The following is a 72,089-nucleotide window of genomic DNA, read 5'->3' as shown; positions in this document are numbered from 1 at the left end:
CTTCCGGTTACTACATGTCCCAAATCAATCGAAATTTCGAGACTTGGCGGGATTTTAAAAAAAAATATCAAGGAGTGGAACTAGTCGCCAAGGTGCGGGTTTCACCCCTAACTTGACGATTTCGTATCCTAAGTGTAGTTGGTACTCGTCGGGTCAAAATTTAGTTTCGACATGTTGACAAGGGTCCACTAGAATTTGAAATTTGAGATTTACCATTAAGATGTGGATTTCACTCCTAGCTTAATGGCGATATCTCGTGTAAAAAGAAGAATAGATAGATTGAGAGTCGTTCACCAAATTGTGGGTTTCACGCCTATTTTGGTGAATTCGTCTTATTTGTATAATGCGAGTGTTTACGGATTTAGAATAGTCGAGTAAAATGCATGAGGGAAAGAGTATGTTAAAGGAATAAACAAACAAATTTAAACGCACAATGAAGCATATTAAGAATAGCACATAATGAATGGGACAATAAAACATGTATTAGAACATAATAAAGCAAATATAGCATGCCAAGTGTTAACACATAAGCGACATATATGCTTAAAAGATCAAAAGAGAATAAATAAGAACAAATAAGGTAGCATGCAAGTAGTTTCAAGTAAAACATAAGAATAAAGCTCTAAAACTATAGACTAGGCTAAAGCATTCCTACTTTCCCTAATTCCCTATAGTTATGGCTCTGATACCAATCTGTCACACCCCTACCAATGGCGGAAACATCGGGATGAGACGAAGTGTGAAGATTGCTCGAGACATCATAACGCTAATAATTGTGACAAGTATTTAAATAATCGTTTTAATTTCATTTCTAAAGAATCAAGTACAAGATTTTAAAACAAAGTACAACAACATGAATAATAAAATGATACAATACAAATACAATTCTTTCTAAGTGTGTATCTAAGCATCCTACTAGATTCCATGCATCGTCAACATCCACCTGTAACATGTTAAAATAAAGTTCAATGCAAAAACAAAGGCAAGTATACAAGTTTGATACGTACATAGCAAAAGATAAGTTTGAACAATTCCTCATAGCAAGCATGTGATTCAAGATGAACATTTAAATATGGTATGTGTCTAACATATCAAACCAAGGAAACGCAATATGCTCATGACATAACCGAAGATAAAGAGGCAGGTCGTTAATCCTATAGCGCTACATATGTCACGGTTTGGCTCGTACGAAGTTAATGATAAGTTCAACACATAAGAATCACCCAAGTTTAAAGTATCAAGCCATCACGTATACAAGCATGTTATAGGAATGTTCATGTGTTTAAGCAAAATGTTCATGTGTAAGTTTGTTGATAGATAAAACATGTTACAACCCAAAAGTGATAAAAGTAAAAGGGGAATACGAGTATACTCACATTGGTTGCGTATGAGGGTTCCTTGAAATAACGCACGAGTAAGGATGGAAAATTCCAAACGATTATCCTAAATATTTAGAATAACACTTAACGACTCGTTATTACTTATTGGTTACAATAATCCTAATATTTATAGGTTAGATAGTATCTCACGTATTTATGGTTTACAATTTTATAATTTGATTATCATACTTTATCTCCTTATAAACATTTATCATTATAGAAAGAATTTTATTTGATAATTCACTTATGCTATTAATTAATCGTTTAAATAAATAAGTTTAAATAGTTTATATATACTCTGTTCCAAAGAAAAAAAACTGAATAAAATAAATGAATAATAAATAATATAAACTCATAAGCCATCACCAAGAAACTAAAAGAAAGAAAAAAAATGGTCTTTTTCTTCCTTTACTATACTCAGACGACACTAAGCAAAACACCAAACAAACATTTCAAAATTTTGATATTTATATTTTGTTAACTAATTTATTAGGAAACACATTCATCCATATTCCATAGCTCTTTGAAGAAAAAAAAAAACCATTCTTTTGATTTGCTTGTATAGTGATCACAACAGATTCATCACTCATTATAAAAGAACAACCAACATACTGTTTGTATATGTTTCTTTTTGATTGAATGTGTCCGACAATTTCACCTAAAGAATAAAATAAGAATAGCTTGAAACTAAGAGAATAAGAGAATAGATACCCAAACGAGTCGCGTTAAACTCCGATGTGAATCCCGTGTCGAAATCTGACTGAACCGAAACTCAAGACACCACGTTGACTCGATGAAGGATGAACCGAGACCTGAACATGGACTGAACCAAGTGAATCGAAACTGATCTTGAAGTCTTGAACCGAAACACGGGTAGCCCACGACTACCTCCACTGCCGAACCCGAACTGATGTCGACCGGAACTCAAGTCAAGACCCGAACCAAGCTGAACCGAGTCACCTGAGTGAACTAATCCAAACACAATGTGAACCAGTTTTACCGGTGCGGACTAAACTGAAATAACCCGAGCCGTGAACCACAACCGCTACTACCGTCGTCCACCGTCGTAGGTCGGCCTGAAGCCGTCGTCGGTATTGCTCCACCACCATCTTCATCGCCTTCATTATTGACTTCGCGACCCTCCGTCGCCGACGTGGCTGCCAATCAGATGAGAAAAGAGGAGGAAGAGATCTTTGACTGAGGATTCATGTGTGTTGCGTGTAAACATGGAGGATGGATAGGTTTGTATAGTTGCAGAGGTGTAAGGTGGATTTGGGAGGGAAAGATTGGAGCGGCCGATCAAAATTGAAAGGAGGATTAGGGTTTGGCTAACTTTATTATAATTAGGTTTAGGAACATTAATTATAAGTTGTTAGTGGTTAAGAAAATTTTAAAAAAAAATTAATTCTCCCTTTGCAGAATTGCGATCCGAGGTTGTAACAGCCACTAACTTCTGTTCTTTGACATTTAATTGATGTGTAAAAGTAAAGTATATTATGTGCTTAAGATATTGTAAGAAGTTGGAGGTTACAACAAATAAAAAAATGCATTTAATCAATTAATTGAGTGTTAATCAAATAAAAAAAACAATTTAATCAACCTTAAAAGGCTTCTGGTCGCAAGTTTGTATCAACAGCCTTTTAACCCTTTTTTTGTTACAATCAAGTAAATACGCATATAGTCCCTCGAGTTTCAAAGTCAGAAAGATACTCAAACAGTCCTTGACTTTAATTAACTAAGTGATGTTATAAAACTTGTAAAAATAAACTAACTTTATAAATTAACTCGACTAAGTTAGTTTGTATGAACTGACTTTAAAGCTCAACGAGACTAACTCGATTAAATAAATACTTTTAAATTGCAAACTTAATTAATTTAATTAATTATACTATAGGTTAATAACCACATTTGTAACGAGTTAAATAAAGAAAAAGAATTTTTCGACGATTACCCTTTTCAAAAGGGACAGTTTCTATAAAAAGATTTTCAAGGCTTGATTCCTAAATTAGGAAAGTTATGAAAACACGGGGCGTTACAATATTGGCCTTAGTTATGGCATCAGTAAGCTTAGACACTATTTTGAGACACATAAGATTCATGTTAAAACTAATTATCCTATTAAAAACGTGCTTAGGAAACCTGAGATGTCAAGCAGGATTCCTAAGTGGTCAGTAAAATTAAGTGCCTATGATCTAATATATGAACCTAGAAATGCCATAAAGTCTCAGGCTCTAGCTGACTTTGTGGCTGATTTCAGTAGTGATATTCAAAATGAAGTAGACCTAGAAGTACAACAGCTAGGAGAAAATTTAGAATCCTGGACATTATATACTGATGGTGCATCTAATGTAAGAGGTGTAGGTTTGGGTATACTACTAAAATCGCCACAGGGGGACATATTACCCCAGGCTATTAGGTGTGAATTTCCTTCCACTAATAATGAAGCAGAATACGAAGCTTTGATTGCATGATTAGAGTTCGCCAGGAATATGAATGTTACAAGCTTACAAGTATTTGTTGACTCCTTGTTAATTACTAATCATTTTAATGGGACCTATGCAGTTGAAGGTGAGAAATTAATCGAGTATCTCGAAATTCTCTAAAAATTAGCAGGATATTTCGATGTTTTTTCGCTTAAACAGGTACCAAGAGAGGATAATGCTGAAGCAGATGCCTTGGCAAACCTAGGATCATCAGTCAGGATACCGGAGGGAACCCAAATACCAATACTACATATCCTATACCCCGCAGTGGATCTTCTCAGATCTCAGGATAAGGAAGTAGTAAGTATCCAGGATCCTGATGATGACTATCCTGAAGAGGATCCTAAGTCATGGACGGCTCCAATCATGAGATATCTCAAGGAAGGACACAACCCAAAGGATGAGAACCCCAAGGCCTTTAGAATGGAGGTATCACGATTCACTATTGTAGGATCGTTCTCGGCCCTGTTTGAGTCGTTCAGAGAAGTTCGTATCTGAATTAAGAGGCGGAAACTAATAATCTGGTGCAATTGAAGCTGTATTCACTTTAAACTTGCTGTGTTATTGATTTTGATCTCGATTACAAGATTTGAAAGCACTTTGGCAGCATACCGGAACAAACACCTTCAACTATGTGTTTCAGACTCGCTCATAAGGCCCTATTTATAGACATCCTGGTTCGCTTATACGTACATGTACATATAAGCGATCCTACATCGTGACAGAAAAGCGAACCAACATCCTATCCTAATAAGCGAACCTAAACAAGACTGACACATAAGCGAACCTAGCCTAGTGACAAATAAGCGGACCTATTACAAACTCCTATTTCTAGGTTTCCGTGCCATGTTTGATCTGTTCAACTTCAAGACTCGTTAGAAGACGTAGTCAGCAGACGTAAGTGCACCAACAGACTCCCCCTCGGATGTTGACGGAGTCTTCGTAGAGTCTTCGCACATGTCCATCTACAATCTTCATTAGTCGACAATCTGCCTCTGAAATATCTGTCGTTTCAAGAATCCTCGTTCTCTATTTTCATCATTAACAAACTCTTCTCTCTTGAATGTTGACTCGGTGTCTTCAGACTCCCCCTCTCACACAGCTGGGATCGTAGTCTGGAATTCAAACTTCATTCTATAAGATCATTAACAGGCTCCCATCAGGTTCCAGATTGATACCTGGCTCCATTCTCTCTCAGGGTCAATATCTGGCTCAAGTCCTGCATAATCTCTACCGAACCATAAGTTTCTTCAAAGATTAAAATTTTCAACAATTTAGAAACTATGTTGAACCAAAACAGTAATGATTTTGCATTCAAGAATTTATAACTGGTTAATATCAAAACAACTTTATCATCTACACACACACACTCCCCAAACCAGTTCTTCAAGTTTAGCACTTTGAATTTCAAAAATCAGCATCTCAACACCAGTTGTCGAAAATCTTTTTGATTTTTCAAAATTTATGCTAAAACACACCAAAAATCTTTTTGGATTTTCTGGAAGAAAGTAGAAAATGTAGAAATGAAATATTTACAGACAATATTTTTGTGAGTTCGTGCAAGAGGATCATATCAATTATGAAACACATCACAAGCACCGTTAAGCTTTATTACATTTTAAGATCCAAACAATTTACCTAGATTGTCAGTATGTTTGTCCACCTAAATTTTCACACAGACTTCAATTGATTCGAGATACGATATTAATGTTTTAGAGACTTAAACTTAACTGTGTATCACTCCACTTGAATATACTCCCGTATCCAGATCCCAAATATTCAGTCTTACAGGTGAGTATACCACAGATGATATCTGTAAAGGGGTAGATGCGAAACCGTGAGAGCTCAGGTCAGAACTTCCGTTCAGCAGAGAGATGACGGTTCGACTTTTGGTGGGTCCCCTTTAGAGGATCTTTTTTACAACAGCAATGACTATCAATTTTATTGTTTAATCAGATTGCTGAGGGCGAGCTTGTGTTTCAAAGCTTTTACCAGAAAGTATTATTCGGGGACTAGGTCAGTATTTCCATACAGCAGAAGTCCCGGAATAATACCCCAGATATCACTGAGCATAAAGACCTAGTATCTCAGAATACGGGACCTTTCAAACAAGATTTCGGGGGTTACCCATATATTCAAGAATAGTTACCCACGAATTAAGTAAGTTTGATTTAGGTTTATATCTCGTTTCAATTTACTAAATGTGCGAAAATCTACTGACGCATCCACAGTAAGATTGCTTATCACATTTAATCATTTCAATTCTTTAGCGTGCTGTAATAGTTCACTGATGTACTATCATTTCCTCTTTTATGCAACAAAAACTCATTTTTCAATTTTATCATGTTTTTGGCTTTTTCAAATTTCCTGATGTTTTTGGATTTTCTAAAAAATCTTACTCCCCCTAAAATTCAAATACATCTAAAGAAAATTGAAAACAAACTGTACAGAATATGACAACTGATATCGAAACACTTCAATTCTCCATCCGTTAGGCTTAAACAATCAGAACTCCCCCTCACAACAAAATTATTTTCCCATAATGATTTCAAAACACTTAAGTTTGTTTTAATCAGAATGGTTTTTCTGGAAAATAAGTTTAGTTGTTTTTACGACTTGTAAAAATTGGGGCAAAATCATCACATTGTTTACCAATCTTATGAATGATAATTAAATCAAGTTCAAATTAATGACCTTGATTTAACCATTTGTAATATTTGCAACAATCACAACCATACAACCACTTGTAGATTTAGCAATTAACCTTATCAAACCTGTTTTTCAACCAATTACCATCTTTTGGTTGAATTTTCAAAGTGCCGATTCCTACTCCTCGCTTACAAACCTGGAAGTTCCGGCAAGTCCTGCAAAAACCTCACAAACAGATTTAGAAAGATGCCGATTCATGATCCACAATACCATCTTGGGATCTCCGGCAAGTCAGGATTTTATTCTTGGAAAAATATATCCACCCAAGCCTGACCTTCCTTGGGTGTAACCTCATCGTTTTCATCATTCCTTTCAACCGAGTTGTAAACCCATCCTTTGGAAGCATAAAAATCCTTAATGCTTTGGGCCTTACCACTGACCATTTTTCCAAAGATGCGTTTTACATTTCCGTTAAAAGTTTTTTCAACATCAATTTTCTTCTTGTCAGAATAAAATTGATTTGAAATTTCAACTTTTCCGATTTTAGATTTGTAATTTTTAGCATTCAGTGGCGGAAAATTCACATCGTCCACTTTCGGAACTTTTCTTACAATCTTTTTCTCAACATGTGGCTCCTCTGATTTTATGGAATCAGAATCATTACCAGACTTTTTACCTGAACCTTTTACAACCCATTTCTGATTTGTAGCATTGTCTATTCTTTTGGAAGCACTCTTTGAACATTCTCCTTTTTCATAAGTTGAATTCTCAAAACCTGTGAACTTCCGGGTTGACAGTTCAGTTTTCTCAACAATTTTTTCTTTCATTTTTCTTGAGACTTCTTGTTTTGGTCGAAATGTCTTTGGACAATCTTTAGCAAAATGACCCACAGCTTTACACTGAAAACAAGATCTCTTTTCAACCTTCTTCGGATCTTCCTTCTTCTTCATGTCCTCTTGCTTCTTAGCAAGGAATTCTTGATTCGTCTGATTCCTGAAAGATTTTTCTTTTTCAGCTTCTGTTGTTTTTCCTGCAATAAACATTGTTTTTGGTTTATACATTTTCTCATTTTTATAGTTTTTCGGTGGAATAAAACCAAGACCTTTCTTTTTGAAATTACGATTATGGTTTGGTTTCTGTCGGAAACTATAACCACAATTGTAACCCATTTTCTTGTTGATTCTTTGTTGATCTCTTGACGTGTATTGGTTAGGTTTTCCATTAAGATTAAAATCTTTTATTTCAGAAATATTAATTTCTGTTATTTTGAAAACCTTTTGAATCATTTCAAGTCTGACACTTCTTATTGGAAAACTTTCATCTGAATATAATTTGTCAGAACCTTTCAAAGTATATGCCACTTTGAATGGTTCATCATTCAAATTAGATTTCGAAAGTAAAAATTCTTTATCATAAACCCGTTTGTCCTTTTTGACTGTTGGCTTTGACGCACTAGACCCAGACTTTGACTCGGGTTTTGACTTCGGTTTTGATTCCTCATTGTCATCTGTGTCTAACACCTGATCGACCATACTTTTTATCAACTTTGACTCATGATCAGTGTCTGATGACGTATATGTGACATCAATACTTTCTGGTAAGTTATCCGACGACCCAGACTCCCATTTCAAATTGATCGCTTTATTGACTCTTTCTGAATTTGGATTTCGAGGTGAATATCCATTTTCGACCGGGGGCGGACATCTATTGTAGGATACACTCGGTTTCTTACCAGAAGCTTTCAACTTTTCTTCAACATTTGTCACACACTTTTCTTCATCCGATGTCTGCTCTTCTTTGAACGTCTTCAGATCTTTCACCACCGGATAAATCCTGTCAACCACAAAAGTAGAACATGAGTAACTATCTAATAATTTCTTAATTTTCTCAGTTTCTATCTTTTGTGTTGCCAACTCAAGCTCGAGATCTGCACATTTCTTTATGTTAAAGTTTGCCGTATCAAGCTGTCTCAGATAAGCTATCTTCAAAGTATTCATAGCTTCAGCTTATTCACCATCAGAATCGGTATATTTGTTGATTTCTCTGTTCATAGTATCATACGATTCTTTCAACTTGTGAATATTGTGCAGTAGCTCATTGTTCTGCTTAATCAGCGAATCACAGTTCATGCACTTTTCTTGGACCATGACCGGTTCAGCATCCACTTTAACCTCAAACTCAGGAACTTCTTTCACTGTCCTGCTTGATTGTAAAAATTCAGCTCTTCTCATCTTTTCAGCTTTAGCTTCTTCCTTCAATCTCTCTTCCTCTTCTGCCTCTTCTCTGATCCTTCTTCGTTTTTCTTCAGCAGCTTCCATGACTTTTCTGCACCTTTCTGCACATTTCAAATCATAAGCATTAGCAAAGAAAGCATGAGAAGTATTTTTGGACATCTCTTTAGCCATAAGATTTTGATCTGGACAAAAATCATCCCAAGTAAAACCTTCTGCCAACTTCTCATCATCTTGTTCAGCCAAACACACTTTGCTGTCTTTTGGAAGATACTTATCCCAGGTAAAATTATCATATTTTCCCTGACTAACAACACATGCTCTTTTCGAATTATCCATCACATCTCTCCCATGAGCTGTTTGTGCCTGCTGCTGTGCTGGTGGTGTGATTTGATGATAGATGGCCTTCTTGTGATAGTCGTTGTTTCCGAAAGGATTCTGGGCTCCGGTAGCTTCACGGTTTTTGCACTCCCGCTTGAAATGCCCTTTCTCACGACAACGAAAACACGTAACTTTAGATTTATCAAAACCTAAAGCTGAAATGTTTGCATCACGAAAATCATCACGGCCGGTAATTTGTTTAAACTTTTCAGCACGTCTCATCACACTTGCCATACACCATTTTATATCCATCAATTCCATTTCCTCAGCATCAATTTGATCGTAATCCTCTTTCGTTAGCATTGGATTACCGATCTTTCCTGCAACAAAGCAACTATAAGATTCTAAAATCATCCCTAACAAAGACATTTGATTTTTAGCAATCTCTTCAGTGTAGTCTTGATCATTTTCAAGGCTTAATACAATGTTACACTGAAGTTTTCTACCATTCTTTGTTACAGAGATGTTAGGATCGAAAGATGAAAATCTTGTGCTGTTGCTTGATCCTTTAGATGCCTTCTTCTCAGGAGAATCTTTAACACTGTAAGCAGTTTCGATCTTAGGAGAAAACTTTGTTGAATCAGTAACACCATGCTTGTAGTACAAACTGATATCCTGTTCTCCATCGTAGTTCTTCATCCTAGCGATCTTTCTCTGCTCCATCTCTTGAGCTTCCAAATGCTTTATGAAGTCTCCTAGCTTCATCTTTTTATATTCTGCTTTGTTGGACTTCAGCATCATCAAAAATGTTCCCCATGTTTCATATGGAAGCGCATCTGCAAGTTTTTCAATTAACTCATCAGTATCTTTCTTAATACCTAACTTTGTCATATTTCTCACCAAGTTACAATATCTATCAATAATTTGCTTGGTGTTTTCATTTTTCAATCCCCGAAACAAATCAAATTCCTTTTTCATGAGAGATATTTTGTTCTTTAACATATCATCACTTCCGGTAAACTTTGCTTCCAGCTCTGTCCAAATAGAATACGCAGTTCCATCATGTTGAAGCAGTATCAGAATATCTTCTTTTATAGCTTGCTGAAGAAGACTCACCATCAATTTCTCATCACGATATTTGTTTTTATCTACAGTACTCATCTCTCTAAGTGTTAATGGAGTACCATTTACAACATCGTTCTTTGTGGGTTTAACATATGGTTCCTCGGTGTGTTCCCACGCATCAAGATGATAGGCTTCAACCCAATTTTCGAACCGTTCCGACCACACGTTATAATCATCAATATCCATGAGTTTAGGTGGTTTTTGAGACGTTCCGGTTACATTCTCAATCAAAGCACTCTGAGTAATCGAGGTCGGGGTAGCAAAAGCATTATAAAATTCAGTATCCATTGTTCAAATTGTTCACAAATTCACAACAATTTCCTAACTTTGACAGACTGTTCAAATAAGCGAACTGTTCCAAAAGCGAACCAATCAGTGTCTTAAAAGCGGACCAAATGAAATGTCCAATGAGCAGACCAGAAGACTTGACCAGATAAGCGGACCAACTAGACAAACCGTTCGAGCGAACCGTCAAACAAGCGGACCTGATTTTGTTGATACGAGCGGTCCTGATGAGCTGACTAATGAGCGGACCAATCTGATGTCGTTGGAGCGGACCACACTCAATGTCTGTTCGAGCGGACCAGAAGCTGTTCGTTCGAGCGGACCCACTGAAATTTTGGAGCGAACCTAACCCAAAAATGTTCCTTGGAGCGAACCAGACAGGTATTTTGGAGCGGACCTGATTGATGACGTCACTTTTTGTGCGAGTACGTAAAAGCGAACCCCCTAAAAATCAACTTTCTAGGTCGTTTTTAGTTCTGAAAACTTCAAGGGTTTGTTAATTCATGATTCCGAGTGCACTGTGTGATTTTGAGCTTGTTTTACCGTGAAAATTTTTGAAAAAGTGAAGAAAGTGTAGAAAAACAGAAGAAATGCAGCTAAAATGGCAAGAACTCCTCCTCCTGTGCTCTGATACCAATTGTAGGATCGTTCTCGGCCCTGTTTGAGTCGTTCAGAGAAGTTCGTATCCGAATTAAGAGGCGGAAACTAATAATCCGGTGCAATTGAAGCTGTATTCACTTTAAACTGGCTGTGTTATTGATTTTGATCTCGATTACAAGATTTGACAGCACTTCGGCAGCATACCGAAACAAACACCTTCAACTATGTGTTTCAGACTCGCTCATAAGGCCCTATTTATAGACATCCTGGTTCGCTTATACGTACATGTACGTATAAGCGATCCTACATCGTGACAGAAAAGCGAACCAACATCCTATCCTAATAAGAGAACCTAAACAAGACTGACACATAAGCGAACCTAGCCTAGTGACAAATAAGCGGACCTATTACAAACTCCTATTTCTAGGTTTCCGTGCCATGTTTGATCTGTTCAACTTCAAGACTCGTTGGAAGATGTAGTCAGCAGACGTAAGTGCACCAACAACTATTATAAATAATATTTTGTACAAGAAATCTCTTGCAGGACCATATCTGAGGTGCTTGGAGGATCCTGAAACTAAAGAAGTGCTTCAGGATATACACGAAGGGGATTGTGGTAACCATACTAGGGGCAGGTCATTATTCTCAAAGGTATTAAGAACAGGATACTATTGGCCGACAATGAGGAAGGATGCTGCAGAATAAGCTCGAAGATGTGATGCATGTCAAAGGCACAATAATATATTACACCAACCAGCTGAACTACTATATCCTATTGCTTCGCCTTGGCCATTCATGAAATGGGGAATGGACATAGTGGGAAAATTGCCAAAAGCTCCAGGAGGAAAAGTCTTTATGTTGGCAATGACTGATTATTTCTCTAAATGGGTTGAAGCTGAAGCATTTGTCCAAGTCAGAGACCAAGAAGTAGTATCCTTCATAAAAAGGAATATCTCGACTAGATTTGGAGTGCCAGTTGAGATAATTTGTGACAATGGTTCTCAGTTTATAAGTAAGAGGACTACCGACTTTTGCAAGAGTTGGGGAATTAAAATGATTACATCTACTCCAGTACATCCTCTAGTAAATGGACAAGCAGAATCCTCGAACAAGATAATTGTCAACAACTTGAATAAGAGATTAGGAGCTAAGAAAGGAAGATGGGCAGAAGAATTACCCATTGTTTTGTGGGCCGATAGGACAACAGTAAAAAGTGCAACTGGGCAGACTCCATTTTCCTTAGTATTTGGAGCGGAAGCAGTGATCCCGACAGAAATGGTGATACCTACAGCAAGATCCAGTCTCAAGGATCCTGAGAAAAATCCTGAAGCCCTATGTCAGGAATTGGACATTGTGGATGAAATAAGAGATGCGGCAAAGCTAAGGATGGCAGCATATCAACAGAGGATATCCCGAGCATATAACAAGAATATAAGGACTAGAAGGTTCCAAGTTGGAGATTGGGTGTTAAGAAAAGCTTTTCAGAATACTACTAATCCTGCAAATGGAAAGTTAGCTCCAAAGTGGGAGGGACCATATGAGGTTGAATCGGAATCTGGGAAAGGAGCATACCGACTCAGAAATATGGAAGGGGATATGCTACCAAGATCCTGGAATGCTATACACCTAAAGCTCTATTTCAAGTGAGTTTTGAATTTAATTTCTAACTCAGGATGGTATGAATTCTATCTCTTTTAATATATTTGATATTATTTATTCTTTCGAACCCAATACTGACTTAAGCATAGGAGGGGTGTTAGCCAGGCTAACACCCACCTTAGTTTACAGTTGTTTTGCAGTATATGCTTCGGGATATAGCTCCAGGATATACCCTCAGGATAATTCGAAAGATTAGAGGATTGGCCCCCCTCTCTCATGTTTAAGGGATCCTGATCCCTTCACAGGTTTAAAGGTATTCACCTTTCTCTCGAATTGGGTTTAAACACCCCGCCTGGAGGGCAAGCTATCTGGGAATAGTTCAAGATAGCGGGACCAGTCCATGTAAAAGTGGCTGACAATTTCGTTATTATTGGCTAGATCCTAGATCCTAAAGGTATATGAGGATTGATCACCCTCTCTCGCGAAAGGGTATTTTCATACTCTCTAAGGTTTAAAGGTTTTCACCTTTCTAAGTCTTGGAGTTTATACACTCCCGCCTGTAGCGCATGAAAATTTGGGATTTTCCCCAGCATACCTATGGGTTTATCTCAGAACACTAAGGATTTATCTCTAGGATATTTTAGGGTTTATCCCCTGTAATACAAAAATTATACAAACGGTTGTAATTGATGTCCAGAAAATTTCTAAGTGTTTGTTTTGGTCAAAAATCACACAAAGGATAATGCAACCAAACTCTATGTAAACGGGGTATGATGCTTGGTTTGTTGAAAAAGTAAAGGATCACTTTCACTATGAAATATGCAAAGACACAATGATTTATACGAGGAAAAAGCCCTTGATCAATGTATGATCTCCGGCATAAAAAACCTCGGGTGATGGCAACTACCGATCACCAAACTTTAATATAAGAAAAATAGTTACAACTTCGGATGATAATGAGCTGGGTACAAGGATCACTATAGTTTCGAGTGTCTAAGCGTGTGAGAATTGTGTTGTGTGTCCTTCCGAATGGGGAAGAGTGTTATATATACAAGTATAGGTGACCTATTTTAGGTAAAAAGACTAATAATCAGCTCATTACCCCTTTAGAACTAAAAGTAAATCTAGCCTAAATTATCGCCCTTAAATCATGCCAAGTTTCCATATCCTTCACAACGTCTATCTCCGATTAAGCACATGCTATAGTTGTAAAGACGCGTCCTTTGATTGTGATGCTTAAGAGCGGATCCTGCTAGATGTCCTGCAAAACAACATTTAATTCAACGAAAGCAACTGTTAGCATAAGGATCCTATGATGGTCCGTGATCCTGATCCTGGAACTCCGCTGAGGATCACTATCTGCCAAAGAAACAAGGATCACTGGTTAGGATCACACGTGAGGATCATGTATTGTAAAAATCCAGCCCTAACAATTGCCCCCAAAATATAAGGAGTTTATTGTAAATTAATGAGTTATATTTTGTTCTGATCTTATCTTCAACGGACAACTCGGATAACTAGCCGTTATAACCGGACTAGCCGTTGCGATCATTACGTCACTGAAGTGACATCCCTGCAAATCATGATTATAAATAGGAGATAGGGTAAGGATCGATTTGTTATTTAAATTCAGCATATACTCCCTTTATAATCTCCACCGAAGATTGATCAGGTATTCTCTTCCTTTCTTTCTTCCTTTTCCTGCTTTGTTTTTTTTTTTTTTTTTTGCTCTTGCTCTGTTTTTGTTCTGCCACGAGTATGTTGCTCCGAAATTCTCCCCATAAGGATCACAAGAAGAGCAGTCCCCTGAGAAGCCAAGGGATCATTAAGGACTCTCCTACGGAGAGATGCTGCTTTACCGATGCTCATGTAGATAGGATTCGTCATTGTTTTCCGGCGGATGCTGTTTTCAAGTCGTTCACATCCACTGCTTTGAGTGACTCTGTTTCTGACGCCTGGGTGGCCTTTCCTGCAACTCCGTTTACCATAGGATATTCGTATCCTTTTCCGGCCTTCACCCAATCTTTCTTTTCTTTGACCGGCATATCTTATATCCAAGCTATGCCAATGATCTGGAGGGTCTTGTATACCTTCGAGAGGATCATCGAGCAGGAGGGGATTGATTTAGGGATGGCAGAGCTGGCCGAGCTTTATGATCTTACCACGTTTGGTTCCTATCGATACTTGCTGAAACGGAAGGCCGGGGAGGATCACCCTGTTTTAAAGGTTACCAAAAATGATACAAACTGGAAGCGTCGTTTCTTCTTTGTAAGGAGGGATACCATCCCTAATGGGAAGGATCTGCCCAAGGAGTGGGCCACCCATGGTAGGATAGAGGATCCTGGAAGGATCACCATCAGACTTGTCTCTTATGATGAGGATCACTAATGTCTGTTTTGTCCTTTGTGCAGCTATCTCCATTGCTCATCTCAAGTTAACCCCTGCTGCAAGAGAGAGAGTTTTAGCTTTCAAAAAGCTTGATCCCGAGACCAGAAGTTTTCAAGTCACCATCCAAGATTCACAAGAAGTATCCTCCGCATCTGCCACAATGTCAAGTAAGTATCCTTACCAAAAAGTAAGTTCTATGCAAAAATGTTAAATTAGTTAGGAGACTTATCTTGTTTTGATTGTGTAGGCGCTGGGAAGTCTACTAAGTCTGCCTCTAAGTTCGGGATTGATGAACTTGCCACTGTCAAGTCTTCAAGAAAGAAGACTTCTGTTGCCAGTCCCTCTGCTTCGGCTCCTAAAGCACCTGTTAGGGGCAAGGGGAAGAAGAGAAAGACTTCTGAGGATCTCCAAGGATTTCCTCTGATCCGCCAACAGTTTCTCGACTATGTCAATGAGGTAAGGATCATTGCCCCTGTTGGTTATCCTTCTCGAATATCCTGCTTGTGTATTCTGCCTGTATATCCTGCTTCTTTGAGGATCACCTGATCCTGAACTTACCTTTTTTCTCTTTTGCAGAAACTTGCTGAGATTGAGACCTACCTTGGCCATGTCGAGGATCAGGAAAGCCAAATCGCCGACCTCCAACAAATGGGCGTATTGAAGGATCTCAAGATAGCCGATCTTGAGAAGGAACTCCGGGCTACAAAGGATGAGGCTGCTCAAAGGCTGATTGACATGGATGGCGAGAAGTAGGAGATCACCCAGGATGCCAAGGTCTCTGCCGCAATTGCCATGTACAAGATACAACTACAGATGGCTGCGGAGGCTCAGGATCCTGCCTTTGACAAAAGCTCATGGGACGTGGAGGGTTGGAAGGCAAGATTGGCAGAGCTGGAGGATGAGGACGAAGCTGAGGAGATCCCAATGCTGGAGGGCGGTGATGCTGACAAGGATCAGGGTGGAGAAGCTGGTGGTGATGGAGCAGCAAAGGTGTGAGCTGCTGGATTGGGCGATGATGGATATTTCGAGACTAGGCCGGAGCCCAATTTTTTAAGTTTTGGTAGTGGTTTGTTTGTGGTTGTTGATGTTTGAAACAATTATGGTTTGTAACTTGAACAATAGTTTTTAGGGTTAAGGATCATGGATCCTTTGGACAATAGGTAGGATTACAAAAGGTGGAGGGATCCTCTGTTTGGGGGATGAAGCCTTTGTGATCCTGCCGCCTTTAATTTCCTGCACCTGCTAAGACCGCATAGACAATGGACACCCTTTGCCAACCCATGTGGACGGGCCACGTTTTGCTGGTAGAAACGTGGGTTGGCAATTTTGACAACTTTTTGAAAGGGTTTAAGATCCTTTTGTTAATAAAATAACTTTAATCTTTCTGGCTTATCTCGTGTTGTTATCCTTTATTTATCCTCTTTATTTTCCAGTTTGTTTTAGAAACATACTTGTTAGAGTAACAAGAGTTGAGCAAACCATGTTTAATAAATTTAGGATATGATCCTAGATCAAATATCCTGACACTGAAAATTTCTGAAGCAATCAATTTCAAGGATCATAGGTTTAGTTGTCAAAGTGTAAGGGTTGTTTAGCATAACCAAAATAGTCAAGGATCATACCTGAGGATCCAAGTTAGGATCCTAACCTTTAATCAAGATAACCGTAGATGAGATTTTAATGGATAATAAGGATTAAGGATCCTTATGTGTTTAACTTTAAAAACCTGAAAAATGAAACATAACTTGGGACTAAGCCAATGTAAAAGATAAGTTAGTAGCTGGGGACATGCCCAAAGGATAACTGGGGATGATCCCAAAGGATCACTGGGGACAAGCCCAAAGGATGACTGGGGACAAGCCCAAAGGATCGTATGTAAACTGGAGTATGGCCCTTACTGGCGACTATCCAAACTTAGTGACATGAAAATGTCAAAACCTTAGCTAACGTGAAAACGTTAGAAACCTTAGGAACGGATGTATGGTACGTCTACCATTATACGTAGGATCCTGGGTATAGCCAGTACGATGAGGTTGTCAGCCCCGGAAGTGGGTACTGGTCCCAAAGACGTGAACTATATCAGGATCATCGTGCGCTGCTGGCGGAAACTGGGGATAATCCCAAGGATAACTGGGGTTGAACCCAAGGATCTGTGGTGCTTTCGAAGAGCTTTAACGATATGCTGAAGATACCTGAACTATCATAACTCAAATGGTTCGTGAGAAGAGGATGAAGGATACATGATCCTTATCCTTAGGTAAAAACTAAGGAAATGTAATAGTTTTAAGATAAGGACATTACCAGAGTAAGGATCACTGACATCACCGGGATCCTTCGAGGATACTTCCGTGTAAGGATCACATGCTTGAAGGATCATGTTCACATAAAGTATCTCTTTAAGTGAACAGCATTCCAGGCTCGTGGTAACAAGTTTCCTTCCATAGTTAGCAATCTGTATGCCCCCTTTCCTGCTTCAGCTTCAATCAAGTAAGGGCCTTCCCATTTTGGTGCTAACTTCCCATCAGCAGGATTGATAGTGTTTTGGAATGCTTTTCTCAACACCATATCTCCGACTTGGAACTTCCTTATCCTAACATTTTTGTTGTAAGCACCAGCCATTCTTTGTTGGTAGCTTGCCATTCTTATCCTAGCCAGATCCCTGATTTCCTCAATAGTATCCAAATCCTGAGCCAGGATTGTAGCATTCTCTTCAGGATCACGAGCACTTGTTCTAGCAGTTGGGATCACCATCTCTGTTGGGATCACTGCTTCTGCCCCAAATACTAAAGAGAAAGGTGTTTGACCAGTGGCATTCTTGGGAGTTGTCCTATCAGCCCATAGCACATAAGGTAACTCCTCTGCCCATTTTCCCTTCTTGGATCCTAGCTTCTTCTTCAGATTGTTGATGATGATCTTGTTGGATGATTCTGCTTGGCCATTGGCTTGTGGATGAACTGGTGTTGATGTTATCATCTTAATTCCCCAACTGTCACAAAAGTTAGTGGTTCTGCTTCCAATGAATTGGGAACCATTATCACATACAATTTCAGAGGGAATGCCAAATCTAGTTATAATGTTTCTTTTGATAAAGGATATAACTTCTTTTTCTCTGACTTGAGCAAAGGCTTCAGCTTCTATCCACTTAGAGAAGTAGTCAGTCATGGCAAGCATAAATACTTTTCCACCAGGTGCTTTAGGGAGCTTGCCAACTATATCCATCCCCCATCTCATGAATGGCCAAGAGGATGGTATAGGGTGTAGCAGTTCAGCTGGTTGATGAAGGATATTGCTGTGTCTTTGACAAGGATCACATTTTTTAGCATATTCTACAGCATCCCTTTTCATAGTTGGCCAGTAGTATCCTGTTCTAAGGATCCTTGAGAATAATGCTCTGCCCCCAGTGTGGTTTCCACAATCTCCTTCATGGAAGTCTCTCAACACTTCTTCAATTTCAGGATCCTCGATACATCTCAAATATGGTCCTGCAAGAGATCGCTTATATAATACATTTTTCAAAATTGTGAATTGAGATACCTTAATCCTGAAAGCTCTAGGATTTTCTCCCATCGGGATCTCCCCGTGTTGCAAGTATCTCATGATTGGTGAGATCCATGATCCTGAATAAGATTGAGCTTCTTCACTAGGGATCATTGCAGTATCCTCTTCTATTTCCATGGCCACCTGATTTTCAATAGTAGGAGCCAGGATATGGATGATAGGGATACTCATATCTTCTGGAATCTTTAAGGATGATCCTAGGTTGGCCAATGCATCAGCTTCCGTGTTATCCTCCCTTGGTACCTGTGTTAAGCTGAAAGAGACAAAAGAGAGTGCCAATTCCTTGACTATCTCTAAATATTTGGTTAGTTTTTCGCCTTTAACAGCATAGGATCCATTAAAGTGATTGGTGATCAATAATGAGTCTATATATACTTTAAGATATTTCACACCTATATCCTTAGCAATTTGCAAGCCAGCAATTAAGGCTTCATATTCAGCCTCATTATTAGTTGCTTGGAACTCACAGGCTATGGAGTGGGGTATTATGTCCCCCTGTGGCGATTTTAGTAGTATCCCGAGCCCCGTGCCCTTGACATTTGAGGATCCATCAGTGTGTAGTATCCAAGGATCCTTGGTCTCATCCAGCTGTTGGACCTCCAATTCTGCTTCTTTTTGTAGATCACTACTGAAATCAGCCACAAAGTCAGCTAGTGCTTGGGATTTAATGGCTGTTCTTGGCTCATATCTTATATCATGGGCACTAAGCTTTACTGCCCACTTAGCCATTCTTCCTGACATCTCTGGTTTCAGCGGTTGAGGATACCGCCAAATATAAGGATAACACATCTCCTTTTTCGGGCTTTGATAATGCTGGTGCTGAGGACATATATTCTTTAAGGGCTTGTAAAGCATTCTCATGTTTCTCAGTCCATTCAAACTTCTTGTTCTTCCTTAGGATATCGTAAAATTCTTTACATTTTTCTGAGGATTTTGATATGAACCTGTTCAGAGCTGCTATCCTGCCTGTTAGCCTTTGCACATCCTTAGCATTGGCAGGGGACTTGATGTTCACTAGTGCTTTAATTTGCTCCGGACTTGCCTCAATGCCCCTCTGAGTTACCATATATCCTAGGAATTTACCTGCCTTAACACCAAAGTGGCATTTTGAAGGATTAAGCTTCATGTTATAATTATCAAGGATATCAAATGCTTCTTCCAAATCCCTTAGGCGATCCTCAGCTTTCTTTGATTTGACTACCATATCATCTATGTATACTTCCATAGTTTGTCCAATTTGATCTTTGAACATCATATTCACCAGCCTTTGATATGTTGCACCTGCATTTCTTAATCCAAAAGGCATGGCAATATAGCAATACAAACCTGTTGGGGTCATAAAGGCTGTATCCTCTTGGTCAGATGGTTCCATCTGAATTTGTTGGAATCCAGATGATGCATCCATAAAGGTCAACAGTTCATGTCCCGCCGTTGCATCCACCATGGAGTCAATGTGGGGTAATGGGAAAGGATCCTTGGGACATGCCTTATTCAGATCGGTGAAATCGACACATACCCTCCACTTTCCATTTTTCTTTTGGACAACGACCACATTGGCTAACCATTTTGGATATTTTACCTCTCTGATCATACCTGCTCGAAGTAGTCTCTCTACTTCTTCTTGGATAATGGCATTCCTTTCTGGTGCAAACTTCCTCCTTTTTTGATGGATTGGTTTGATAGACCTGTCAATGCCAAGTTTGTGAGTTATGATATCCTTAGATATACCTGTCATATCTTCGTGCTTCCATGCAAAGGTAGACTTTCTTCTTTTGAGGAAGGATATCATGTCTTCTTTCATCTTGCCAAGGATCCCTGATCCGATATAGATTTTTGATTCAGGATCACTAGGATCCAAGAGGATTTCGTCCACATCTTGTTCCCTTGCCTCCAAGACATTCCTCGGAGGATACTGTAATTGCTATTGCTCCCTTGGCTTCGAGGTTGGCTTCATGGACGAGGTATAACAATCCTTAGCCTCTTGCTGATCACTGTCGATCTTGATTATCCCCCATGGGCTAGGGAGTTTCACACATTGATGGTATGTGGATGGGACTGCTTTCATATCATGTATCCAAGGCCTGCCAAGGATAACATTGCAACAAGATAAACAGTCAATAACACAAAATTTTTGATAATTGTGTAATCCTTCCACGTAGATTGGGAGTTTGATGTCCCCCAAAGTTTTCTTCGTTTCTCCACTGAATCCTACAAGCACGGAGGATCTTGGTGTGATGTCTGATTCTGGGATACCCATTTTCTTTAGAACATCAAGCTGGATAATGTTCACTGAGCTTCCTCCGTCGATAAGGATCCTGCGGACAAAATGGTTAGAGATAAAGAGAGTAATAACTAAACTATCATGATGAGGATCCTGGATGTTAATGCGATCATCCTCATCAAACGTTATCGTCTTTCCTTCCGAGACACTTGATGTTCGAATAGGTCTCTCTCCATTATCCATTTTTGCTTCCTTTGCATGCCTTTTGGCCGCCGAGAAGGATGTGCCACAGATGTCTGATCCTCCGGAAATAAAGTTGATCACTTGTGCATTCGCCGGAGGGGCTGGAGCCTTTTCAGGGATCCTTTCAGGATCCTGAGTCCTTTGCTTTTTTCTTCCCAACAATTCTTTTAGATGCCCCTTGCTTAACAGATATCCAATTTCTTTTCTTAAAGCTATGCATTCTTCAGTTAGATGCCCGAAATCCTCATGGTAGGCACACCATTTTGACTTGTCTTTAGTCCCGGATGGTTTATCATTCTTCCTGGGCCACCTAGCTTTTTCTCCTAGATTCTGCATTGCAAGGATTAGTTCATGATTATCAACGGAAAAACAATATTCTGAGATTGGAGGATAATCTTCATCATCCTCTTCTTGGTCAACAGCATGCACATTCTGGTTGTCATTTCTATGGTAGGACTTGAACTTATTGCTCTTGAAGGAGGATCCTTGCTTCTCCTGTTTTGAGGATCCTACTTGTCTCTCCTGGATCCTCTTGTCATCCTCTAGCCGGATGAACCTGAGTGCCCGAGTTCTTACTTCATCTAGGTTCCTGCAAGGTGTCATAACAAGATCATCATAGAACAATGAATCCTTAAGCAGTCCCATTTTGAAGGCTTCAACAGTCATAGCCATATCCAAGTTGGGAATGTCCAAGGATTCTTTACTGAATTTAGTTATATAATCCCTTAATGATTCATTATGACTTTGAGTTACCCTATATAAATCACTAGTTAATCTTTCAAATTTTCTACTACAAGAGAATTGGTTATTGAATAAATTAACTAAATTAGCAAATGAAGTAATAGAGTAAGGGGGAAGACTTAGCAGCCATTTAAGAGCTGATCCAGTAAGAGTGGATCCAAATCCTTTACATAGGCATGCTTCCTTCAACTTTTCTGGGATAGGATTGATCTCCATCCTCTCCCTGTATTGTGCTACGTGTTCCTCTGGAACCGTTGTACCATCATACAGCTTCATAGTAGGGATATGGAACCTTTTGGGTACCTCTGCATCACAAATTGGTGGTGCAAAGCGAGATACCTTATGGCTTCCATCTGCAATCTCTGGGATAGGTTTGACTACCCCTGGAACACTTGAGATCATATCTTTTAGCTTCTGCAACTCCCTGGCCATAGCATGATTGATACCTGTATCCTGCATGAATCCATGGTTAGTGGTAAGATAATTATTTAGAGTGTTACCTCCCATTGAGTTCAAGTTCGTGAATCCATATTGCTGGGATTCTGGGATAACAGAGGGACCAGTGGAAGCAATGGTCTGCATTGGAATGAAGTCCCCTTGATGGACATCTAGACTTCCTGTTTGCAAACTTTTTAGGGATCCTGGCATCTGGAAGGATCCTGGTATCTGGGATGATCCTGGGACGAAGGAGGATCCTTGAACTTGGGACGATCCTGGAACAAGGAAGGATCCTTGAACCTGGGATGATCCTGGAACAAAGTAGGATCCTTGAAACTGCTGTGCTCCCGGATAGGCTCCTGAATTCATGAAGGATCCCATATGCTGGGGATAGGATCCTGCCGGCTGAAAGTGTGAGCCTGATGCCTGAGTCATTGCTGTCGATCCGAGGTGCAATCCTCTTGATTCTCCCATAATTTGCACGTCTGGAATTCCCGATGGCTGAGAAGTGATCATTGGAGTATCAAAGCTCAAGGATTTGGGCATTAGTGGGGAATGATCCTCTGCCGTTTTCTTTTGTCTTTTGAGATCTCCAATTTCCCTGAGGATCCTGTCATTAGTTTCATCCTGCCGCTGTATGCGATCCTTCATCTGCAAAATCAAAGTAAATACGTCACTAGTACTGGGAGTATAAGAATTCATAGCAGAGGAAGATGGAGGTTTAGAGTTAGTAGGAGTTGGTCTCTTCTCAGCATTCTTCTGGGATCCTGCCGGTGGAGGAGGCAGAGTGTTCTGAGACGAGGTGACTGCAGACATCGCCGTGGACATGTTCTTCAATGATGAAGCCATGTAATTCTTTGAAATGATCTCGAACAAAAGGTTTTCTTATGAATGAAGCACCAATTGCCCCACGGTGGGCGCCAAACTGTTTTGGTCAAAAATCACACAAAGGATAATGCAACCAAACTCTATGTAAACGGGGTATGATGCTTGGTTTGTTGAAAAAGTAAAGGATCACTTTCACTATGAAATATGCAAAGACACAATGATTTATACGAGGAAAAAGCCCTTGATCAATGTATGATCTCCGGCATAAAAAACCTCGGGTGATGGCAACTACCGATCACCAAACTTTAATATAAGAAAAATAGTTACAACTTCGGATGATAATGAGCTGGGTACAAGGATCACTATAGTTTCGAGTGTCTAAGCGTGTGAGAATTGTGTTGTGCGTCCTTCCGAATGGGGAAGAGTGTTATATATACAAGTGTAGGTGACCTATTTTAGGTAAAAAGACTAATAATCAGCTCATTACCCCTTTAGAACTAAAAGTAAATCTAGCCTAAATTATCGCCCTTAAATCATGCCAAGTTTCCATATCCTTCACAACGTCTATCTCCGATTAAGCACATGCTATAGTTGTAAAGACGCGTCCTTTGATTGTGATGCTTAAGAGCGGATCCTGCTAGATGTCCTGCAAAACAACATTTAATTCAACGAAAGCAACTGTTAGCATAAGGATCCTATGATGGTCCGTGATCCTGATCCTGGAACTCCGCTGAGGATCACTATCTGCCAAAGAAACAAGGATCACTGGTTAGGATCACACGTGAGGATCATGTATTGTAAAAATCTAGCCCTAACAGTGTTCAAAGGCATAATGCACAGGGGACATTCCTACTGAGGCAATGGTGCAAAGTTCAAAGGATCAAGCTTGGACCCGGTACACTAAGTGTCCCAGACTAGGGACATCTTCGTTGGAAAGATTGCAAAAGGATTGAAGTTTGAGAATAGGGTTGCACACTACCTCTGGTATGATCTTTCCTTTAAAAACCTTATCTAAATCGTTTAAATTTTTGAAACTATGTTTGACAAAAGCTTGATTATAACATGTATGAGTATCCTGATTAGGATATGCTTTCAGGATATATTCTCAAAATATATTTTTAGAGTATAATTCTGGATATTTGGTTGGAATGTTTGGGACATGATACTTGGGTTAAAAATTAAAACCGTATTTGTGTCAAACAACTGTTATCAAAACAAGCTTTGTAAAAATAAAAATTGAACAACAATAAATAAGGCCAAAAGAAATTTATATTATTAACATATCAAAAGTTTGTGCTTTTGGCTTCATCTCAAACTGAGACCCATCCACCAAAAGCACAATTAGTTTCTAACCATATTCACTTAACAGTTGAAGGCTTCGTCTTGGAACCCAAGATACCTCCACCTCCAACTGTTATATTGTTCAAAATAAAACCATACTAACTGATGACCAAGGGCTTCGTCCTGAAACTCAGGATCCCTCCACCTTTGGCCATCATATTGTTTTAGTGCAGGAAAAGTAAATTGTTTAAATGACAGGAAACGAAATTGTTCAAACAAGTACAACCATCAAATTTAAAAAATGGGCTCCGGCCTCGGCATCAACATCCATCATCGCCCATTTTGTTGCTTTCAAGGGGCAGCACCCTCTTCCACCATGGCTTCATCAGCATCATCCTTTCCAGCATCCTTCCCGGCATCCTTTCCAGCATCCATCCCAGCATCACCACCAGCATCCTTTGAAGCATCAGTATCATCCACCTTCTCGGCCACCTTAGCAGGCTCCTCCGCAACAGACTTCACAAGAGGCTCCACAGGGTTACCACCAAGATCTTTCAACTTCACCTCCCAAGCCTTAATGTTCCATGAAGGGCATTCGAAGCCCAGGGCCTTAGCCTCGTAGGCCATTTTCAATCTATCCTGGAGGAGGGAGATGACAACAGAGTTCTTGAGGCTTTCCTGAAATGAGGCCATATCCTACTCGTGTTGAACCTGGGCAGCATCGGACTTGGCTTGGGCCTCGTGGGTGATCTTCTTGATGGCAGACTGGTGCTCTTGGGTCATTGCCTTGTACTTGGCTTCGTAGTGCTCTGATTTGGCGGTGGCAATCGCTGCTTGGTCCGCAATGGTGGCTTCAGCCTTTTTCAGCTTGCTCTCTAGAATCGTGTTTAGACCACATGCGTCTTCATAGAGGAACACTAGACGTTCCAGACCCTGCGATTAAATGGACATGTATCAATATATAGATATGTATATTGAATATGTGTGTGAAAGATATAGGATAAGAATACTAACCTGATTAAGGAAGCCGGTCATGAATTTGCTGGACTTGGTGAACCCGTGATTCTCAAAGGGGAACACGTCGGATGAGGCTGGAGAATCTGCTTCCTTCCTCTTACGAGAACTGGATGCTCGAGTCTTAGATGTTGGAGGAGCTTTGGGTACAGTAGCGGTTTTCGAACCGGTAGGCTTTGACGTGACTGCTGGCTTAGGGTTGGTTTCTTGCTTAACAGGCATAAGGCTAGAGTAACTGTCCAACTCATCAAGCTGGAAGCCTTCAAGATGGATAACCGACACTATAAAGAAGGGAGAAATACTTAATTCTTAATACTCATATTCTGTAATTGGTCTAATAATATACTTACCAGACATTTCTGAACTTGATTTTTGGCTTGAACTTTTGAAAGACAGGGAGAAAGTTCTTTCACTATCAGGAAGTCGGTAGATGTTTTTGATCCTGAGTTCCGATTCTGCACTTGAAGGGGCTAGATCTCTGAAATTTGCTGCACAAGAAATGAAGATGTCAGTTAGGGATATAGTTTTAAGATATATTTGGGGATATTCCTAAAACCCTAAATCCTACCCGAAGTCAACCATTCGACTAGCACGTCAAAACCCTTAACAATAGAATCCCTTTTTACGAAAAAGAACTTTCGTTGCCACTGATCTTCGTTCTTAGTAGCCTTGAGGATTAGGGGCTTCTTAATAGTGGAGAATAGAAGAAAACGGCTATTACCATGGGACCTCAGTCGATACGCTATGGGGAGATCTTCGACACAAAGATCAGGGACATGGCGAGATTTAATTTGGTCTAACACCATCAAAACTCTCCAAACCATTGGCATGGTCTAAGCATAACTAAGGCCGGTGAGTTCGAAAAAGCGGGAAATGAAGCCTGGAAAAGGATACCGGAGTCCCAAGGAGAAGGGATAGGCCAAAAAACACACCCACTCGTTTGATACCGTGTCTGATTGGACCTCCCGGTCGAAGGGACGAATGATCACCCCGGCAGGAAAGGCACCAGAATCTTTTAAGGCGGCAATGTCGGCGTTATTAAAAGAGCAAATCTCCTTTTCGGGTTCTCGAAGAAGGTTTTGACTTTCAAGGGTTGGGGCTGACTCGTTTGAGCGTGATCTTGTTCGTGAGGCCATGGAAGATTTCAACTAGGAAACGAGAGATTTAAACAGAGAAAAACAGAGAGAAGAAAGAAGGAGAATACCTAAAGAATTGCTTGAAGAAGTGATGATCATAATGCAGAATAGTCCGGCTAATTATAGGCTGGATATAAGGGGTGTTGAGTAAATACCGCATGGGGAGTTGTAGCGTGTCACTTCAACCGGCGTTTCAACTTAATAACCTCGATTCACGAGATAAGCTTTAAAATATATCCGTTGGAATTGGTACATCAACAGATATATTTCGGGGACAATTGTTATGGGTGGTTTTCTGCTCATGTATCCTGAATAATATTCTGACTGTGTTTCTTTTGTTTATGATCAGGATATTGGTAACATCCTGATATAGTATCCTGGTAGTGGCTAATTAATCCACGTGCAGGTTAATGGTGCAAGTCTATAACGTTCAAGTGGACTTTGTCTCTCAAAGGCTCGGGCAAATCTGTTGGAATATGAACGTTGAAGCCGGAAGACGTGGACTACAACGTTCACAAAGGGAATATTCGTTATATCATGGATTTATAGGCTAGTTAGTTAGTTTTATTTTACTATAAATAGGATTGATCGGATCAGATAAGGACACAACAATCTCTCGAACTCTCTTTCTCTCTAGCTGCAAACACTCACAACACACTTACACTTGTATTCAAATCGCATTGTAACACTTAGTTGATCCGCATCATATCCTACACTGTATCCTGATATTTGAAGTAATAAGAAGAATAAGGCAGCTGCGATTGTCAGCTCCCGAGGTTTTGTGCCGGCGATCTAGATTGATCAAGGGCTTTCCTCGTACATCCCGTGTCACTCTTTACCTTTTTGCTCATTGTTTGATTGTAGGTACAACTCGATATCCTGAGCCGTATCCTGAAAACTGTTTTTACAAACAACTAAATTAGCATATTTTCGATACACATTTTTAGCACACTACCTCACTTGACTAATTTGATCACTAAATTGCTTCGGTAATTTTTGACCAAAACAGTACAAATACGCTTCTGCACACGGGGCCGTGCCCAGCGAACACGGGGCCGTGTGGAGCCTAATGCAGACAATTGCAATAAATGAAGGAAGAGAAAGGAGACGGCCACGGGGGCGTGTCCAGCGGACACGAGGCCATGGTCGGGCTTCTGTTCAGGCTATAAATAGGGGTGCTTGGCTCACTTCAAAGGCATCCCTTGGCAAAACACCTATCTCCGACTTTGCCACCACTCCACCACCACTACAACACCCACATCCACCACCACCACCACCACCATCATCCATCATCCACCTTAGATTGTGTATAGTAGTCTCGGTATCCAAGATTGATAGTAAGAGTTCTTATCAATCAAAGGCCATGTTTGGCTAAGTCTCTTACATCACTTGGTGAAGACAAGCATTTAATGTATTACTTTTGATTTTTAATCTTTTCGCACTTTTTATTTGATTTTGTATTAATGACTTTAATAACTAGTTTCTTATGTTGAAGGTGAAACTTCTTTATCATTTGTCCGTGGTGTCTTGGTATTACTTTACTGTCTATACAAAGTAAAAGATTTTCACCATTCATATCTCTACGGTCTATATAGAGATATGTTGGCTACCTGGTCGGGGGTTAAGGGAATGGTTTAGTAAGGTTCTTGCCTTGTTCAGTGTATAGATCCTGCAAGGACCTGGGTTAAGCTTACTAGGACCTCCTTCAATACTCACTGGTATTGGATGGCGGGGGTGCGAATGGCTTGATCCCCTCATATGTAAACTACTATTAATAAAATCGGCTACTTGGGATTGTATCCCTGCTGACTCAAACCACTTATCCGAGGGTAACGCCACCTTCAAAAGAGGGGCCTACCACTTTACGCATTAATAACTTAATTAATTATCTTCCAATATTCCAACCCTTTGAGATTGTATCCTTGCTGACTCAAACCACTAGGTTGAGGGTAACGTCACCTTCAAAAGAGGGGCCTACTAGTATAACTAAGATAATCTCTTATATAGTGCAAAGGTGCGGAAATCATCAAAGGATACATTAAAGGCGAGTCGGATCCAAGTGATTCATCTTGTCTATCTGTTTTTTTTTAGCATTTTTAGTTTTCATGTTTAAAAATCTTTTCTCAAAAAATTTAGTTTGATTAGACGTTGAGGATAAACCGGTACTAAAAGCTCTTGTGTACTTGGACGACCTCGGTATCTTACCAACGCCATACTACGCTCACGATGGCTGCACTTGCCCATGTGTGTGTTTAGTGTTAGTAGAATATCGTGTTTTATAAATTTAAAACTTGACTAATGTGTAAAATGGGCTTAAAATATTGATAAAAACATATCGCACTCAACACGCATCAAGTTTTGGGCGCCGTTGCCGGGGACACAAAGATTTTAAGAAAGTTAGGAATCAACGACCTTATCCTTTTTCTTATTTTTCTGTTTTTTTTAGGATTTTTGTAGATTTTTCAGCTTCTGCATACTTCAGCACGGGGCCGTGCCTGGTCAGACACGGGTCGTGCCCAACATCCTTACTGGCAGTTTTTGTTTTCTGAGTTACAGAAGGGTGACCACGTGGCCGTGGTGGTGCAGCATGGGGCCGTGTTAAACCCTCCAGTAACTGGGATCCAGAAAACAATCATTGTAACCATGACCACGGGCTGTGGTCAGCGACCACGGGGCTATGGTGAAACTTCTGACCAACAATCTTTTTTGTTTTTATCGCAGGACTTGGGACCCAGGCGCAACACGTGAACTTCCTACGCAGTGCATGAGCTCCAGTTCCAATAAAGACATAAAAGAACCTCTAGACGAACACGAACTCTTTCTAAGAAAAAGACTTAAAGCTAAAATCCAAGAGAAAGTTTCGGGGGACCCACTTCCAATGGCGGATCAGAGTACCCTAATGGATTACCTACGACCCACGGTAGGTAATCTCGGCGCCGCTATCAATGCACCGAATGTCGATGCCAACAACTTCGAGCTTCAGCCGCATTTGATACAAATGCTCCAAAATTCCGCAACTTTCGATGGGCTTGCGGACGAAGATCCCCATTTACATATTACCAACTTTTTGGAAATATGTGATACTTTTCGGATAAACGGAGCATCAAACGACGCCATCCGTCTCCGAATGTTCCCGTTTTCACTAAAAGACCGAGCTAAGGCTTGGCTTAACACCCTCCCAAGTGGTTCGGTAAACACTTGGGATGAACTAGCCTAAAAGTTTCTATATAAGTATTTCCAACCTTCTAAAACGGCTAAATTAATGACTGAAATTAATACATACTCACAAGAGGACGGGGAATCCTTATATGAAACTTGGGAAAGATTCAAGGAGCTATTAAGAAAAAACCCTCATCATGGTCTTGCAGTATGGCACTAAGTATCCACTTTCTATAGTAGGTTGTTGCCACACACAAGACAAACGCTCGACTCTAGCTCCGGGGGACTTCTAGGTAATCGTCGCCCAAATGAAATTTATGATCAAATTGAGGAAATTGCTCAAAACAATTTTCAATGGCACACTCCCCGAGGCACAAAATCTATTGCCCCGGGCGCCCATAAGGTAGACGAAAACACTTTTTTACAAGCCCAAATCAAGGCCCTCTCTTCGAAAATCAAAAAAGTTAGAAATGGCAAAAACGGCCTCGGCTATGGCTTGCGAAGGGTGTGGTGGGCCACATGAAAATTGGAGTTGTATGAAAGAAATGGATAATCAAACGGAAATGGTAAACTACACTGATAATCGACCTAGGCTGCCGGGTCCCCCAACGGGTACCTACAACCAAGGATGGCGTAACCACCCTAACCTTGGTTGGAGAGAACCCGACAATGGTAGTAGTCAACAAAACCAAAACCAACGAACAAACTTTCAACAACCAAGAAATGAGTCACAAAATTTCTCTCAACAACAACAAGGGGGACGAGAGAGGCTAGAAGATACTATCATACGCCTCATCTCCGACACCGAAAAGAAAGACTCGGATCGATTCCAACAAATGGAATCGAGCTTTAGAAATCAACAAGCTAGTATTCAAAACATTGAAAAACAACTAAATCAACTAGCCCAAAATTTCTCCGAGAGACCACAAGGCGCGATACCCAGCAATACCGAGACCAACCCAAAGGCACAAGTACATCTCATAACATTGAGAAACCGTACCATAGGTCCCGAGGAGGCTCCGCTGCCTCCATTCAATAAAAGTACACCCATTCAAACCACGACCTCACCAACACTCCAAAAAGAAACAACTCCTCCGACAAATCATGAACCTACCAAGAAACCCTCGGTGCCCTACCCCGGTTGGTTACTTCGCCAAAAGACCGATGAGTAATTCACAAAATTCGTAAACTTACTAAAACAATTGCACATCAATCTTCCATTTGTGGAAGTCCTCACTAAAATGCCTAAATATTCAAAATTTATGAGAGACTTCCTCACTCACAAAAGGAAAATCAAAACATTTCAATTAGTTAATTTAAGTGAAGAATGCTCCGCCGTGCTACTTGTTAGGGATAGAATTTTACAGCTTATGGATCGTGGATCCTCAAGTGTAGCTTGGATCACGGATCCTCAGTTCAGTTTGAATTAAGGATCCTCAGGAGATGCTGCAAGGATAAGGATCCAGGATCCTCATTGTTATCCTAAAATAACAATTGTTTCCATCATGTTTTAACTTATTTTGCAGGTGTATTCGAATGAGACTTGGTCCAACCGAGATTATAGGGGAATATGCTTGGTACTTCTGCACGTGCATGACCTCCATGACCGTTGTGATGATCGTGGGGAAGCTAGCATCATTTTCGGATAGTTAGTTAGTCTAGATAGTTTCTAATTTTAAAGGGGATACAAGCTTGATTTATTATTATGAGCAACACACAAACACTACACTCAAACTCTCTCGGCAACTTATTGGCGATTACACACATTTGCACACTAGCAATCTTTGTACCAAGCTTGATATCATCCCAAGTTGTACACTTTGTTTGTTTAATCTAGTTGGTGATCGGTAGTTTCCATCACCCGAGGTTTTTTATGCCGGAGATCATTCATTGATCAAGGGTTTTTTCCTCGTATAAATCCTTGTGTTCATCATTCATTTCATTCATTTGTTGTTTATACACTTATACAATTAACCAAGCATCTAACCTCACAAAAATCAGATTTGGTTACATTATCCTTGTGTGATTTTTGACCAAAGCAGTTTGGCGCCCACTGTGGGGCAATCGGTGCTTCATTCTTAAAAAAATTTGTTCATTTCATTCATTTCTGTTCATTAGCTTCAACCACATGGCTTCTCATGCGAAGAACATTTCAAGCTCCATGTCGGTGATCACTTCTTCACAGGGCATTCCACCTTTGCCTCCTGTCCCTTCTGGATCCCATAAGAATGCTGAGAATGCTGCGAAGAAGACAACCCCCGTTTTCTCAAAATCAACCACTGCTGTTATTTCTTGTTCTACTAACAACGATCTTTATTCTTTGATTTTGCAGATGAAGGATTACATGCAGCAGCAGGACAAAACTAATGACAGGATCCTTCGAGAAATTGATGAAATCAAGAAATTGAAGAGATCAATGGAGGATCACTCTCCATTGGTGCCTAGATCATTAAATTTTGATACTCCGGCTGCAACCGTCCAGCATTCCACAGCATCAGGTGTCCAGAACCATGGAGGATCATCGAGTATGCAACTCCCTTGCCATAGCTTGGTTGATCCCTGGTTCCTACACAAAACCATGGTTAGTATTATAAGATGTATTGAAGGTGTTACCTCTTGACTGATTCGAGGCTGGGATCCCAGATGTGAATCCAAACTAGCGTGATTTCGGTATAATCGTGGGACCAGATGAAGCAATAGTCTGCATGGGAATGAAGTCTCCCACATGAATCTCTGAACTTATGGGTTGTTGGCTCCCTAAGGATCCTTGATCCTGGAAGATATTGGATCTAGTATACATCGGAGCTGAAGGTCTTGAAGGATATCCTATGGATCCCTGAACCTGCGATGAGGATCCTTGAACCTGTGATGAGGATCCTGGATGTTGAGGGTAGGATCCTTGAACTGAAAGCGTCCCCATGTATCCTCCCGAACTAGAGAAGGATCCTTGATGCTGAAAGGAGGATCCTTGAGGCTGAATAGAGGATCCTGAAGGCTGGAAGTAGGATCCTTGAGCCTGGTCATTGTCGATGATCCATAGTACATACTTGATGATCCTCCCTGGTATTGGACACCTGATGCCATAGAATGCTGAACAGTTGTTGCTGGAGTAGTGAAATCCAATGATCTGGGCACTAATGGAGAGTGATCCTCTGCTGATTTCTTCCATTTCTTGATTTCATCAATCTCAGGAAGGACCCTTCCATTAGTTTCATCCTGCTACTGCATGTAATTCTTCATATGCAAAATCAAAGAATAAAGATCATTGTTAGTAGGAGCAGAAGAAACAGCAGTAGTTGCTTTTGTGAAAACCGGGGTTGTCTTCTTCGCATCATTCTCGGCATTCTTCTGGGATCCAGAAGAAACATGAGGCAATGGTGGAATGCCCTGTGATGAGGTGATCGATGACATGGAGCTCCAAGTGTTTTTCCCTTGAGAAGCGATGTGGTTGAAGGTAATGAACAGAAATGAACGAAATAAACAGAATTTTCAAGAATGAAGCACCGATTGCCCCACGGTGGACACCAAACTGTCTTGGTAAAAAATCACACAAGGATAATGTAACCAAATCTGATTTTTGTAAGGTTAGATGCTTGGTTAAATGAACAGAAGTATGAACAATGATTTAATGAAACTGATGATGAACACAAGGATTTATACAAGGAAAAAGCCCTTGATCAATGCATGATCTCCGGCATAAAAAACCTCGGATAGTGAAAACTATCACTATCAACTATATTGAACAATAAAGGTTACAACTTTGGATGATAACAAGCTTGATACAATGATTTCTATAGTGTTTGTATGTGTAATCGCCGATGAGTTTCTCTGAGTTCGAATGTGTGAAAGTGTGTAACTATCTTGCTACTCATAGCTTATTATCCCATTCAAAAATAGAAAAATAACTAACTAACTAACTATCCGAATTATGTGCTAGTCACCCACGATCACCATAACAGTCATGTTCTCCATGCACGTGCCATAATAAAGAGCATATTCTCCTGGAATCTCGGTTGGAATAAGTCTCCTTCGAAATGCACCTGGAAAACAAGCTAAAGGATGATGGAAACAATTGTTAGTTTAGAATATCAAAGAGGATCCTGGATCCTTAGCCTTCCTGCACCATCTCCTGAGGATCCTCGATCCAGACTGAACTGAGGATCCGTGATCCAGGCTACACTGAGGATCCGTGATCCATATCCAATAAAACTAAGAACGTATTTTTCCACAAATAAAATTCACCTAACCAGCCCCTAATTCCAACTATGCCTTACTCCTCGTCATTGTTTCTACACATTTAGACCTGATTATATAACCGAAATTCACATATGTAGCCGGAAGTAGTTTGTGGCTTACCTTATATGTAGAGTTGGCCTGGAGAGTTGCCGATTCACTTGAAAAACTCTCGTACAGACTTTAGTCTGCTCACCGGATCTTCAACTGATTCTCCTTACAAGACTCATTTTGAACCGATATAACAAAGAATGAAACATGCAAATTGTTTTGGTCAAAAATCAAGCCAAGACAATGTAACCAAACTTTCTGTAGTGAGGTATGATGCTTGAATTGATGAACAACAATAAGGATCACTCAGAAATGAAATGAATAAGTGACACAAAGATTTATACGAGGAAAAAGCCCATGATCAATGAATGATCTCCGGCATAAAAAACCTCGGGTGATGGAAACTACCGATCACCAACTCAAATTAAACAATGAATGTATTACAACTTTGGATGATAGCGAGCTAAGTACAAGGATCACTATATTGTATTGTGCAAAAATGTGTGTAATCGCCAAGTGAATTGCAGAGAGCTGGTGAGAGCAGTTGCACGAGTGTGTGTGTAGCCAAAAATAGCCAAGTGTTTTCTAATTAGCTCGCTACCCCTTTTAAAAATGGAAAATATCTATACTAATTAACATTCCGCAAATGGTGCAAGTCCTCCACGACTCCATAACGTCCACTTTCAGCTAAGCACGTGTGGAATAAACATGGAATATGCCCCAGGAATGTCGCCAAGACCAAGTCCAAGTTGGTACTCCTGCACAAAAATACCATATTCAAAGTAGACAATCGTTAGTATAAGGATCCTTAGGATGATCCATGATCCTGATCCTGAAGCACTTCTGAGGATCACTAACAGAAACAGAAGTGAGGATCACCAAACCCAACAGTAATTAAGGATCACAGGTCATTGAGTAATCCTCCCCTAACAATTGCCCCCAAAATATAAGGAGTAATCATGTAAATAAACGAGTTGTATTTTGTTCTTATCCGCAACAAGCTAACGGATAACTAGCCGTTGAAGACGGACTAGCCGTTACAAACCTGATGTCACTGAAGTGACTATCCTGCAAATCATCATTATAAATAGGAGTTAGAGATAGGGATCAATTTGCATTTAAATCCAAGAGAAACTCCCTTTAAATTCATATCCGAATATCAATCAGGTACTTCTCTTCCTCTTCTTCCTTTACGTTTTCTTTCTCTGCTCCTTCTTTCTTCACCTTCCTCGTAATCAAGATGATGTTAAGATCCTCTCCTGCTAAGGATCATAAGAAGGACAATCCTCTCAAGAGCCAGGGGATCATCAAAGATCTGGTGAATGAAAGATGCTGCTTCACTGATCCACAAATAGACAGAATCCGGCATTGCTTTCCGGCGAACACCTATTTCAAACTGTTTGATCCCACCATCCTGAGTGATTACATTTTTGAAACTTGGGTAGCTTTCCCGGTCACTCCTTTCTCAATAGGATACTCGTATCCTTTCCCTGAATTCACCCAGTCTTTCTTCTCCCTTACCGGCATCTCCTATATTCAAGCTATGCCAATGATCTGGAGGGTCTTATATACCCTTGAAAGGATCATTGAGGAAGAAGGGATTGATTTAGGAATGTCGGAATTGGCAGAGATGTATGACCTCACGACATTTGGATCCCACCGATATCTGTTCAAGCGAAAACCCGGTGAAGGACATCCCATTTTTAAAGCCACAAAGAATGATACAAACTGGAAACGGCGATTCTTCTTTGTCAGGAGGGATTCTATCCCAGATGGAAAGGATCTGCCAAGGAAGTGGACTACCCATGGTAGGATAGAGGATCCTGAGAAGGATCACCAGATAATCTTGTTGTTGTATAAGGATCACTAACACCCTTTTGTTTCTGTTGTACAGCTGTCTCTGTTTCACACCTTATACCATCACCTACCACCGAGGAAAGGCTTGCTGCTTTCAGAAGACTTGATCCTGCAACAAGATCATTCAAAACAAACACCCAGGACTCACAAGAAGTATCCTCAGGTTCTGTCACTATGTCAAGTAAGTATCCTGTTTTTTGTATAGTTAAGGATTTAAGTAAATAGTTAAATAGAAATAGGATAAGGATACTTATCTGTTTCGAATGTGCAGGTGCTGGTAAATCCTCAAAGTCTGCTTCCAAGTTCAGTGTGACTGATCTTGACAACGTCAGATCCTCAAAGAAGAAGTCCGCTTCTAGCCCCTCCGTCGTAATCACCAAGGCTACCACTTCAAAGGGAAGGGGTGGCAAGAAAAGAAAGAGCTCTGAAGCTGACAACCTTCAAGGCTTACCCCTGATCCGCCATCAATTCCTCGAGTACTTTAACAATGTAAGGATCACTGACTTAGTTTAGTTATCCTATCCACTTGAGGATCACCTGACTCTAATCTTTGCATTGTCTTCTTTGTAGAAATTTGCTGAGATTGAAGACTATGTGGGGAATGTTGAAGAGCTGGACAAGAAGTATGCAGACCTCCAGCAAGTTGTGACGCTCAAGGATCTCAAAATTGTTGACCTCCAAAAAGACCTCCAAAATGCCAAAACTGAGACGGCCAAGGTTCAGATTAATGCTGATTATGAGAAGCACGAGATCACCCAGGATGCTAAAGTCTCCGCTGCCATTGCTATGTATAAGACCAAGATACAGATGGCTCAAGAAGCTCAGGATCCTGCCTTTGATAGGAGCAGCTGGGACATGGAGGGCTGGAAGGCTAGGCTGGCTGAGTTGGAGGATGATGAAGATGAGGCTGACGAGGTTCTGGCAATCGAAGCTGGTAGCAGTAGCAAGGATCAGGCGAAGGATACCGGAGCTGGAGGGGATGATGAGGCAGCGAAGGTGTAGGCTGCATGAATGGGCGATGAAGGACACTTCTAGACATAGCCGGAGCCTATTTTTTTTAAATTTGGTAGTAGTTTTTTGGTTGTGATGTTTTAAACAATGATGGTCTGTACTCTGAACAATAGTTTTAGGTTTAAGGATCAAGGATCCTTTGGACAATAGGTAGGATTACAAATGGTGGAGGGATCCTCTGTTTGGGGGATGAAGCCATTGTGATCCTGCCGACTTTTATTTCCTGCACTTGCTATAACCGCATGAACAACAGACACCCTTTGCCAACCCATGTGGACGGGCCACGTTTTGCTGGTAGAAACGTGGGTTGGCAATTTTGACAACCTCAAAAGGGTTAAATATTTTGTTAATAAATAAAACTTTAACTTTTGACTTATCCTGTGATGTTATCCTTGTTTACATTTTATTTTCCAACTGTTGTAATGTTCATTTTGTTCAAACTTATCAAGCTTGAAAAAAATTTAAAAAATATATCCCCAAAAAGTTTAGGATATGATCAAGGATCACATATCCCATAATCGATAAGTTCTGAAAAGTAATTTAGTTTAAGAATCATAAGTTCAGTTGTCAAAGGATAAGGGTTATTCAAATAAATAATGAATAAAATCAAAATAGTTAAGGATCATACCTGAGAATCCAAGTTAGGATCCTATCCTTCAACATTTATAATCAGGATAACCCAAAATACAAACCTTAAGAGAAGGTAAGGATCAAGGATCCTTGAACGTTTGGCTTCAAAAACCTGAAATAGGATACAACTTGGGACTAAGCCAATATAAGATAAAAGTTAGCAACTAGGGACAAGCCCAAAGATAACTGGGTACAAGCCCAAGGATAACTGAGGAGAAGCCCAAGGATAACTGGGGACAAGCCCAAGGATCGTATGTAAACTGGAGTATGGCCCTCACTGGCGACTATCCAAACTTAGTGACATGAAAATGTCAAAACCTTAGCTAACGTGAAAACGTTAGAAACCTTAGGAACGGATGTATGGTACGTCTACCATTATACGTAGGATCCTAGGTATAGCCAGTACAATGGAATTGTCAGCCCCTAAAGCGAGTACTGGTCCCATTGCCATGAACTATACCAGGATCATCGTGCGCTACTGGCGAAACTGGGGTCAAGCCCAAATAACTGGGGTCAAGCCCAAATAATTGGTTGCTTATGTGGATAACCAACCCTTTGCTAAGGATACATGAACCTTCAAAACTCAGAATCAAGTGAAAGGTGGATAAAGGATGCAGGATCCCTATCCTTATATGAGAAAATAAAAGAATGAAATAGTTTGAGATTAGAATGTTACCAAAATAAGGATCATCTATGCTCTGAGGATCCTTCAAGGATACTTATCATGTGAGGATCACGGATCCTTGTCACATGAAGTACTTCTTCAAATGGACAGCATTCCAGGCTCTAGGTAGAAAATCACCTTCCATTGTTAGCAATAGATATGCCCCCTTTCCTGCCTCAGCTTCAATCAAGTAAGGGCCTTCCCACTTTGGAGCCAACTTCCCATCAGCAGGATTGGTGGTATTCTGAAATGCTTTCCTTAGTACCATATCACCAACTTGAAACTTCCTGATCCTGACATTTTTGTTGTAGGCTCCAGCCATCCTTTGCTGATAACTGGCCATCCTTATCCTTGCTAAATCCCTGATTTCTTCTATAATATCCAGGTCTTGAACCAAGTTCTCATCATTTTCTTCAGGATCACGAATACTTGTTCTTGCAGTTGGAACCACCATTGCTATAGGGATCACTGATTCTGCCCCAAATACCAAAGAAAATGGAGTTTGGCCTGTAGCATTCTTAGGAGTTGTCCTATCAGCCCATAATACATAAGGTAGTTCTTCTGCCCATTTTCCTTTCTTGGATCCAAGTTTCTTTTTCAAGTTTTTGATGATGATCTTGTTGGATGATTCTGCCTGACCATTAGCTTGTGGGTGGACTGGTGTTGATGTTATCATCTTAATCCCCCAGCTGTCACAAAAGTTAGCAGTTCTATTCCTAATAAATTGGGATCCATTATCACAGATAATCTCAGAAGGGATACCGAATCTAGTAATAATATTTCTTTTAATGAAGGATATAACTTCCTTTTCTCTGACTTGAGCAAAGGCTTCGGCTTCTATCCACTTGGAGAAGTAATCAGTCATAGCAAGCATGAACACTTTTCCACCAGGTGCCTTAGGAAGCTTACCAACTATATCCATACCCCATCTCATAAATAGCCAAGAGGAGGATATAGGATGCAAGAATTCAGCCGGTTGATGAAGGATATTGTTGTGTCTCTGACAAGGATCACATTTCTTAGCATAGTCCACAACGTCTTTCTTCATAGTTGGCCAATAGTATCCTGTCCTCAGGATCCTTGAGAATAATGCCCTGCCCCCAGTGTGATTTCCACAATCTCCTTCGTGGAAGTCTTTTAGAACTTCTTGGATTTCAGGATCCTCAATGCATCTTAAGTATGGTCCTGCAAGAGATCGTTTATACAACATATTATTTAATATTGTGAATTGGGATACCTTAATTTTGAAAGCCCTAGGGTTTTCTCCTGTAGGAATCTCTCCATGTTGTATGTATCTCATGATTGGGAGAATCCATGATCCTGAATGAGATTGAGTATCATCACTAGGGATGATTGCAGAATCCTCTCCTATCTCCATAGCCACATGATCCTCGATGGCAGTGGTTAGGATATGGATAATGGGGATACTTATATCCTCTGGGATCTTCAAAGATGATCCTAGATTAGCCAATGCATCAGCTTCTGTATTTTCCTCCCTTGGTACCTGTGTCAAACTAAAGGAAACAAAAGAGAGTGCCAATTCTTTGACTATCTCCAAATATTTGGTTAGCTTTTCACCTTTAACAGCATAGGATCCATTAAAGTGATTAGTGATTAATAATGAATCTACGTGTACCTCAAGATACCTGATCCTCATATGCTTAGCAATTTGCAAACCAGCTATCAAGGCTTCATATTCAGCCTCATTGTTAGTAGTTTGGAACTCACAAGCTATAGAGTGGGGTATTATGTCCCCCTGTGGAGATTTTAGTAGTATTCCAAGCCCTGTTCCTTTGACATTAGAGGATCCATCTGTATAGAGGATCCATCTGTATAGAGTATCCAATGATCCTTAGTCTCCTCTAGTTGTTGGACTTCTAATTCGGCTTCCTTTTGCAAATCACTACTGAAATCTGCCACAAAGTCAGCTAAAGCTTGGGATTTAATGGCTGTCCTAGGCTCATATCTTATATCATAAGCACTAAGCTTCACTGCCCACTTAGCCATCCTTCCTGACATTTCAGGTTTCCTGAGAACGTTCTTAATTAGAAATTAGTTTTAACAATAATGGCATGAGTTTCAAAATAATGTCTCAATTTAGTAGATGCCATGATTAAAGCAAGTATAAGTTTTTCTAAGTGTGAATACCTGGATTCAGCATCAAGTAAACTCTTACTTACATAATAGACAGGATGTTGTGTACCTTGGTGATCCTTGACAAGGACCGCACTTACTGCTTTTGAGGATACCGCTAGATATAAGGATAACACATCTCCTTTTTCTGGTTTCATCAAGGCAGGAGCCGAGGACAGGTAATCCTTAAGAGCTTTGAGGGCATTTTCATGCTTCTCAGTCCAATCAAACTTTTTGTTCTTCCTCAAGATATCATAGATCTCTTTACATTTCTCTGAGGATTTGGATATGAATCTGTTTAAAGCTGCAATCCTGCCTGTTAGCCTCTGAACATCCTTAGCGTTGGCAGGGGATTTGATGTTTATTATAGCTTTGATTTGCTCTGGACTGGCTTCAATGCCCCTCTTTGTCACCATATACCCTAAGAATTTACCTGCTTTAACATCAAAGTGACACTTTGAAGGATTAAGTTTCATATTATATTTGTCAAGGATATTGAATGCTTCCTCCAAGTCTCTCAGGTGATCCTCAGCCTTTTTGGATTTCACCACCATGTCGTCTATATAAACTTCCATAGTGTGTCCAATCTGATCCTTGAACATCATATTCACTAGCCTTTGATAAGTTGCACCTGCATTTCTTAGTCCAAACAGCATAGCAATATAACAGCATACACCAGTTGGAGTCATAAAGGCTGTATCCTCTTGATCAGATGGTTCCATCTGAATTTGCTGAAATCCAGATGAAGCATCCATAAAAGTTAATAGTTCATGACCTGCGGTTGCATCCACCATGGAGTCAATGTGGGGTAATGAGAAAGGATCCTTGGGACATGCCTTATTTAAATCAGTGAAATCGACACATACCCTCCACTTTCCGTTTTTCTTTTGAACAACAACCACATTGGCCAACCATCTTGGATACTTGACCTCTCTAATCATACCTGCTCGGAGTAATTTTTCTACATCTTCCTGGATAATGGCATTTCTTTCTTGTGCAAACTTTCTCCTCTTTTGATGGATTGGTTTGAACGACCTGTCAATGCCAAGTTTGTGAGTTATTATATCTTTAGATATACCTGTCATGTCTTCGTGTTTCCATGCAAAGGTAGTTTTCCTCCTTTTAAGGAAGGATATCAGGCCTTCTTTCATTTCGCCAAGGATCCCTGATCCTGTGTAGATTTTAGACTCAGGATCATGAGGATCCATAAGGATTTCTACTATATCCTGCTCTCTTGCCTCCAAGACATCTCTCGGAGGTTGCTTTGATTGCTATTGCTCCCTTGACTTTGAGGTTGGTTTCATTGATGAGGTGTAGCAGTTCTTAGCCTCCTGTTGATCACTATCAATTTTCACTATTCCCCATGGGCTAGGAAGCTTCACAAATTGATGATAAGTGGATGGGACTGCCTTCATGTCGTGTATCCAAGGCCTGCCAAGGATAACATTACAACAAGATAAACAATCAATAACATAAAATTTTGGTAAGTATGTAACCCTTCAACGTAGATTGGGAGTTTGATGTCCCCCAGAGTATTCTTAGTCTCGCCACTGAATCCCACGAGCACAGAGGATCTTGGTATGATATCGGATTCAGGAATATTCATATTTTTAAGAACATCAAGCTGGATGATATTCACAGAGCTTCCTCCTTCTATAAGGATCCTGCGAACAAAATGGTTAGAAATAAAAAGAGTAATAACCAAACCATCGTGATGAGGATCCTGAATGTCAACACGATCGTCCTAATCAAAAGTAATGATTTTTCCTTTGGTGACACTGGACGTTTGAATGGGTCTATCTCCATTATCCATCTTGGTTTCCTTTGCATGTCTTATAGCTGTAGAAAAGGATGTTCCACAAATGTCTGATCCTCCAGATATGAAGTTTATAACTTGTGCATCTGCTGGAGGGGCTGGAGCTTTCTCTGGGATCCTTTCAGGATCCTGAGTTCTTGACTTCTTTCTCCCCAATAATTCTTTCAAGTGTCCCTTGCTCAACAAGTATCCAATTTCTTTTCTCAATGCGATACACTCTTCTGTGAGGTGACCAAAATCTTCGTGGTATGCACACCATTTTGATTTATCTTTAGTTGCAACTGGTTTGTCATTTTTTTCTCGGTCACCTGGCTTTATCACCTAGATTCTGCATCGCAAGGATTAGTTCGTTGTTATCAACAGAAAAACAGTATTCAGAAATTGGAGGATAATCCTCATCATCCTCTTCCTGTTCTACAGCATGCACATTCTGGTTATCAGACTTGTTATAGGATCTGAACTTGTTGTTCTTGAATGAGGATCCTTGCTTCTCTTGCTTTGAGGATCCTGCTAACCTCTCCTGGATCCTCTTGTCATCCTCTAGCCGAATGAACCTAAGTGCCCGGGTCCTTACCTCATCTAGGTTCCTTCAAGGTGTCATAACAAGATCATCATAGAATAATGAATCCCTAAGCAATGCCATTTTAAAGGCTTCAACAGCCGTTGCTATATCTAGGTTAGGGATATCTAAGGATTCTTTACTAAACTTAGTGATATAATCTCTTAATGATTCATTATGACCTTGGGTTATCCTATATAAATCACTAGTTAAACGCTCAAATTTTCTACTACAAGAAAACTAATTATTAAACAGGTTAACTAGATTAGCAAACGAGGTAATAGAGTAAGGGGGAAGACTTAGCAGCCATTTAAGAGCCGATCCAGTAAGGGTGGATCCAAATCCCTTGCACAGACATGCTTCCTTTAACCTTTCTGGGATGGGGTTGATCTCCATCCTCTCCATGTATTGTGCTATATGTTCTTCAGGATCCGTTGAGCCATCATATAACTTCATGGTTGGCACGTGGAACCTCTTGGGTATCTCAGCATCACAGATGGGTGGTGCAAAACGAGATATCTTATGGCTCCCATCTGCAATCTCCGGGATAGGCTTGACCACTCCTAGAACACTTGATATCATATCCTTCAACTTTTGCAATTCTCTAGCCATAGCATGATTGATACCTGTATCCTGCATAAGGCCATGGTTAGTGGTATAAGAATTATTGAAAGTGTTACCTCCCATTGGGTTCAAATTAGGAACACCGGATGTGAATCCATATTGTTGAGACTCGGAAATAATTGAAGGACCAGCTGAAGCAATGGTCTGCATTGGAATGAAATCTCCCTGATGGATATCTGAATTCCCTGGTTGCAAACTTCTTAAGGATCCCGGAATCTGGAAGGATCCATGAAACTGAGAGGATCCTTGAACATGAGAGGATCCTTGGACCTTAGAGGATCCTTGAAGCTGAGAGGATCCTTGAACCTGAGAGGATCCTTGAACATGAGAGGATCCATAGACTTGAGAGGATCCTTGAACCTGCGAGGATCCTTGAACCTGCGAGGATCCTTGAACCTGTGAGGATCCATAGACTTGAGAGGCTCCTTGAACCTGCGAGGATCCTTGAACCTGCGAGGATCCTTGAAACGGCCAGAACCCTTGTATCTGCTGCGCTCCCAAGTATCCTCCTGAGCTAGCGAAGGATCCTATATGTTGAGGGAGGGATCCTGCTGGTTGGAAGTATGATCCCGATGCCTGAGTCATTGCTGATGATCCGTAGTGCACTCCTTTTGGTCCTCCCACGTATTGAACGTCTGGAACTACTGAAGGCTGAGAAGTCATAACCGGAGTATCGAAATTCAAAGATCCGGGCATCACATGGGGAATGATCCTCTGCCGATCTCTTCTGTTTCTTGATATCTCCAATTTCTCTAAGAATCCTTTCATTGGTCTTATCCTGCTGCTGTATATGCTCCTTCATCTGCAAAATTAAAGTAAACAAGTCACTAGTAGTAGGAGTATAAGAAGCAGAAGAAGTTGGAGGTTTTGAGAAAATGGGAGTTGGTTTCTTCTCGGCATTTTTCTGAGATCCAGAAGGTGGTGGAGGCAAAGGTGGAATGCCCTGAGATGAATTGACTGCAGACATCGCACTGGAAGTGTTCTTTGATGATGAAGCCATCTGCTTGGATGCAATGAACCAAAATGATCACAAAGAGAAGAATTTCTTAGGAATGAAGCACCAATTGCCCCACGGTGGGCGCCAAACTGTTTTGGTCAAAAATCAAGCCAAGACAATGTAACCAAACTTTCTGTAGTGAGGTATGATGCTTGAATTGATGAACAACAATAAGGATCACTCAGAAATGAAATGAATAAGTGACACAAAGATTTATACGAGGAAAAAGCCCTTGATCAATGAATGATCTCCGGCATAAAAAACCTCGGGTGATGGAAACTACCGATCACCAACTCAAATTAAACAATGAATGTATTACAACTTTGGATGATAGCGAGCTAAGTACAAGGATCACTATAGTGTATTGTGCAAAAATGTGTGTAATCGCCAAGTGAATTGCAGAGAGCTGGTGAGAGCAGTTGCACGAGTGTGTGTGTAGCCAAAAATAGCCAAGTGTTTTCTAATTAGCTCGCTACCCCTTTTAAAAATGGAAAATATCTACACTAACTAACATTCCGCAAATGGTGCAAGTCCTCCACGACTCCATAACGTCCACTTTCAGCTAAGCACGTGTGGAATAAACATGGAATATGCCCCAGGAATGTCGCCAAGACCAAGTCCAAGTTGGTACTCCTGCACAACAATACCATATTCAAAGTAGACAATCGTTAGTATAAGGATCCTTAGGATGATCCATGATCCTGATCCTGAAGCACTTCTGAGGATCACTAACAGAAACAGAAGTGAGGATCACCAAACCCAACAGTAATTAAGGATCACAAGTCATTGAGAAATCCTCCCCTAACACAAATGGGTTCGGATCTTACCAGAATCTGGTCTGATTTTGTTGGAATGCTAACCGTCGTCAAGGCCATTGTCCACACAACCTCTCTCTCTCTCTCTCTTAAACGCTCAGCCATTGTTCCGTCGGTTTGGGTCGTTGACACGTCGGAATCAGGTGGAGCCGCCAACGGTGGCGGTGGGCAGCTACCACTCCATCACGATTCTCTCTCCCATACTCTCTTTCTATCTCTAGACATCTACATATCTCTTCCTCTCTTACCCCTCTCTAGGGTTATTATCTAAGCGTAAAATGAAGGGCAGATGGATGGTTTGGGATTTTATGTGGGGGTGTGTAAATGGTTTTGTGAAAACCATCGGCCAAGAAGATGAAGCACCTTCTAAAAAAAGGGAAGTGAAAAAGAGGGCTCGAACCGGCGCCTTTCTTATTAAAAGAAGTATACCAACCACTTTACCAAATGCCCAAAGATATGAAATTATGAAATAAAACATGTATATATACAATAACAATATTGAGTAGTTACTATTCATTCATTTTTAATTTTAATATATGTATAATATAATATAATTATGGATGTTCGGTTTCATGATGTTGATGTGTGGATTAATAATTGCCCTGATGAATGCACACTAAAGTCAAACCACATGTTGTAAAGTTGATATAAATGATTCATTGTTTTCCTTTGTTTGTTTTTTTTTTTTTTTGAAGCTAACTTTTATTCACAGCAAAACACCCTGCAAAAACCAACAGCAGCAACCACACCTCAAAAGAGGACAAACCACAATTACAAACCCATTATGTACAGAGAAGAATTACACCCTTCAGCCCAACTAAGAGCTCCGAATTTACCCTTATGTATAGCCCAAAGATACCCCAACGATTTAATAGAACCCATAATCTCTCCAGCATCGCATCTTCTATTACCAAACACTTTATCATTTCTCGCTCGCCAAATGCACCAACACGCCACCATAATACGGCCATGAACTAACTTTTTCTTCTTCTTATCTATACTAGAAACCATGTAATGTTCTAGCAAATCTTAAAAGCTGAAAGCAAAGAAAAACTGTATACCATACCACCTCCAGCAGGGTGGGATGGTGGTGGTGGTGGTGGAAGGTGGAGGTGGTAAAGATTGGAGAAGATGATGAGGGTGGGGTGGGTGGTGGCTCCCACATCATTTTTAAGTATTATTTATATTTCTTTTAAATTGTTATTTATTAATTTAACAAGTAAGGGTATTTAGGTCATTTCACATCCACTTAACACCAAAAACTAACTGATGTTAGGCTTAGGGACTATCCGGGAACGAAAATTGAAAAATTGGGGACTATAGCTGTAATTTTAGAAAGTTGGGGACTAAAGGTGAAAAAAGACCAAACCACAGGGACTATCCGGGCATTTAACTCTTTTAATTCAGTATGTTGTTTCCTTAATAACTTGTGTTCGTTGACTATCTTTACGCAGTTGTAGTTGATTTTTTTTTCTCAACATTACGTTGTAAATTTTGTTAAAAACGGAGTTGTATTCTATATAGAGTAATATATTCGGTATCGTAAGTTATAGCGAGTGTCGGAACGGCTGAACCAATTACTATCGAACAACATCGATACCATATCGTTATTATCAGAACCGATACCTTCATTCGTTTTTATGATCGATGTCCTTTTGAGCATATCTCGACGCAACGCACAGACGAATTCCACTAGCATGTACAAAAATAAAAAATTATTTTTTGTGGGCGAGTATAGACGTTTCTTTTATCCCCAAATATGAATAGAAGTAGATGAACTGAATTAGTTCTAATTCATTTCTAACCAAGAACAATGATTCTACAAATCTTTATATCATTTTAAATACAAAGAACATGTTTACATAATAATTATTTGCATCATTCTTTGCCCCACGAATATACGATTTTTGTTTCCTTTGAATGTGTTTTCTTTCGGTAGATAACATTTACAATCATATTCTTGTTTTCTTATTTTAAAACGATATTTGTAGGTCCAATTATCATACATCTTTTTTATTTAGGTCACACCAACTTTATTTAGTCCATTTTGAATGTATGTGAATATAAATTCGGGTTTAAGAAAAGATGGATGACGCGGTCAACAAGAAACACTCTTTGGGTTAGATTTGGTCAAGCATAGAGTGTGAAAACATCAAAATGCCATGAAACAACAATATAATACAAAGGAAAAAGTTAATCTATTAAGCCACAACAACATGATGACATGAAGCCAATTGGAGACAAGATAACACAACAAGAAGGTAACTACTCAAATGTGGAAAACTTGTTCAAACCTTAGGCTTATAGTCAATATATGATTCCTTCCAACGTCATTGACACATCGACTTGACCCGACAAATTGATAGGAAAATTGTGCGATGTCTTTAGACAAAATGGTACTAATACATGTTTAGGGACGAATGGTATCTTACTAATTTTTTATTTTAAACCTTGCCAAGTACTCTGGATGGTCTCTTAACATATTCAACATTTTAAGAACGCTTGTTGAGAAGTATTCATGTTTACTTATAAAATATGGATACATGTGAAAATGGTACGACAAAATGTCACTTCTCACAACTAGAAAACAAGGAAAACTTGTTCAAACCTTATCATCCAAGCATATTCAACATGATCCCCGTCTATGTCATTGACTTGACCAGATAAATCCATAAAAATACCGTGTGATCATAATCTGATTTTTATTTTCAAATACGTGCATAGGGATATATGGACTCATTCTAGATTATTTTGTTGAGACATGCCAAGCTCTTTAGGATGATCATATAATATTACTTGAAAGTTTATCGGCAAATTATTCACTCTCATGTGAACATGGTGTAACAATATAACTTCTCATATCTTGAAACCAATAGGGAAAGTTGTTCAACTTATCATTCAAACATTTTCAATATGGCTTCCTTATGAATAGATGTCGTGTGACGCCTTCATAATATTCCATACATATATACATGCATAGGGATGTACCGAGTCTACTAATTATTTTGTCAAGCCTTGCCAAGTATTTTGAGATGATCATGTGATCTATTTTATGTTTTAAGAAAGTTTCATGGAAAATTATTCATGGGCTTATATGTGCAAGATGTGCCGGTTGGTTTATCTAAACATATTTAGGTTGAAATGAGTCAACTTTTAAGTACTTTTATCAAAATGGGTAGAGTCTAGTAGGATTTACAACAAACGTCTTGTCTCTAAAATATGTACAAATAGTAACACTATTACAACAATACTATAATCTAAATTAGTAAATAGAATGAGTTGGAAGGATTGGACCAGTTTTTTTTATATATTTTTCAAATTTAACCCTATTAATTTTTGTAATATTTACGATACCTTCTGGTTCTTTCGTCCGGTCCGACCAGTCGGACCATTGAACCGGTAAGAAGACCGGTTTGACATCCGGTCCCGTTCTGAAACATTGCTTAGAAGACTATGAAATCGTCCTATTTAAAAACAAAACCACCAAAATTACTTCATGTAATAACAGGCGTGAGTGTGATAACAGCCATGAGTCTGATAAAGTCTGAAGTTATTCATTCATTCAAACTTTTGATCGGTCTATTTTTTTTTTTTTTCTAAAGGTTTATTAATAAAAAAGAGCTTTTATTCCCACCGTTCAAAATAATAAAAAATATTCATTTATTTTATTCGTTTATTTAGTTAAGGAGTTTTTTTTTTCACTAATGAGGTGGTGGTGGAGTGGTAAGGGACAGTCTTGGTGTTCTAACTTCTAAGGGACCCAAGTTCGATTTCTACCCACCCCATATTTTCTGCGGCACCTAAGTTTTACCTCACCGCACTGTCGTGCCTTCGGGCGAGTGTTCACGGGCTTCGGCCCTAGGTGAGGGTTTTCTCTGGTTCGGAGGCGAGTGTATCCCAATGTGGTGAGTTTCGCTAGTAGCCCATTTGAAGGATTCTTTGGCCGTTAAAAAAAAGAGTTTTTCCAAAATCTTGTTATTCAAAGAACCCATTTACACGAGCTCACTGCATTATACGAATAAATACATAAGACTTGCAGATTATAATATTATATGCATTCTTATTGATTATATTGCAATTCTTTATATGTGGTGTCAATCTGCTAGTGTTAAAGATTCATATCATCTGCTTTCGTAGAAATGGGTCATCGGCTGATATATTGAATAATGCACACCAATGCGCACTTTATAAAAGTTGCAATTTGTGGTGATTTCTTCATTGTTTTCAACTGAAACGAATGAACAAGTTGCTGCCGGCGATAAAATAGTGAAGGGGTTGATTACTGCAGTGGCTAGTTTTGGGACCGGCGTATTATTGGCTGCCTGCAGTGTTCTTTGTTACCGACATTTGTTAGATGGTGAAAGTTGCTAGAATTTTCCCGCGTTGACAGTATTTTAGCAGGGGAGTTTAGCGTACACTTCCGTTTTCATGATTGTTAGAAAGATGAATGTATTGGTGTAAACGAGCCAAGCCGAGCCTCAGATTGCCTAAGCTCAAGCTCGGCTTGTGTAATTTGTAGAGCTCGAGCCCAACTCGTTTCTAGCTCTATTTCTAATCCTCGAGCTCGGCTTGTTAGTAAATTTTTCAAGCTCGATCTAACATCGTTTATTATTTATTAATTTATCTGCGCAAATTTTACTTATTTGTATTATTTAATTATTTTGTCATAATTTTAAGTATAATAATAATAATAATAATAATAATAATAATAATAATAATAATAATAATAATAATAATAATAATAATAATAATAATAATAATAATAATAATAATAATAATAATAAGTATCATTTAGGTAAATATATATGAGATAAAAACTACATAAATAATAGGCTCGTTTAGGCTATCGAGCCTATTCGAGCTCACATATTAAACGGACTTATTTCTAGGCTCAAGCTCGTTAAATCCCGGCTCGATTCGAGCTTTTAGTGAGCCGATCTCAAGTAGCTCATAGGTGGCTTGGCTCGTTTACACCCCTAGATGAATGGTGCCACATTGCTACTCATGTATCTCATAACTGAACACTGCTAATAATTGCATTTTTCACTAAATATCCATTAGCTTCAGAAATATGCTTGTTGTAGCCTGTTAAACTATAATTTCCAGAGACTGCTTCATATGTTCCAGATTGCTTCACAGATTATATGGCAAATTAAACAATTATATGTAGCGGTAAGCACCTGAGTCCCTCTAGTGGAGGTTTCAAGTTCGAATCGAGCTTCCATTTAAGGCTTAAACCCCCTTGGAGGTAGTTAGATATTAAGCAATGCAAATAACTTAGTGGAATACCCAATGGGCCTAAGGTTTTGTTAGCTCTAGGTTTTCTATCCTATTTATAGCCATTTATATTTCTTTTGTTAATGTATCAAGTAGAAATCCTTTTCATCTCTGATTACAATGTGCACTTGCCCAACACAAACTCTGTTTTACCTTATTCCACTGGTTAGCTTAGCATGGTATTGGTGACGTCCCGTGAGTTTACTAGTAACGGGGTCTCACGGTCGACAAAAAAAATCTTGGAGATGCATTCGTTCTAATTTCCAACATGTCATGCTTAAATCGATTGTGCGAAGTTTAGTAGAGGTGGCATTCAATTCTCGACGCTTTTACTTATGAATGGATTGAGTATGACTATGTTTTTATCTCTAACAGGTCAAACGGGTAAAATAAAAAAAAAAAAAAAAAAATCCTACAAGGCAACACTTACAAATGGGTCAAACGGATTAAAAGTCTCCCAAAGTTTATTTTTGATGCATAAAACCTCCGGGATCACTTTGCAAAACATAAGATTATTATTGAAACAAGATAATTTTTGTAATCGTATTTGACACACTAATTCTTCATGAGAAACTTTAAATTTTGGACAAAGGTGTTTCGGGTCAACCCAATGGCTCGGCCCCAACCAAGATTTACCCTTTTGACACATAAGGACGTAACCCAACTCATCTATTTTGCCACCTTTAGTATTAGTTATATATTCCGGCTTAACGTTCTTTAGTTTTATATGTCTTTGGGTCCCTAAATCTTCAACACCTTCTAAGGGATAATAAAACCTTCTGCAAATTAGGATTCATGAAAGATGAATATATCATATCACTTCTTTATGCTGCAATTATTCTCATCAATGACTGCACATTTAAGCAGCTGAGAATAATCCCAAAATAACTTTCCAAATATTTATCAACATATGTAGCAAATCTGTGTCACAAAAATATTTTAATGATGCTGTTTAAGAATCAGAGAGATTATGCTTTTTAGGCAATATTAGAACTAATAATCTAATCTAACATAGTGGGACCCCCCAATGTTTCGGTTAGAAGTGAAAAAGTTGCATATTTCACAATAGTTTTGAATCATTGTGAACCACTGCCATTGCTTATGAAAAATCCCTCAAATTATGCATTTCATGATAACATATTTAGTGCTTTTTCGCAATTTATTAAATCCAAGGATATTGTTTCTTCATTTCTTGTTTTTTTTTTATTTCAAAAGCTTGTTTCTGCTAGATATAATTAGATTCCTGGTAGAATCAATATAAAATATCGGCTGCCCTTTGATCAACCGACAAGATATTCGGGTTGTGAAAGTCTGGATTCTGAAGGAGAGACAATTTCCCATGAGTACGACGGTTCTTTATTTTCTAAATGCATATGATATTTTGAGATATGAAGAAGCATGTAATGATGGTTATATATTTCCTCTGCGTCGAATGGAGTTTCGTTTCAAAGATATTGCTGCCACTCCGAAGGGTTGTGAAGGGGTATGGTCCCAAAAAGTCGCGCGGAACCATACTCCTTATTCCAGAAAACTTATTAACAGTATCCACGCGCGATTTACACGCGTTGTAGTTTGTCCCGCGCAAGGCAAGGCTCACAAGAGGCCCAGATATCAGCACTTAGCGTAAAACAATGGAACAAATGAGCATGCTAACCCCGCGTGGGTTAGTTTGTTGTCCAACAAGAGCCACTCAGTAGGGAAGCGCACGGCTATCTACAGTGGTACATAAGGTACAAGTGGCAGTAAAAGGAGCCAATGAGCGTCTAGCAGGCTCTGGTCAATCGTGCCCCACGATCGCCTGACGAGAAGTACACAAGGACGCCTACGTGGCACCAATCAGAGAACGGAGACAACTGTCCCACGATCTCCACTTGTCTGCTGATGACAGAAGGACAACAAGGCCGACAACAATGACACGTGGCTCCAATCAAGGTGCGCCAGCACCGACGAGCGTCTAGAAGCCACTAAGCGGTCAACGCCAGTGAGACAAAGAGCATATCCGTTTTGTTGTCCGCTTCTGGCCCAAGGCCCATCAGCCCATAACCCCTTACACCTCTCCGGCTATAAATAGAGACCTCATCCCACAGGTTAAACACTCTATTCCCTCGGCTCTCACTCTTTACACTTAATTACTCTAAAAACAGTCGCTTATCCTCACGCCGGAGCCTGGTTAAGAGGGAAACCCCCACATTCCCCTCTTAACGAGTAACGGTGTTCTGTTTTGCAGGATTAATCACCAAGTCGGAGCTCAAATATCTTTAAGAAGATTAACCATTATGAAAGGAACATAAACCAATCTAATTGACTCCTTAATTAGATCAATGTTTCTTCATTGGCGCCCACCGATTTTTTCTATAACCACCCTCATCTTCTTTTATTTGAGCCTTTGACACCTCTTTCTTCCTTCGACTATGACTGGTCAAGGAATCATCCCAGATTTCGGTTTCGGAACCAACTCTAACACGGCGTTGGGCGAAGGAATCCAAAACTTCCAAGCCCAACAAATCGAAGAAATCGGCGAAGTTGAAATCAACAATACTGGGGGTCCGCGCGGGAGCTTCACCCGCATCACCCAAGTGGTCACCCCAGGGAACGGAGAAGGACCTTCGAACACAGCGCCACCTCAAAATGTATCTGCATTACTTGGCTTACCAGAAGGCGAAACCCCAGCCTCGTGGTATGCCAAGAACATCGCCACTATCAATGCAGCATACCAATCGCTCATCGCGCAGCAAGCAGTTTTGACGGCAGAACCGTCCTTGGTCACCCCTCAGAGTCAGGGGGTGCGCCAAATGCCCCCACCAGCCAATATACAAGGCAGAATCAACAGGCCTCCCCCTACAAGACGTTTAAGCGTACAAGACACGCGCGATACAAGAGGGGAAACGGATAGTTACTACGACTATCCGTCGAACCTTCAACGAGGCCCTGTTCACAGCCGGCTCACGCCGCGCAACATGAACAACGAATGGGAAGAAACGGACCCATATGATCCCACATGGGAAGGTGACGAAGAATCGTCAGTCTTTAATCGTTTACCAAAAAAACATGAGTACTACAAGCCAAGACAACACATTGGCTACACAGAAGAAGCTGAAAGAGATTTCCGCCTGGCATACAGACCAGCGGAAGCTGCGGAACACTCTAAGTTTATCCCGAAAATTGCACTCGCGCCGCTTTCACGAGAGAAGCTACCCCCAACTGTTGGGAAATTCAATGGGTTGACTGACCCAGACGATCACGTCAGAACATTCACGAGTGTGGGCTGCATGGGAGGGTGGAACATGCCCATGTGGTGCCACCTGTTCATTCAAACTCTTACCGGAGCGGCTCGCGCCTGGTTTGACAGCCTTCCGCCTGGGAAGATTAAATCATGGACAGATTTCAAGACGCAGTTCTTAAGCTACTTTAGCCAACAACGTCGCTACCAACGTGACACAGCCGAAGTAGAAGATATTTGGCGAAGAGATGGTGAAGGTCTGGAGGACTTCATCACGCGTTTTAACAAAGAGTGTCTGGAAATAGGCGGCGTCAGTGAGCAACTCATGCGCTGTCACTTCAAAAAGGCTATACGTTGCGATAGTCTCATTAGAACCATCACAGGCAAAGATGGAATGCCAAAGGAGTGGGATAAACTAATGGAAGCCGCAAAAATCGTCGCGCAAACTGAGGAGTCCCTTGCTGGTGGAAAGGGCTACTACCCAGAAGATCGATTCTCAAGAGGAAGTACGCGCGATGACAACAACAAGCGTAACAAATATAAGAGTCATGACTGGAAGTCTGAGAGACCAAGAGGCCGTGACGACAGGCCGCGCTACAGAGAAGATGCGCGAGAAACGATTGACCGAATCGGTTACAAGAAGGCGGTCAGAGACGACAATCGTGACAAACACTGGACTCCGCTCACAAAAACTCCAAAGGAGGTATTGATGACGGAGAATGTCGATTTCAAGGCGCCCAGACCAATGACAAACAAGAAAGGGCAAGACCCCAACTTGTACTGCGATTTTCACAAAGATTCAGGGCACCTGACCGACGACTGTTATAGCTTGCGCCAAGAAATCGAGAGAGCGCTCAAAAGCGGTAAGCTAAGCCATTTAGTGAAGAATGTACGCAAGGAAACCCGTCAACTCCAGCGCCACGATGAAGGGAACCACAAAAAGGTCCGACGACTAGAAACTCACATGGTCAACGGACCCAGGTATAGCGCGAAAGAGAAAGGCAAACGCCCTTATGAACCTTCTTGGCAAGAGCAGCAAGTTATATTTCCGGTAGTGCGCGGCGGACCTCGCGCCACACGTCCCGTGGTCATTACCGGCATAATCGGGCATTATGAAACTGACTACATATTCATAGACCCGGGAAGTACTGCCGACATCATTTACGAACAGTGTTTCAATCAGTTGGATGAAGAGGATAAAGCGCGACTCGAACCTGTCGATTATCCTTTGTCTGGATTTTGCAACGAGATGGTTTTTCCTCTCGGACAGATCAGTTTCCCCGTCACGCTCTCTGACGGGAAACACTCAAGAACAACAAATGTGAACTTCATGGTAATGCCAGTGAAATCGAGGCATGATGTGCTTATTGGTAGGGAAACACAAGGCGAGCTAAACATGGTGACTTCAACGCCTCATTCTGCGATAGGTTTCCCAACCAAGACAGGAGTAGCAATCATATATGCCAAGAAAGAAGTAATGTCAACTGAAGAGCTGCGCCCAACAAAGGCGGCAAAGGTCTCCACGACCGAGCCAGAGAAATGGGTTTTAAACCGAAAATACCCTGAGCAGACTGTGACAATTGGCCACGCCATTTCGTCAGACATCAGAACACGTCTAAAGCAACTGCTGTTTCGAAACATGGATATATTTGCCTGGACACCGGCAGACATGACCGGTGTCCCGCGCAACATCACCGAGCATTGCTTAAACACGTACCCATCTGTCGAGCCAAAGGTCCAAAGAAGGCGCAGCCTAGGAGCAGACAAGACAAAAGCAATGAACGAGCAGGTATGTGAGCTGCTTAAAGCCGGGATCTTGCGAGAGGTAAGATATCAGAGTTGGGTGGCGAACCCCGTGATGGTCGAAAAATCAAACGGCGGATGGCGCATGTGCGTAGACTACACTGATCTCAACAAGGCGTGCCCAAAGGATTGCTATTCCTTGCCTGAGATCGATAAAAAAATAGATTCTCTCGCGCCATACCGATGGAAGTGCTTTTTGGATTGCTACAAAGGATACCATCAAGTGCAGATGAAGCTAGAAGATGAAGACAAGACAGCGTTCAGAACAGATCTTGGAATCTTCTGCTACACAAAGATGCCTTTTGGCCTGAAGAATGCAGGCGCGACATATCAACGCTTGATGGACAAGACCTTTGCAGGTGACATCGGAAAGCATATTGAGGTTTATATCGATGATCTAGTGGTTAAAAGTCCTGAGGAGGACCAAATGTTGAAAGACATCGAGAAAACGTTCAACTCATTGCGCAGCGTAAATATGAAGCTAAATCCAGCCAAGTGTTCCTTTGGCATGGAAGAAGGGAAGTTTCTAGGCTTCATTGTCACAAACGGCGGTTTCAAGGTGAATCCAGAGAAAGTACAAGCTATTGAGCGAATGCCCTCACCGCGAAACATCAAAGAGATGCAACGACTGGCCGGCCGACTGGCCGCGCTTAATCGTTTTCTCTCCAATCAAGCCGCAAAATCGTATCCCTTCATCAGCACATTGCGCAACTGCGTAAAGAAGCAAGAGTTCAAGTGGACACCGGAGGCAGAAACAGCTTTTCAACAAATGAAAGCATGTCTGATTGAACTGCCCACCCTAACGGCGCCATTTGAAAAAGAGCCCCTTGTGCTGTACTTGTCCTCCTCGGATAAGGCAGTAGGGTCAGTATTGTTGGTAGACAGGAACGGAGTGCAAACCCCGATCTATTACGTCAGCAGGGTACTCACAGACCCAGAAACAAGATATTCCACAATGGAAAAGCTGGTTCTTGCGCTACTACACGCCTCTCGAAGGCTGCGCCGATACTTCACAGGGCATGTGATAACTGTGTTGACAAACTTCCACATTGGCACTATACTACAGAAGCCTGAGACATCAGGAAGGTTGGCTAAGTGGGCCATCGAACTGGGAGGCCATAACATCTTGTATAGGCCACGCCCAGCCATCAAGGGTCAGGTCTTAGCCGACTTCATCACAGAAGTGCCGGCTGATAAAATCAAGGAATGCGAGATGATAGAGACTCCCAAGGAAAATACAACAGAGGAGACTTGGATGCTTTACACCGACGGGCCATCAAATGATGATGGCGCGGGAGCAGGTTTACGCCTAGTGAGCCCAGAAAAGCACGAGTTTACTTACGCCATTAAGCTAGACTTCAAAAACACCAACAATGAAGCTGAGTACGAAGCTTTCCTGGCAGGCTTACGCCTCGCCATCAAGATGGGAGCAAAAAACTTGCGCGCACATGTTGACTCACTCCTGATAGCCAGTCAAGTAAATGGCATATACGAAGCGAAGGGAGAAGTCATGGCTCTATATCTGGAACAAGCGAAAGAATTGCTCCAACAATTCGAAACTCACAAGGTTATACATATCAATCGCTCGGAAAACAAGCCTGCCGATGCCTTGAGCAAGCTTGCCTCGACTTCCTTTCAACATCTCGCCAAGGATGTAAGGATAGAGGTACTCAAGAATCCATCGGTATTACTGCGACAAGTCAACGTGATCGAAACAGGGCAACCATCGTGGATGACCCCAATCATCCAATACTTGCAAGAAGGGGTGCCCCCTGAAAACAAAGCGGAAGCAAGGAAGATCCAAAACAAAGCCCTACAATACGAAATGAACGGCGGTATTTTGTACCGAAAATCCTTCCTAGGGCCACTGCTATGCTGTGTGGACCCTCAGGATGCGAATTACCTGATAAGGGAGATCCACGAGGGGATCTGCGGCATTCACTCCGGACCACGGATGGTCGTCGCGAAGATCATGAGCGCCGGTTACTACTGGCCTGGTATGCATGTCGACGCAATGAAGGAGATCCGCAAATGTGACTCTTGCCAGAGGCATTCTCCAAAAACACTGCGCCCTAAAAATGATCTTATCCCTGTATCCACCGCATGGCCCTTTCAGCAATGGGGAATTGACATGGTGGGACCCTTCCCAGATGCTCCCGGCGCCGTAAAGTTTATCATAGTGGCTGTCGACTACTTCACCAAGTGGGTAGAGGCCAAAGCCCTTGCATCCACCACAGCTATGATTGTGCGCAAGTTCATCTGGGAGCACATCATATGCAGATTTGGCCTTCCGCTCAAGATCGTAACTGACAACGGCACCAACTTCGCATCAGACGATCTCAAGAAGTGGATGAAGGAAATGAACATTGAACACACTTTCACATCCGTTGTGCACCCCCAAGGCAACGGACAAGTAGAAAGCGTGAACAAATGCATCGTCGAGGGAATAAAGGCCAGATTGGGAACAAGGCGACGAGGATGGGTTGATGAGCTCCCAAGCATTTTATGGGCTCACCGAACCATGCCAAAGACGAGTACCGGCGAAACCCCCTTTAGCTTGGTATATGGCTCAGAGGCGGTTATCCCGGCGGAGATCGGCCTACCCTCACCACGTATGACAGCGGTCAACTCAGTTGACAATGAAGCAGAAAGGCGCCTGGACTTGGACCTGTTAGAAGAAAGGCGCGAACTCGCGCGAATCAAAGAGGCCAAGTACAAAACCCAGCTGGAAAGGTACTACAACACAAAGGTCCGCATTTGTACCTTCATCCCAGGGGAATACGTCTTTCGCGACAATGAAGCGTCAAATGCGGAACGTCCAGGGAAGTTGGCACCTAAATGGGAAGGCCCATATCTGATACATGAGGTCTTGGGCAAAGGGGCCTACAAGTTACGCACCCTAGATGGCCACATCTTACCAAGGACATGGAATGCGCAGCAACTGCGCAAATGTTATATGTAATCTATTCCGGCCTTGCGCCCCATTTTAATTCCCTACGTCGGCTATAAGCCACTAGCAATTATGTACGAAGGCCTGCGCGCCCACTTTTGACTTAATAAACGCATACGACATGTTTTTCTATTACATTTTTTCGTTACAAATGCATGCTAAACTTCTGATTAGCGCGAAAACACTCCAGCATCTCAGAGTTTGTTCAAATCGCCTCCAAGGTCCTCCGCAAACAAAGCGCGAGACCGGGCGGTAACCTTTATATAAAGGACACTTCCATTTATTCGAGCTAATTTAACCCAAGTTTTATAGCAATGCAATAATTGCAACGGAAAAAACGAAAATCTTTCATATCATTTAAAACTTGCGCAACAGCGCAGCATTGTACATTCAACTACCAAAAGAAAATTACAAGGGGCATAAAAGCCTATCAACAGCCTACCCTATTCAATATGACGGTCACCATCATCATCGCCATCATCATCGCCGTCATCATCGCCATCATCATCATTGCCATCACCATCGCCATCGCCACCATCATCACCAGCTGGCTCTTCATCGGATAACTCGACAGTAACTGGTGGATCGAGGACCGCTTTAAGGCGCTGGCACCAGTCGTCTTTCTTCAAGGATTCCACAACCAGATCCATGATAGGCAAGGAAAGGTTGTCATACGAGTTTTCAGCTTGTGCAAGCGTAGCATCAGCACGATCAGTCACCGAGCAATGGCTTACATCAAATTCTTGCCCTAGTATCTGCTCAACGTGACTGGCACATTCTAAGTAACCACCTCGGTGACCCACCGCACGCGCCGCATCCGTAAGACCAGCAACGGCGCGATCTAGCTCACCAGCATTCAAGATGGAGTTGGCAACCTTCAACAAAAGAAAAGCGTTAAAGATAACCCTTAACAAGATAGAAGCATAAAAAGTACTCACCAGCACTACTCCACGAGTGCGCATCCATTCAGCTTCTGAGACAAGCGTATCGACGATGCCTTGAGCCTCGGAGTAGTTGGTTTGGGCTACATTCAGCGCAGCAGTGCTAACAGCACGCGCCTCATCAGCTGTAGCAGCCTTAACCCTCTCAGCTTCCAGGTCGATCTCCAACGACTCGCATCTGTCAATTTGCTCGTTTAAGCGACGTTTGAGCTCCGCAATCTCAGCGTCCTTGGCGTGGAGATCTCTGTCCTTGCTGGACAGCTGTAGTTTGACCTCAGACAATTCAACCTGAAGGCCGACAAAACAACTTAGGCCGATTTGTTAACAACACAGCAAGAATAAAGGAAAACAAATAAACTAACCTCCACCTGCTGTTTGGCAGCCTTCTCTCCCTGCGCCTCCTCTACCTTCGAGGTCAAGTCCGCAACTTTAGCCTCAAGATCAACTATCTTCTGTCGAGCCGCATAGGCACGCTCGTTGTCTTGGGCACAAATACGTTTAAACTCGGCCTTCTCTTTGGCCAGTTGCTCTTCAACATTATGAAGTTTCTTTTGCAGGCCCTCGCGGCCCCATGCTTCGGCCTTCTTATCAGCTTCAAATTTGGCTCTCTCCTCACCAAGAGCAGCCTTGGACTTTTCAAACTCAGCAATACGTTTTAACGAGCGCTCACGATAAGCCTCCCAGTCGGCGCGCTCTCTAACCATCGTTCGCCATTCACGGACTATCTGGTGGTTGGCAGCACGAGCGTTGGCCTCTCCAAGTATAAAGGTGCGATATAACATTTCATGGGGTTTCGCCCTTTGCCGGTTAACTTCTGCAGGGGTAAACGAATTCAAGAACCACTCGCGGCAAGGGGCAAATTCATGAAATGTATCTTTCTGCTTTAAGCTCCAAAGGGCTTGGTGAGGAGCATCGCCGCGTTCTTCTTCATTATAAGTTTTATAATAGATATCGCCGACGGTATCCTTCGCCCCGATCACGTTCGGGTTAAAACCCCCTGCACCACCAGAGCTCGCGCTGCTTGAAGCATGTCGACCCGCACCCTTAGAAGTAATGACAGGAGCGGAGTGGGTAGGGTTTGTAACCTCAGGCCCTTGAACATTAACAGGCTGCTCCATAGCCTTCTTTTTTTCTAACTCCTCCAGGGCCCTCTTCTTCGCCGCTTCGGCCACCCTCTCCTCCTCCGCCTTCCTTTTCCTCTCCTCCTCTTTCTTTTTCTCCTCCTCCTCCTTCCTCTTCCTCTCTTCTTCATCCTTCCTCTTCTTCTCGGCAACCCTCTTCTTCTCTTCCTCTCTCTTCCGACCCTCCTCCACCTTTCGCTGCGCCTCAGCAGCCTTCGCGGCATCCTGAGCAGCAGTGTCAGTGGACTTGATGGTAATCTTGGGCCTCTTCGCCGCAGCCTCACTGAACGTGACACCCTTCTTAGGGGTCTTCTTCTTGATTTCTGAAAAAATAAAGCAAGCGCATTTAAGCAAAGAGAAAAATATTAAGAAGAGAAGCGAAGAACATACCAGGAGAAAATTTGTATAACGAGCGCAGCTTGCTCGTTTTCCCAACCGCGGGAATCACAACAGATGTAGGGGCGGAAGCCACACCAGTCGTGGCTTCGCTCCTACCCCTCTTCCGCCCAATAAGCTGGGCACCAGCATCTTCTTCTTCAGCTTCGTCATCTTCAGGAAAAGATGGAGTTGCGCCAGCTTCAGGGTTACGAGAACCCGCGCTCCCAGAGCTTTTCGACCCACCAGCACCAGTTTTTCCCTTAGCTACACGTGACAAGCCTTCAAATGAGTCACTGATGATCACATAATCATCTAAGTCACGTTGACGAAGGCGAAGAGTACCTTTGACAGCAGCAGTTGTCGCGCGACTAGGGCCAGTGCCCTTGCTGGTCACTTCAGGCTCCACCTTCTTCTTCTTCTTCACAGGTTTCTTTTTCTTCTCCTCAGGGTCAATCCCCAGGTCGCGCAACACACCTGTAAAGATTTTAGACCAGGAACTTAGCTCACCGCTGGAAGAACCTACTGACTCCTCGCTGGAAAGATAGAGAGTCTCTTTCCCAGCGAAAGTCACAGAGCGCAAAGGACGAGGTTTAGGGTATTGCGCACCTTCAGTAGTGGTTGGCAGCAAAGCAAAGGCATCAGCAGCTGGGAACATGAAGTTGCCTCTAATCTGGTCATACCAGCTTTCCTCATCATCGCGCAACGGGCGAACGCCCATAGAGCCACCAAATGTCGAGAAGGCAGCTTGATAGAGTTGCGCTTCTACACATGGAAGTAAGTAAGTAACAATTAAAGCAAACTTACTTGGAAAAAGTACAAAGAAATAACTAACCTTGATCGCTAAGCTTCAACACCAGAACCTCCCTGCTGCTAGGTGACCACTGGTCACTCATCTTCGCTGCGACCAAAACGTTTTCCCCAAATACCCGATTCGGGGTTGGGGTTAGCTGCTGGTACCACAGGGCGTTTTTGGGAATCGGTAGGTCTTCCTTCGGTATTGCCTCGGTCCAGTCCCTAAAGGGCATAGCAATCGGCAAAACCTCCTCCCGGATAAAGAAGAACTTAGGTTTCCAGTCGTGGAAACTCTTCGGTGGGTTTAACAAGATCTTCTTAGCCGCACCACGGCTCGCAAAGGAGAAGAAGCCCATCGTCCTTTGCAACTGATAAAAGGCCCGGAATTTATCCACCGACGGCTCAATGCCATGAGAATGGCACAAAAACTCGAAGTGTCGAATCCTAACCATCCCCGGTGGGCTCATCTGCGATAGATGGAAGTTGTAGTGATGAAGGATATTGCCCAGGAAGTTGGTCGCCGGCAGCCGGAAATTGCCCTGAAGAAAGAAGTCTTCATATAAAGTAATATATCCGGGTGGTGCATCAGCCGCGGTTTGGCCCTGAGCCGGATACCGGGCATCCCACTCCGACGGGAATCGAAAGCTTCGAACAATTTGCTCAAAAAGCCCTAGATCCCATCTGAGGACAGGAACTGGTCCTTCCTCAGTAACAGCAGCTTCTTGGTGTTCTTCGCTCATATCTGAAAATTCTGGAAACAATTTTGAAGATTTGAAGAAATCTTGAAGATATGAAGAACAGGTTTGAAGATTCAAAGAGAAGTTGAGAAGAAAATAGAGAAGAAACGAAAAGAAGTGTAGAGTCTCTCACCTCTCTTCGGATATATATACCCATCGCATTTAATGCGATGGGTAACCGTGCCGCGTTCGCCGCTAGGCTAACCAACGAGGGGCTGCCACGTCAAGCGGGAAACCAGGGGTGACGGTTACCAAGCGCGCGTGGGCCTCACTCTCCTGACACGAAGTGCAACTGCCGCAGACGGCATGATGACACCCGTGCCAGAGGTCAACTCAAACGTCGCACTCAACGACTTATCCCACCAACTTGTCAGAAGTTCAAATTTCGAAGTTTCCCGCCATAAAAACTACAAGTAACTTCATGCAAAAGTTACATGAGTTGCGCAAGCTACATGTCACCTCCAATAAACCCGCGCGCCTGATCAGACAAACGGCAAACCCTAAAGACCTGCATTGGTACTTGCGCAATTGAAAACAACATTTTCCACATGCGCCACACCAATCAGGATCAAAAGAACATTTCCCCTATTACACTTATTTCTCCTAATTTTATTAAGTCCAGAGCTCCAACCACTTTGCGTTGCGCATGGTGCAGCACTGGACTGGGGGGACTTGAAGGGGTATGGTCCCAAAAAGTCGCGCGGAACCATACTCCTTATTCCAGAAAACTTATTAACAGTATCCACGCGCGATTTACACGCGTTGTAGTTTGTCCCGCGCGAGGCAAGGCTCACAAGAGGCCCAGATATCAGCACTTAGCGTAAAACAATGGAACAAATGAGCATGCTAACCCCGCGTGGGTTAGTTTGTTGTCCAACAAGAGCCACTCAGTAGGGAAGCGCACGGCTATCTACAGTGGTACATAAGGTACAAGTGGCAGTAAAAGGAGCCAATGAGCGTCTAGCAGGCTCTGGTCAATCGTGCGCCACGATCGCCTGACGAGAAGTACACAAGGACGCCTACGTGGCACCAATCAGAGAACGGAGACAACTGTCCCACGATCTCCACTTGTCTGCTGATGACAGAAGGACAACAAGGCCGACAACAATGACACGTGGCTCCAATCAAGGTGCGCCAGCACCGACGAGCGTCTAGAAGCCACTAAGCGGTCGACGCCAGTGAGACAAAGAGCATATCCGTTTTGTTGTCCGCTTCTGGCCCAAGGCCCATCAGCCCATAACCCCTTACACCTCTCCGGCTATAAATAGAGACCTCATCCCACAGGTTAAACACTCTATTCCCTCGGCTCTCACTCTTTACACTTAATTACTCAAAAAACAGTCGCTTATCCTCACGCCGGAGCCTGGTTAAGAGGGAAACCCCCACATTCCCCTCTTAACGAGTAACGGTGTTCTGTTTTGCAGGATTGATCACCAAGTCGGAGCTCAAATATCTTTAAGAAGATTAACCATTATGAAAGGAACATAAACCAATCTAATTGACTCCTTAATTAGATCACTGTTTCTTCAGGTTGACTTTTATATTTGGTCAACAATCAACAGGGGTTAATATGTACTAAGCACCACCATTACCAAATTCACAGGGTATAACTTTTCATTGTGAGATTGAGCCTCCATTTTAGTAAGTACTTGTTTTTTTTTCCTTAAAACAGTCAAAACTTGATTAAACTGAAAAGGATACATATAGATAGGAGGATCCTATTCCTATGAATTGGAAGTACATCCAAGGGCGGATCTTAGTGGACTAGTGGCAGGGCCACGGCCCTGGCAAGTTTTTCGGCCGTAGTGCTAATTTTCCGCATTTCGATTGAAATTTTGTATATATACTATGTTCGGCCCTGGAAAGTTTTTCGGCCGTAGTGCTAATTTTAGTGCCCGTGTCTTTCGGCCCTGCAGGTTCAACGGGCAAGATCCGCCACTGAGTACATCAACAGACTCCTTATAAACTAATACTCTTAACTGCTTACTTTTACTAAGCGTAAATCCATAAATATGGACTAAAAATTAAATTTATGAAAACTTAGAATGTTATAGTATTTAAAGGATTTGGGCATGCAGGACAAACACCTTACTTATGTATCAGAGCTATGTTTCTTCATCTTTTTATATTGCTACTATTGTATTATATTATTAGTGTTAGTGTTTATTAGTGTGACTACTGTGTGAGCCTACGATACGACCCACCTTAGGATTCTAGGGTTCGCTTATGCTTATCGAATGAATGAATCAATCAACTCTCACCATCTTACAGCTACAACATGTCACCCTATAAATAAGTTACTTATGTTCAATGATGCTCAAAGAGAACATTTGTGTCCCATCTGGCATAGGTTCTTACTTCTTAATGGCTTGTAAGAACAGTAAAAAAACCATTGTTAGTAGTAAGCAACAAATATGGAAAGTTAACCTTCAAGGGGGTGGTGGCGTAATGCGGTGGTAAGCGCTTGAGTCCAGGCGGACCCAAGAATTATTTTCTGGGTGTGCGAATAAGGGATTCAACCAATTTTTCAAGAGTGCGATCGGGATTTTTACCAATAATGGTAAGCGCTTGAATCCAGACGGACCCAAGAATTATTTTTTGGGTGTGCGAATAAGGGATTCAACCAATTTTTCAAGAGTGCGATCGGGATTTTTACCAATAATGGTAAGCGCTTGAATCCAGGCGGACCCAAGAATTATTTTCTGGGTGTACGTATAAGGGATTCAATCAATTTTTCAAGGGGTGCGATCGAGATTTTTACCAATAAAATACACACAAAAAACAATTGGGGGGGGGGGGGGGTTGCCCGCCCAGCCAAGCCACCACTTGGGTACGCCACTACTTAAGTCCCTCTAACAGAGGTCTCAGGTTCGAATCCAACTTCCTCTAGTTTTCTGCCTTTAACCCCTTGAAGGCCACTTTGTCTAGCTCAAACTACATTTTACCTGATCTCATTAGTTAGCAAGGTATTGTTGGGATCCTGTAAGCTTTTGAGTAACGGATTCTCATGATTACAAAAGAAAACAAACAAGAAAAGTAAACATAAAACAAAAATAGTATCAAATTTTCACTTCCTTCAAACATTAAGGGGCTATTTGCCAAATTCTGAATGATTAAGTACTGGAACCAGTAAGAGGTCTGAACCATTAAGTGCTGAACCAGTAAGAGGTCTGAACCATTAAGAGAATAAGAGCTAATATAATGTTTAACCATTTCAGAGGCAAATGTCTGACCAATTCAGATTAGAGTTCTTAACCATTCAGACTCAGTAAAATGTTTAACCATTCAGAGGCAAATGTCTGAACCATTCAAACATCTGATCACGAAACAAACAGTCTGAACCATTAAGTGTTGAATCAGTAAGAGGTCTGAACCATTAAGAGCCTCATTAAGAGGTAAACAAACAGCCCCTAAGACTTTTTAAAAGTAGGTTAATTTCCTCTTTAAGTTTTAAACATTCTCACCCGCAACATGTTTGGGAAATTATAGATATAAATTATAATTACACTTTATGTCATTCGTTGAATGATTTTATTTTCCTTTATATGATTGACTGATAGATAGCTCATGAAGAAGAAATTTCAATAAAAAGATTATGTCAAGTAGGTACCAGACAGAAAAGGAACGATAAAAACGACATTAAGTGCTTAACTTTTTATACATATTGCTTTTCCTCTTGGATTCAGAATGCATGTTCAAAATGGCAGTTAGTTATCTTGATCATGTTAAATGATTTTTGGTCATATGTTTCAAGTATCTATTTTTTAGTATTGTAGCATGTATATCCACTTGTTTTATATGGTCAAATGGGCATCTTGAAAACAAACATGAGAATTGTCCCACCTTAAATAATGTTCGAGTGTTTACTTGTCTGTAGTTGGCAAATAATTTGTTATGATTGACGGGTGTTTTCGTCGATTCTTGCATCATATCTCTATTTTTTTTAAATTTGTTATGGGAATATGCAATTATTTAGGTAGTTTCTACTGTAATCTTATAAACAGCGGCTCGGAATTAGGGGTGTTTAAACTTTAAACTGTTAAACCACCAGACTGATGCCGATTGGCTCGTTTGGCCGGTTTGAGATAAATGTGGTTCGGTTTGTTGTTCATTTTTGGAATATCCATTTATATCTGTTGTATATTCATTAACCATCTTTATCATTTTCAATAAGTTTTAATACAAACTAAAGATATAAATGAAAATAAGTTAATAAATTCGTTCAAACAACCAACCCACTTGGTCCTGCCGACCCTTCCAACGTATTTGTCGTTTTCTGAAACTGTAGCTAGTAACTTGCCCAATTTCCTGTCGAACCAGACCATTAACACCCCTAGTAGGACTATAGGGGGCTTTATGAATATCAAATCGAATGCATATACACTATAATGGATTATATTTTGATGCCATATCCACTTCTGTTTGTTGTAATTTTATGTAAATTTTTAGTTTTTTTATTTGGTATATGATAGAATATTCATTAGTTTTTTGAATAATGGACTTAAAAACAAATAAACCTAGAGATGCATGTGGACTGGTCAATATTTGTCACAATAATCCACAGTATGAACATGTGATGTGGACCAATCACACCCATCTAACTCATCTTTGGAAATGACACCTCACATGCACTAATCTTTCCTACACTCAAGCTTCTATAGTTGTTAATAAGAATATTGGGTATGGGGAGGATAGTCTCTTTGGAGGCTATCCGTCACATGGGCGTTACGTCATCACGGGAGGAGGAGCATTCTCTTGGGGACTACCCAAGGGTGTGGGGGACTACCCACTTTAATAAAAAAAATCAATATATTAATAAAAGAGATAGAGAGAGAGGGGCCCACCAATGAACAAGCAGCCAATCACAAGCCCCGTCTCCACCGTCTGAAATCCGACCAAACTGCCGAACCGGGCCCAAGGGGGCGGTGTGCGACGGCCCTAAAAGGGGGGGACGGCCCGGTGCCGAGCCCGTACCCTTTGGTCTAACTGTTTTGAGAAATTAATGATTTTGGTGTATCAGAAAATCCCTCTTAATCATTGTTGAACCGTAAAGCTTCCGACAATAGTACAAATTAGAATGATAGAAATATTGGTTAGTACCAACCATGAGTTGTGTATTTTCCTGATCATTGATGATTATGATAATCAAATTTGTTTTCATTTTTCAATAAAGTTGAAGTTAGTTGGAAATATCTGAATTTTTAAAGATTGTTGACTAGGGGTGGCAATTTCGATCCATTTAGTTATTGATTTGTCAATTTGGGTTGGGTGTTTTTTTTATCTTAGACGGGTCAAATCAATGTTATTGACTAAATGGGAACTAGTCATATGAGGTTAAACGGATTGAAAATCATCTCACTGATATTGACGCGTGTAAGTCGTTTAATTCAAAGATTAAGATAAGATTTTGGGATTTATTGTTTTTGTAATTAATACAAAAAAAAAAAAAAAAAAAAAAAGACAAAAGAGTTGACTGGTCAACCCAACCCATTTCTACCTATACCAAAACTGACCCGTTTCATCACTATGGTCTCATTGGGTTCAAAGTTATAATATCTCAAATTACATATCTTGTGAATCCCACTTGTCGAAAAACATTGTGAATCAATTTAAATCCTCTTTTTTGGGTTTTTTTAAGTAATATTAGACGTGGCAATACGGGAGATCAATTTTTATACGGATCAAAGTGGGTCCCATCGGTTGACCCAAATTCCTTTTTATCCACAAAAATTAAACCAATTATATATTAATATATTAGTGTGTTGTTTGCCAATAATTTCTAGATCAAGTGGTGGAGGACTTGCATTTCTCTTGAGAGATGCAGGTTCGACTCTCACTTGGTGCAGAGTGAGGCATTGGTGGGCAATGATAGGAGACCCAGGGAAACCTGGGTTGGATCCTTGAGCCAAACGGGTTTTACCGGTAATTTCACCGTCGTGCCTACGGGCGGGTGGATTACCGGGTTTTCCCCGGAATTGGTGGTGGACTCGGGTTACTCTCGGAGTACTCCGTTTGTTCAGTGGGTGCCCCAAAAGTACTCGGGATTGAGTTTGTTTGCCGTTCAAAAAAAAAAGTTAGTGTGTTGTTTATCATTATAAGAATTATACTATCTCAATAATATAAGGTGGAGTTATTGTAAAAATGAGTTTTTTTAGAAGTGTAAAAATGTTTTAAACTTTTAGATCTTGTAGTTAATGGTTGAGATAAAAAAGGGTTTAAAATGTAAATTATGTTTAATTTTTTTGACTAATTTGGCTAGATTATGGGTAACAGTGTCTTTTTGTTTAAATAAAGAAACTGTCATCGACCTCCATGCACATGCAAGTTTCCCCCATTCTTTTTAGAAGTCAATAAGTTTTTTACGTAACTTTTTTTTCAAAAAAAAAATACCCATAATAACAAGCGTTTTTTAATCTTTTATATGCGTACCATATTATATACTTATATAGAGAAAAAATTGCGTTTCAAACGGATGTTTATTCCATGGTGTTTTGTCTATTTTCATACAATGGTGTTTTAATTTTATTGTAACTCAAGGCGTTATGCTTTAAACATCTGGAAACATTATATTGTGATTCAAGTTAGGGTGTTTTAACATCTGAAATCTGAAAACATTGTATTATGATTCAGGTCATAGTGTTTTAACATCTAGAATAGCAATACAATCATCCCCAGATGGTGTTAAAACACCATGACTTGAATAGCAATACAATCATTCCAGATGTTAAGACACCATGATTGTATTACAATTCAAGTAGTGATGTTTTTGGAATCTGTGTGATGTTTTAAACCTGTAAAATAACAAAACATATTTCATATGTTAAAACACCATGATCAATTATTAATACGTAAAAAAAAAAAGAATTATCTCCTAAAATAACTCCTAAAGCAGTTATAATCTATTTTATAATTAAATTGGTTTTTGACGTTAATTACGTCATTACCCATTTACCGTTAATCCATAGAATTAAATAATGTCACGTGTCGTCTCCATAATATTTTTCACACTTCTCACAAACTTCACCCTTTTCACGGAAACCTATACCTATATATTTTAAGCTATTTTTTTTTATTCTCTGTTTGATCCGTTGTAGATCAAACATTACCTAAACGCACGTTTATAAGTAACTGGGTCAAAATTGAACTTTTAAATTTTAATGTAAAATATATAATCCATGAAACTAACAGTTCTCTTGCTGAGTGTATACTATTGTAGAAAGTGAACCTAAAGGGAAAACATAGGATGCAGAAATATATATCAAAATTCATATTATAAATACAAGCCGATACAATCATATAATTGATTGAAGATTTTGGATCAACATTCATGGATGCTTGGGAGTCGGACTCGGGTGTGTTTTCACACCTTGATAATCGATGTTGTAAACGATCTCTGCGTCTTCGCTTTTGATTGCATCATATGCTTTTGACATTGTAGATCTCCATGCATTTTCATCAACCTGCACGATAAACTTAAAGTTTACTTTTCTAATATGCACATGTGAAAAAAGTACATCAATGGAACTAGAGGTGGAAAAATGGGCAGGTCTGGTGGGTTGTGTAACGGGTCTGGTTAGGTTGGCGCGATCCCTATGCTCTCTTTATCCATGTTTTAAAGACGTTAAACTTACAATTACGCTTATAATATGCACATGTGAACAAAGTACATTGATGGAACTAGAGGTGGAAAATGGGCAAGTATGGTGGGTTGTGTAACGGGTCAGGTTAGGTGGGCCCGGTCCCTAAGCTCTCTTTATCTATTTTTTTAAACGTTGAACTTACAATTTACGCTTCTAATGTATAATGTGAACAAATCACATCCATGAACTAGATGTGAAAAAATGGATTGTGTAAAGGGTCGGGTTAGGTTTGCCCGATCCCTAAGCTCTCTTTATCCATTATTCTAAACATTATCAATATATAATGTATTCAATGTGATCACAAAAACTATATTATAACAATAAAAATCTGACCGTTCGTTAACAAAACGATTTTGAAAATTAAATGCATTTGAATACACTGCGGCGATTCGTACCTTGTTGATCTTGCCTACTTTCTTCAGGATTCTTCTTGCTTGAAGTGAAATGATTGGATCATTTATAGGGAAATTGGTGATTTGAGATGCAATGTAGAGTCCTAGAGTTAAGAAAATGAAGAACAATAAGGTGATGCTTGAAAGCCTCATTTTCAATGTGATATGGGCTCAAAATTATGGTGTATGTGTGTGCATTATATATATATATATATATATATATATATATATATATATATATATAGGGTGGGGGTGTGGTGTTCTGAGTCAATAATTGGCTGCAGGACTGTGGAGGTCATGTTTCAGCCCATGCTCATAGGGGTGAGGAATAAAAATGTCAAATGTTATCAGCTTTTTACTATTGTTTTTATCTTTGTGTTGGGTACTAACAATTTGATTTGGATAAATTGTAAATTATTTTAATTAATATTGATAATTATGTCAAACAATTTGATTTAAATTTAGCCTCAAATGCATATTTTACGAAAATATAGCGGGTGTTTTGGATGTTCATTTTGTAATTAATAATTAACTAGTAGATTTTCCGCCCTCGCGTTGCGGCGGGGACCTAATGTCTGTAAAACGCGTTTCGGCAACGGCAAGTAGATACCAAATATCAAAACATAAATAAAAATGACGTGGTAACGATAGTCACTTCTTCCTAAAAAACGATTTTAAATAAGCTAATATATAATAATAGGACCGAAACGTCCTACACGTTGGAAATTCGGTTGTTTTCAGTTTAGTTATTACGGTGCTAACACGTTAAAATATGGATGAGCTCGGTACCGGTAACGGCACCGAAAGTACCGATCCGAAAAATCATTGAAATTAGGTATCGACACCGAAAATGCTAGGTACCATACAGTATGGTATTTGAAGGTAAAAATCAGTAAATACAGGTATGGTGCTGGACCGGTGTCGAACCGAAAGTAACGATTCTGAAAACGCGAAAAGGTGTGTACCAAATTGGTACCGAAAATGATTGGTATAGTAAATTTGGTACCGATACGATATCGGTTTGATTACAGGATTTGATATGATTTGCTCATCAATAATCTAAATATCCAAGTTAATTTTACATGCTACAATTCATTTATTATAGAAAAAAAGACAAAAAAAGAAAACAAAATAAGTTGTTTTGTATATAAAACCTCATTCAAACGAAATATAGTTTACTTACAGTGTGTATGAAAAGTAATCTAAACGGTGCAATTACTTGCATTGCTACGTTGCTACAGGATTTGATGAGCTCGGTACCAACCGGTACCGAAAAAAAGACTAAAAAAGAAAACAAAATAAGTTGTTTTGTATATAAAACCTTATTCAAACGAAATATAGTTTACTTACAGTGTGTATGAAAAGTAATTTAAACGATGCAGTTACTTGCATTGCTACGTGGCTACAGGATTTGATGAGCTCGATACCAACCGGTACCGAAAATACCGTTACCGAAAATCCCCAAAAGTGGGTACCGGTACCGAATATACCTGGTATGGTACGGTTCGGTACTGGTACGGTACCGGTATTTGAGAGTAAAAACCGGTGAATACCGGTGCCGAACCGATACGGAAAATATCAAAAGTCGGTACCGATTCGGAAAAAAGAAATATACCCTGTTTGATAAATTTGATACCGGTACCTGATACCTGATACCATTTGCTAATCCCTTGAGGATGTTATTGTTCATTGTGTTCATTTATAGATAAATTACTGTTCATTTGGTTCTAAAATTAATATATAGGTAAATGTGGTTGTTAACTTAAAAA

General features: G+C 40.7%; 1 protein-coding gene and 1 non-coding gene across 2 annotated transcripts; both read right to left on the bottom strand.

Annotated features, from left to right (window-relative positions):
• Positions 1 to 29,776: 29,776 nt before the first annotated feature.
• Positions 29,777 to 29,883, bottom strand: LOC118490902. Its single transcript, XR_004890127.1, has one exon. It is a non-coding gene; the product is annotated as a small nucleolar RNA R71 (small nucleolar RNA).
• A 29,818-nt stretch (positions 29,884 to 59,701) lies between these two features.
• Positions 59,702 to 60,930, bottom strand: LOC110867064 (caldesmon-like). The gene is made up of 3 exons (XM_035988009.1): positions 60,888 to 60,930; positions 59,757 to 60,704; positions 59,702 to 59,712 (listed from the first exon to the last, which is right to left on the bottom strand). Exons 1-3 carry the CDS (start codon positions 60,928 to 60,930, stop codon positions 59,702 to 59,704), a joined length of 1,002 nt encoding a protein of 333 aa, XP_035843902.1.
• Positions 60,931 to 72,089: the final 11,159 nt, after the last annotated feature.

The sequence above is a fragment of the Helianthus annuus genome, chromosome 3 (genome assembly GCF_002127325.2).
Source record: "Helianthus annuus cultivar XRQ/B chromosome 3, HanXRQr2.0-SUNRISE, whole genome shotgun sequence".
NCBI classification, from domain to species: Eukaryota; Viridiplantae; Streptophyta; class Magnoliopsida; order Asterales; family Asteraceae; genus Helianthus; species Helianthus annuus.
The sequence above is the reverse complement of the archived record's forward strand: the minus strand, read 5'-3'. Positions and strand labels throughout refer to the sequence as shown.

Excerpts from the sequence above, each read along its gene's own strand:
- LOC110867064 (XM_035988009.1), bottom strand. The coding sequence starts at position 60,930 with ATGACGAAGCTGAAGAAGAAGATGCTGGTGCCCAGCTTATTGG. Across the intron at positions 60,705-60,887 it reads GCTGGTGCCCAGCTTATTGG|AAATCAAGAAGAAGACCCCT; the intron begins GCGGAAGAGGGG and ends TTATTTTTTCAG.